At 44.4% G+C, this 71743-nt stretch overlaps 1 protein-coding gene and 1 long non-coding RNA gene across 7 annotated transcripts in view; one reads left to right on the top strand and one right to left on the bottom strand.

Moving 5' to 3' along the window:
- The window catches only part of LOC106004892, a 4461-nt gene extending 2847 nt beyond the window's left edge, over positions 1 to 1614 (bottom strand). The window contains exon 1 of the long non-coding RNA XR_001177959.2: positions 1418 to 1614. This is a non-coding gene — a long non-coding RNA (uncharacterized LOC106004892). The remainder of the gene's footprint in view (positions 1 to 1417) is intronic.
- Positions 1615 to 41393: 39779 nt separating this feature from the next.
- On the top strand, positions 41394 to 71194 carry HMGXB4 (HMG-box containing 4). 6 transcript variants are annotated; one of them, XM_045083961.1, is made up of 11 exons: positions 41394 to 41479; positions 46833 to 46951; positions 47226 to 47304; positions 47412 to 47526; positions 48069 to 49024; positions 61318 to 61399; positions 62395 to 62459; positions 63439 to 63544; positions 63993 to 64162; positions 68434 to 68556; positions 69055 to 71194. In XM_045083961.1, the coding sequence occupies exons 5-11, from the start codon at positions 48137 to 48139 to the stop codon at positions 69097 to 69099; spliced, it is 1479 nt and encodes a 492-aa protein (XP_044939896.1). In that variant the 5' UTR covers positions 41394 to 41479; positions 46833 to 46951; positions 47226 to 47304; positions 47412 to 47526; positions 48069 to 48136; the 3' UTR covers positions 69100 to 71194. The 6 variants fall into 6 exon arrangements, with proteins under 6 accessions (XP_044939896.1, XP_044939895.1, XP_004743155.1 ...); XM_045083960.1 differs by having other exon boundaries at positions 46833 to 46981; XM_004743098.3 differs by lacking the exon at positions 47412 to 47526 and adding an exon at positions 46080 to 46178.
- The last annotated feature ends 549 nt before the right edge of the window (positions 71195 to 71743 follow it).

The raw sequence follows: 71743 nt of genomic DNA, 5'->3' as shown, positions 1-71743 counted from the left end.
ATCCAGGATACACGATCTAAACTAAAAGTAGTAGCAATAGTGTTGAACACTCCACAAAATTTACTACGCACCAGACACTTTGCTAAAAGCCTCATCTATGTCTTTTCAAATCCTAACAATCCCATAATGTAGGTGTTAATAATAACCCATTCAGTAGATGCCCGGTGGTGGGTATTAAGGAGGGCACGTATTGCCTGGAGCACTGGGTATTATATGCAAACGATGAATCATGGAACACTACACCAAAAACGAATGATGTACTGTATGCTGACTAACATAACGTGATTTTTTAAATTATTTAAAACACAGATGAGTCAACTGAGACCTCAAGACATGCCCTTGTCCAACTTTATAAAGCTATGAATTGGAGGAGCTGGTGTACAACCCCAGAGTCTTACCAAGAGCCCAGGTTCTCAGCACAACCCAATATTGATTCATCCTCTACCCATCCTTTATCTTGCTTATCCTTATTCCCCTGGCAACCCTAGGGAGTCCTCCTCTTTCACAGAGGAGGTAAGTGAGTCTCCCAGACATTAGGCGATCTGAAGTGACCAGCTGGAGGTCGAATCAGAACAGAGCACTCACTCTGGGTAACACTCTCGCCATGATGCCCTTCTGTGCAGGAGCGTGCCCTGGCAAAAGCCTCTGGGAGGCTCCTCGCCTTCGGAGCTCTTCTGTATAAGCCCTTCCGGTACGGAAGAGTCCAGAAAACTAGTCCATGCTGACCCGGCTTGGCCAACTCTGGAGTGAGCCTTGTCAGCAGTGGCCCGGGAGGGGCATCGTGAGCGGATTTTGGAAGGTAAGGGTGTCGGAAGAGCTGTGTCACGGCTGGAGTTGACTAACAGCCCAGATCAACCTCTTCTGTGGCTACTCTCGGGCTCAGTTTGGGCAGCGATGCGGAGCAGAGAGGGAGACCTCGAGCCTCACAGCCCCCCTCTAGGGCTCTCCTCTCCTAGAGAATTGCCTTCGGATGACAGCCACGGCTTCCCAGAAGAGAAAACCCCAGCACACCGGACTGACGAGTTCTAGAGTTCTGGTTCAGGGCTACCACTTCCAGCCTTCCGGGGTGCGGATTCTCCGGCCAAAGATGGCGGCCCCGCGAGCCTCCCCTCACAGTCCGCAGCAGGCCCACGGCCAGGCCACACCCAGCTCCGAGGTGGAGGACGCAGGGACACCTCCCGTGCGGGCGCAGTGTCACTTGAGGTGCCTTTGGGAGTCAAGAGGAAGCTCAGGAGATCTGCACGGTCTCGTCAACACCCCTGCCTCCGCGGACACATCCTCGCAGACACGTAAAGAGGAGCACACGGGCTCCTGGCAAGACGCTACCTCCCTCTCCCCTGACCCAACACGAACGCGAGGCTCTGATTTTACATCACAAAATGCAGAGACCCAAACTGCCCCTGGGTTGGATACACACCGGCAACTCCATGACGTGACAGACCCAGCGAGTTTCTCGGCGGTTCTCCCGGCTTTCCCATCCTGCCGGCAGCACAGCTGCCCTGCTCAAAGCACCACAACCTCACACCTCAACTCCCAAAGACGGGAAGGAGCGAGTCCTTCCCCCCACAGCCCGCTCCTTTTGAAGGAGGAGGAAAAGTTTCCCAGAAGCCCTCAGCAGCCTCATTGGGCAATTTGCGTCACGTGATTGTCCCACCTCCTGTCACTGGCCCGCAGGAGAAGGGGAGGACGTGTTCCGTTACACCAATCAGCATTCAGCACCGCCCCCAAGCTGGGGAGCGCTGCCGAGCCGATCCGAGCCTGGATTCCATGGGAAGAGTGGAGGCGGGAAGGAAATGACCGCTGGGGAGGCCTCCATTTCAAGCGCTGCAAATGAGTAACTCCAAACCCTTACATGTTTGGCCACATCACACGGTCCCCAGGGCAAATGCTTCTGCTAAGAACTTCCCCAAAGACTTCTCTTCTGAGTGTCCTTCTCACATCATTGCTCCCCTTGCTAAGATAGCAGAACTGGATTGAAGGTGGTTGATTCTCTGACAGAATTCCAGAAACTATTTTGATAATGGCACTAGACTCACCGAGAAGCCCTACAACAGGTGCCTCCCAGACCTCGATCCCTAGAACCCTCCTCTCCCCCATAGCCAATGCCATTTAGCAACCCTGTCCCTGCGGTTGGTCAGACACAGAGCGAGGACAGAATCTCGGGAGGATGGATTTAAGCTCTTACCACTCAGAGTGGGGACCCCAGACACATGACATCAGCATCACCTGGGAGCTTGTTAGAAATGCAGAATCCTCAACTGATGAATGGATAAAGAAAATGTGATGTATCTAGGGTGGACTATTACTCAGACATCAAAAAGAAATCTTGCCATTTGTAGCGACATAGATGGAGCTAGATCATATTATGCTAAGCAAAATAAGTCAGTCAGAGAATGACAAATATCATATGATTTCACTCATGTGTGGAATTTAGGAAACAACATAGATGAACATGTGGGAAGGGGAAAAAAGAGAAAGAGAGAGAAGGAGAAAGGGGGAGGCAAACCATAAGGAACTCCTAAGGATAGAGAACAAACTGAGGGTTGATGGAGGGAGGTGGGCGGGGGGATGGGCTAAACAGATGATGTGTATTATGGAGGACATGTGTTATGATGAGCACTGGGTATTACATGTAAGTGATAAATCACTAAATCCTACTCCTGAAACCAATATTACACTATATGTTAACTAACCAGAATTTAAATAAAAATTTTGGAAGAAAAAGATTTAAAAAAACATTTTTAAATAGATGAAACACTTAAAAAAAAAAAAAGAAATGCAGAATCCCAGGCCCCACTCTAGATTGACTGAGTCCAAATCTGCATTTTGACGAGATGCCCAGGGGTCTCACCAGAGTGACAGAAGCCTCAAGCCTTCTTTTAGGATACAGCTTGTGGTCGCCCAGGCTCCTAGCCTGACCCCTCCCACATGCTTCACTTCTAGAGTTTGCCTTGCCTCCAAGAGAGTCCTACCTACATTCCACTTTAATAACTGTATCCCTTGTTACTAGCATTCTTCCCTGTAACTGTTTTAGGAGGGGATCCCTGCCTACTGGCCCCAAGCTCTCCAATGGGAACCCCAGTCTAAAATTTTGCAGTCTTGTCAGAAGAGAAAGTATGATCCTGTAGGTCTATAGATTCCAGATAGATTTTGGAATTAGAAAGGCATGGGTTTGAATCCCGAATCCACTATTTAACTTGAAGTAAACTGCAAACTCTCCAAGTCCTACCTGTGACGTGAAAGCAAGAACCCTCCAAAGCAGGATTTTTAGGAGTATTTCATGGACCACAGAATAAAAAGCCATTGGCCCAAGATAGGTGTTCAATAAATGTTAGCTCTACTCCCATGCTCCTCCATGGATGACTGTGTAAACCTGCAGACAAGCCTCTATGATCCTGACATCATGACTCAGCAATCGCTTCCCTAAATTTGTTAGGATACTCCAAGCTACGGGTAATAAAACCCCTAAAGGAAAGTGGCTTAGATGATGAGGAATTTATTACCTCACATAACAAGAAATCCAAAAAAACTCCAAGAGTGGTCAATTCAATGGTTCAATACCACCTTCAAGGCCCTAGGTGCTTTGCTTGCTTTCTATTCTGCTATCTTTAGCATGCCTTATAGGCCCAAGAAGGCTTCAGCACTTCCAGGCATCACACAACACATTCAGAGAAAAAGGAGTTTCCTACCATTTTTTTTTCTTTTTAAGATTTCCAGAAAAACAAATAACCAACTTGCTCTCAGTCCCCTGGGCCAAGATTGGACCATACACCCATGACTGAACTGTTCACTGGTTAGGCCAATCATTATCTCCTCCCTGGGGCTGAGAAAGGGCCCAGGATTTAATGAAGCACATAGTTTTTCTGAGCAAGGAAACAAGGTAGGGGAAGCTTTTGGCAGATCAATCAACAGTGTCCGCCATACATCTGCTTCCCAGGGTGGGCCTTCCCACCACAGCCTAACTAAAGCATCACCCAAGCCAATGGCCACATTCTCAATATCCATCTGTAACACTGGTTCTCAAATTCATGTGCATCTTGGAATTGCTTGGTGCATTTATTTTGAAATACTGATGCCCGTTCTCCATCCTAGAGATCTGAACCTGAGGATTATTTAAATCTCCTGAGATGAGCTGATGTCTGGGAACCACTTATCTATACCAGCATTTCTCAACTTTTAAGGTACATCAGAACTGCCTCTAGAGTTTCTGATTCAGGACATCTGGGGCGGGGCCTGAGGGTTTGCATTTCTAGCAAGTTCGCAGGGGATGCTGACGGTACTGATCCAGGGATCACAGCTAGAGAACCACTGGTCTAGATTAGTGCTTTTTAAATTCAATGTACATATGACTCACTTGGAGAATCTTGTTAAAATGTAGTCAATTATCATATGGTTTCACTTATTTGTGGAGCATAACAAATAGCATGGAGGACATGGGGAGTTAGAGAGGAGAAGGAAGTTGGGGGAAATTGGAAGGGGAGATGAACCATGAGAGACTATGGATGCTGAAAAACAATCTGAGGGGTTTGAAGGGGCAGGGGCTGGGAGGTTGGGGTACCAGGTGGTGGGTATTACAGAGGGCACGGATTGCATGGAGCACTGGGTGTGGTGCAAAAATAATGAATGATGTTATGCTGAAAATAAATTAAAAATAAATTTTAAAAAATGTAGATGCAGGTGTAGGGGCCCAGGAGTTTCATTTCCAACAAGATGCCAGGTGATGCTTGCAGCCCAAACTACACAGCAGAATGTAGAGCAGAGCTTAGCAAACCAGGGCCTGTGGGCCAAATCCAGGCCACTGCCTGTTTTTGTAAATAAAGTTTTATTAGAACACCACCTCATTTATTTATTTACACATAGGCTATGGCTGTTTTTTCAGCATCAGAGTTGAGTGGTTGCAATAGAGACCACATGGCCTGCAAAGCCAAAATATTTACTCTCTGGTACTTTACCAAAAAAAGTTTGCAGAATGACCACTGGTTTTCAAATTTGGCTGTACGTTGGGATTACCTGGAGACTTAAATGCTACTGATTCTACTCTTAGAGATTCTAATGTAACTGGTATGGGGTTCAGCCTGGGCATCCAGATTTTTCTAAACTTGCCAAATGGTTCCACTGGGCATTTGAGAATTGCTGGTCTCCTGGACGTCCTCCCAGCACCTGCAGCTGTGCCAGACCTTCCATCAAGTACACCCTTTACTTTAGCAGGGCTTTGCTTCCAGGCTTCTGGTTTATCAGCTGCTCTAATTAAACAAGACAGTCCAGGAGGTCCTGAGCCATGCCCTTCCTCAGGGGAGCATTCTGGAGGAGTTTCCACTCATTTGGATATGTGAGATTTGGTGCACACATTCACAGTACAAAAATGGACATCCCCATCCCTTCTCAGCTAAGCCTCATCTAGACTGAATTTGCTAAAAAGCCATCCGGCCCCCCAACCCATTGAGAGAGACAATGGTGACATTGTCTCTGAACCATGGCATGAAGCCACATACCAGATGTGCTCCTGAAAAAAAAAAAAAAAAAAAAAAAAAAAAACGTGGAATGTCCTTCTTGGAAGGAAGGAAAAGAATTACTGACAACAGGACGAGGGTTGTCAGGCCTCCGTTTCTAAATGCAGTGCACAGGCCCTTGGCCACAGACCCCCATTAGAGTCCACGGGAGTCCTCAGGTAAAACACTTGCAGAGTCCTTTAGAAAACCTCAAAACTTGGCTTCAGAAGAGTTTATTTATTTATTTTATTTAAATTCCATTAACCAACATAAAGGACATCATCAGTTTCAGATGTAGTGTTCAATAATTTATCAGGTGCATTTAACACCCAGGGCTTAAAAAGTCATATGGGCATGCTGGCAAATCAAAAATTAAAAACCATTCTTTCATGTCATTATGGATTTGTCCAAATCCATAAAGCACCAGGAATGAACCTGGATGTAAACCATGAACTTTGGTGGGTACAGTGTGTGAGCTTCAGTGCCGTTGTCACAAATGTACCTCCTTGTTGGGGGAACGCTGGTAATGGGGGAGATTAGGTGGGGGCAGTTGATGTATGGGAAATGTTTGTACCTTTCCCTAAAACTACTCTTCTAAATAAATTAGTCCCACCCTTTCTGCACATACTCTTTAGCTTGGGGACTTCAAGACGTATTGGGTGGATATATATTATTTTATCTCAAGAACCACATTCCCCTTACTTTAGAGTCACAGCTATCTCCAGGAGGACGTTTCAACTCCACCAACCATGGGAGCTGCCACCTTCCACAGCCTCTGTGCTGCTGGCCACCGGTGATGGGCTCAGGAAGAAGCCCTGATTCCATCTGGGCAAGTTCCCTGGGATATCAGGGCAGGGAAAATAAACCTCAGTCTTTCTCTCATGGGGAGTATGAGCTACATGAAGAGAGGAGTGTTGGCACATTTCCCAATATGGGGCAAAGCCAGCCTGGAAGAATGAAGCCAACATCCAAATAAAGCAAAGGTGGATGGGGAGAGAGTCTTTGCAACATTCAAGACCCCATTCCTATTGTCCCTAAAGTACAGCTGTGCCCCTCCCCATGATCATTTGAGCCAAAGCATCCCCTTTTTGTTTGAAGTGGTTTTAATTCTGTTTTGATTACATGCAACTGGTTATTGTAGGGAAACACCACCAGGCAAAGCATCTTGGTGAGAGGCCGCTGTGAACTGGGATCCCTCAGCTGGACCCAAGGTGCAGCACCCCCTTGGTGGGGCTCAAGCAAAGAAAATAAGGGATGCAGAGTTCTCTTAATACCCCAGGGAGGAGGAAAGGACATGTATTGTCTATGTCTCTACAGCCATAAAGCCACATAATTACCTCCAACACTCGGCATCTTAACACAAGCACTTACTCTTTGTATTCCAGGCATTCTACCGAGGTGGGTTGTATTATTCTCAATTTTTCACTTCCTCTATGTTACAGAAATGCACGCCCTTTGCCATGTGATTTTCCAGCACCTCCCAGTAGATTTTTTAGATTTCTCCACTCCGTTGATGTTGGGCTCGATCACATGACTGGCCTTAGCCACAGGGACAGGAGAAGATTGAAGTGGGCAGAGATTTTGAATATGCTTACATAGTGTGGCTTGGTTTCCTGTGCTCCATCACTGCCCCAGGAAGAGCTTGCCCTTGGGAGATGCTGGTCCCAGCATGGAGTTATGCAGAGCAGCCCTGAACCTGGAGCCAAGCCCAGGAAAGCCCAGCAGAACCACAGCTGTGTCACAGGACCAAACACTTGGTGCTGCATGTCAGCGAGCCTGGAGCTACTTGTTACCCATCATCATCTCAGCAGACACCTGATGGGCAGATGGAGTGACCAAGGTAGGAGGTACTTCCTACAGCACAGATACTGTGCTAGGCACTTAGCATTACTCCTCAAAACTCAGTGTGGTGGACATGATCATCCCCATTTTATAGACTGGCAATGGAAGCTCATGGAACTTATTTTCCCAATTTAACAGTACAGATAATGACAGCAGTTTGACAGAGTCTGACATGTACTGTACAGTAGATTGTGATGCTTGGTCCTCAAAAATGCATGGGCATTTTTTTTCACTTGAGTTCAGGAAACAAACAGACACATGTTCCAAAGGGCCCCAGCCTTGATGGCTGGATTCCTATGATCATCAGATCCACCAGGAGACAGAGACAGGAGCCCAGTAGTGGTTGTGGCTGTCAACCAGGAGAGAAAGTTCCACCTAGCTCCTGCCAGGCTGAGGGATGAGGCCCAGTGTGCAGTTTCAATGTGTGGAAAGGTCATACATTTTCCCCCCATTGGGGTACAGTGTTGCTCTAGCCCATCTGGGTGCTGTTCCTCCCTTATCCCCTGTGAGTAAAACATCAGTTTACTCACAAAGTACCCAGCTCAAGAGATGAACCACATTTGATTCATTCAAACTAGTCACAGAGTCTTATTTCCCTTTGCTAGGCACTAGGTCCATGTATGGGCAATCAACACAGTTCTGGAAATTAACATGTTGGGGAAGGTCTACGAGGTGCTTCTAGGAAAGCTATGTCTCCCTAATAAGTGAGGGACACACTCTCTCTTACTGTCTGATCATTGGCAGGGAGGATATGATGCTCAAAGCTGGAACAACCATACTTCAATCATGCTAGGAGACATCACCTAACACACTGAGAATGACAGAGTGGGAAGACAGAAAGATCTGGGTCCCTGACCACAGCACTGAGTTGTTGAAACTGTCCTGTAACTACCTAATTTCCTGTTACATAAACAATTAATCTTCTTTTACTTTAAGCTACCAGTAGTTCAGCTTTCTATTATTAACAGCCCAATGCATCTGTCTTAGTCATCTATTGCTGCATGAAATTAAAACAAACTTAACCATTTAAAATAAGACACATTGGGCGCCTGGGTGGCTCAGTGGGTTAAGCCGCTGCCTTCGGCTCAGGTCATGATCTCAGGGTCCTGGGATCGAGTCCCGCATCGGGCTCTCTGCTCCACAGGGAGCCTGCTTCCTCCTCTCTCTCTGCCTGCCTCTCTGCCTACTTGTGATCTCTCTCTGTCAAATAAATAAATAAAATCTTTAAAAATAAAATAAAATAAGACACATTTATTGGGGCACCTGGGTGCCTCAGTGGGTTAAGCCTCTGCCTTCGGTTCAAGTCATGGACTCAGGGTCCTGGGATCAAGCTCCGAATCAGGCTCTCTGCTCAGCGGGGAGCCTGCTTCCCCCTCTCTTTCTGCCTGCCTCTGTCCCTACTTTTGATCTCTCTCTCTGTCAAATAAGTAAATAAAATCTTTTTTTTAAAAAGACACATTTGGAGGGAGGAGTCAAGATGGCAGAGAAGAAGCAGGCTGAGACGACATCAGGTAGCAGGTGATCAGCTAAATAGCTTATCAGACTGTAGCGAACACCTACAAATCCAACAGGAGATTAAAGAGAAGAAGAACAACAATTCTAGAAACAGAAAATCGACCACTTTCTGAAAGGTAGGACCGGTGGAGAAGTGAATCCAAAGTGACGGGAAGATAGACCGCGGTGGGAGGGGCCGGCTCCCGGCAAGCGGCGGAAGATGGACCACAAAATCAGGACTTTTAAGGGTCTGCTCCACTGACACTGTGCCTCTCTATTTGCCAAAAGAAGGAAAGAAAGAAAGAAGGAAGGAAGGAAGAAAGGGAGAAGGAAGAAAAAGAGAGAAAGAAACCAGACCTCCTCTTCCTGGTTTCAAATGGATTTCTGTTCTAAAAGACAGCTGGAGGGCTCCATACCATTCCCTTTCCTTACGGGGACTCCGTGACTCTCTCTCCTTTCACCCTGATTTCTCAGGGCACGGACAGAGACACAGAGGGGCTCTGCTTTTTCACAAGTCATTCACAGCACGTCTCCTTCCTTGAGATGTCCGAAGGGCCTCTACCACCAAAAGGGAGAGGCCCTCCCCCAATCAGGGATTCAGAGGATCAGCATATACGCCCTACACTATTTAAGGGGCAATTCCCCACCATGTTTAGAATTCCACATTGGTTTGCAAGTTAGGTGTGAGGCCTTGGCTGTATCGTTCCAGAGGCTGAACCGGGATGAAGCCCATGCGCAGTCAGCGTGGCCCCAGGTCCCGCAGGGTCACAGAAGGATCGGGGGTGTCTGAGTGTTGCAGAGCTCGCAGGCATTAGAGCGGGGAAGCTGGCTACAGAGACAGAGCCAAGGAGTGAGCTCTGAACTCAGGGTTACCTTGAACCAGTCACAGGGTGGGTGAGCTAGGAGTGCAGCCGCAGGCCAGGGAGAGAGGAGTGATTGAGAGCTTTTCTCTGAGGGTGCACTGAGGAGTCAGGCCCCAAGCTCTCGGCTCCTCCAGGCTGGAGACTGGGAGGCTGCCATTTTCATTCCTGTCCTCCAGAACTCTACGGAAAGCATTCGGGGAACAAAAGCTCCCAAAAGCCAACCCAAACCCAAGCGGATTACTTAGCCCGACCCCTGATAAGGGCAGGGCAATTCTGCCTTGGGCAAAGACACTTGAGAATCACTACAACAGGCCCCTCCCCCAGAAGATCGACAAGAAATCCAGCCAAGACCAAGTTCACTTACCAAGGAGAACAGTGGAATTACAGAGGAGGAGAAAGCAAAGCATGGAATTCATGGCTTTCTCCCCATGATCCTTTAGTCTTGCAGTTAATTAATTTTTTTTTATTTTATTTTTTTTTCTGCTAAATTCTTTTTAACCTTTACCCTTTCCTCTTTTAACGTTTTTTAACTAGTTTATCATAAAAATACCTTTCATAAAAAAATAATCTTTTTTGAAACTTCATTATTATAGTCATATTTTATCCTTCATTGTATCTAATTTTATTTTTTATATACACATAGGGTTTTTTTCTTCTAAAAAATTTGGGGTACAATCTTCTTCTAATAGATCAAAATATACCCTAAATCTAGCTCCGGGCTTGTTCTATTCTCCAGCTCGAGGAAATTACCAATGTCTGTATTGATTAGGTACCTAGCCTTCGGTACTGCCTCTTGGTTTTTTGGGGGTTTTTTTTTGTTTTTTTTTGTTGTTTGTTTTTTTCTTGTGGTGAGTTTTTCCACCTTGTCATTTTGTCCAGATAAGAATATATGAAGGAGGAAATAAAATACTAAAGGGCGGCAAAGGGACCCTGGCTGGCTCAGTGGGTTAAGCCTCTGCCTTTGGCTCAGTTTGTAATCTAAAATACTAAAATACTAATACTAAAATACTAAATACTAAAATATATAAAGGAGGAAATAAAATACTAAAGGGCGGCAAAGGGACCCTGGCTGGCTCAGTGGGTTAAGCCTCTGCCTTTGGCTCAGTTTGTAATCTCAGGGTCCTGGGTTCGGGCCCCACATTGGGCTCTCTGCTCTGCAGGGAGCCTGCTTCCCCCTCTCTCTCTGCCTGCCTTTCTGCCTACTTGTGATCTCTATCTGTCAAATAAATAAATAAAATCTTTAAAAAAAAAAAAAGAAAAGAAAAGGGTGGCAAAGACCCCAGGAAAATGTGCTTTAACCAAATCAGGAGACCCCAAATCGTGGGAGGGAGAAAGGGGATAAAAAGAAGTTCAAAAAAAAAATAAAAAAAAAGAAAACAAATAAAGAAAAAAATTAAAAAAGAAAAATATATATGTATATATTAGACTGGTGACTAGAACAGGGTCACCCACTTAATTTTGGGAGTATTATGGTCTCTTAGAAGAAACGACCTCCCCAAATTTTAAAGAATGAAAAACATATATAAGGGTAAACACAATGAAGGGATGGAATATGCCTATAAAGATGAAAAAAAATTTTTTTAATTGTCAGATCTAGAGTTCAGAATGATGATTCTCAAGGTTCTAGCCAAGCTCGAGAAAGGAATGGAAGATATTAGAGAAACCCTCTCCGGAGAGATAAAAGCCCTTTCTGGAGAAATAAAAGAACTAAAATCTAACCAGGTTGAAATTTTTAAAAAGCTATTAATGAGGTGCAATAAAAAATGAAGGCTCTTACTGCTAGGATAAATGAGGCAAAAGAAAGAATTAGTGATATAGAAGACCAAATAACAGAGAATAAAGATGCTGAGCGAGGGGCGCCTGGGTGGCTCAGTTGGTTGGACGACTGCCTTCGGCTCAGGTCATGATCCTGGAGTCCCGGGATCGAGTCCCATATCAGGCTCCCAGCTGCATGGGAAGTCTGCTTCTCCCTCTGACCTTCTCCTCGCTCATGTTCTCTCTCACTGTCTCTCTCTCAAATAAATAAATAAAAATCTTAAAAAAAAAAAAAAAAAAAGATGCTGAGCGAAAGAGAGACAAACAAATACTGGACCACGAGGGGAGAATTGGAGAGATAAGTGACACCATAAGATGAAACAACATTAGAATAATTGGGATTCCAGAAGAAGAGAGAGAGGTGGGAGCAGAAGTTATATTGGAGAGAATTATTGTAGAGAATTTCCATAATATGGCAAAGGGAACAAGCATCAAAATCTAGGAGGTGCAGAGAACCCCCCTCAAAATCAATAAGAATAGGTCCACACCCCATCACCAAATAGTAAAATTTACAAGTCTTAGAGACAAAGAGAAAATCCTGAAAGCAGTCTGGGAAAATAAGTTTGTAACATACAATGGTAAAAATATTAGATTGGTGCAGACTTATCCACAGAGACCTGGCAGGCCAGAAATAACTGCCATGATATATTCAGAGCACTAAAAGAGAAAAACATGCAATCAGGAATACTATATCCAGCTAGGCTATCATTGAAAATAGAAGGAGAGATAAAAAGCTTCCAGGACAAACAAAAACCGAAAGAATTTGCAAACACCAAACCAGCTCTATAGGAGATATTGAAAGGGGTCCTCGAAGCAAAGAGAGACTAAAAGTAGTAGATCAGAAAGGAACAGAGACAATATACAGTAACAGTCACCTTACAGGCAATACAATGGCACTAAATCCATATCTTTCAATAGTTACCCTGAATGTAAATGGGCTAAATGCCCCCAATCAAAAGACAAAGGGTATAAGAATGGATAAAAAAAACAAAACCCATCAATATGCTGCCTACAAGAAACTCATTTTAGACCCAAAGACACTCCCAGATTTAAAGTGAGGGGATGGAAAACAATTTACCATGCTAATGGACATCAGAAGAAAGATTGGGTGGCAATCCTTATAGCAGATCAATTAGATTTTAACCCAAAGACTATAATAAGAGATGAGGAAGGACACTACATCATACTCAAATGGTCTGTCCAACAAGATCTAACAATTTTAAATATCTATGCCCCTAATGTGGGAGCAGCCAACTATAATTAATAACAAAATCAAAGAAACACATATACAATAATACAATACTACAATTACTACAATAATAGTAGAGGACTTTAACACTCCCCTCACTGAAATGGACAGATCATCCAAGCAAAAGATCAACAAGGAAATAAAGGCCTTAAATGACACACTGGACCAGATGGACATCACAGATATATTCAGAACATTCCATCCCAAAGCAACAGAATACATATTCTTCTCTAGTGCACATGGAACATTCTCCAGAATAGATCACATCCTGGGTCATAAATTAGGTCTCAAATGGTATCAAAAGATTGGTATCATTCCCTGCATATTTTCAGACCACAATGATCTGAAGCTAGAACTCAATCACAAGAAAAAATTTGGAAAGAACCAAAATAAAGAATGAATGGGTCTAAAGAATGAATGGCTCAATCAGGAAATTAAAGAAGAATTGAAAAAATTCATGGAAATAAATGATAATGAAAACACAATGGTTCAAAATCTGTGGGACAAAGCAAAGGCAGTCCTGAGAGGAAAATATATAGCAATACAAGCCTTCCTCAAGAAACAAGAAAGGGGGGCGCCTGGGTGGCTCAGTGAGTTAAGCCTCTGCCTTTGGCTCAGATCATGATCCCAGGGTCCTGGGATCGAGCCCCGAATCAGGCTCTCTGCTCAGCAGGGAGCCTGCTTCCTCCTCTCTCTCTCTCTCTCTCTCTGCCTGCCTCTCTGCCTACTATGATCTCTCTGTGTCAAATAAATAAATAACATCTTTTTTAAAAAATTAAGAAAGAAAGAAGAAAGGTCTCAAATACACAACCTAACCCTACACCTAAAGGAGCTGGAGAAAGAACAACAAAGAAAGCCTAAACCCAGCAGGAGAAGAGAAATAAAGATCAGAGCAGAAATCAATGAAATAGAAACCAAAAATACAATAGAACAAATCAAAGAAACTAGGAGCTGGTTCTTTGAAAGAATTAATAAGATTGACAAACCCCTGGCCAGACTTATCAAAAAGAAAAGAGAAAGGACCCAAATAAATAAAACCATGAATGAAAGAGGAGAGATCACAACCAACACCAAAGAAATACAAACAATTATAAGAACATACTATGAGCAACTCTACACCAACAAATTTGACAATCTGGAAGAAATGGATGCATTCCTAGAGACATATAAACTACCACAACTGAACCAGGAAGAAATAGAAAACCTGAACAGACCCATAACCATAACCAGTAAGGAGATTGAACAGTCATCAAAAATCTCCAAACAAACAAAAGCCCAGAGCCAGATGGCTTCCCAGGGGAATTCTACCAAACGTTTAAAGAAGAATTAATTCCTATTCTCCTGAAACTGTTCCAAAAAATAAAAATGGAAGGAAAACTTCCAAACTCATTTTATGAGGCCAGCACCACCTTGATCCCAAAACCAGACAAGGATCCCATCAAAAAAGAGAATTACAGACCAATATTCTTGATGAACACAGATGTGAAAATTCTCACCAAAATACTATCCAATAGGATTCCACAGTACATTAAAAGGATTATTCATCACGACCAAGTGGGATTTATTCCAGGACTGCAAGGTTGGTTCAACATCTGCAAATCAATCAGTGTGATACAACACATTAATAAAAGAAAGAACAAGAACCATATGATACTCTCAATAGATGCTGAAAAAGCATTTGACAAAGTGCAGCATCCCTTCCTGATCAAAACTCTTCAAAGCGTAGGGAGAGAGGGTACATACCTCAATATTATCAAAGCCACATATGAAAAACCCACTACAAATATCATTCTCAATGGAGAAAAACTGAAAGCTTTTCCGCTAAGGTCAGGAACACGGCAGGGATGTCCATTATCACCACTGCTATTCAACATAGTACTAGAAGTCCTAGCCTCAGCAGTCAGACAACAAAAAGAAATTAAAGGCATCCAAATCATCAAAAAAGAAGTCAAACTATCACTCTTTGCAGATGCTATGATACTACCTGTGGAAAACCCAAAAGACTCCACTCCAAAACTGCTAGAACTTGTACAGGAATTCAGTAAAGTGTCAGGATATAAAATCAATGCACAGAAATCAGTTACATTTCTGTATACCAACAATAAGACAAAGAGTCAATCCCACTTACAATTGCACCCCAATCCATAAGATACCTAGGAATAAACCTAACCAAAGAGGCAAAGAATCTATACTCAGAAAACTATAAAGTACTCATGAAAGAAATTGAGGAATACACAAAGAAATGGAAAAAGGTTCCATGCTCCTGGGCTGGAAGAACAAATATTGTGAAAATGTCTATGCTACCTAAAGCAGTATACACATATAATGCAAACCCTATCAAAATCCCATCCTTTTTTTTTTTTTTCAAAGAAATGGAACAAATAATCCTAAAATTTATATGGAACAAGAAAAGACCTCAAATAGCCAAAGGAATATTGAAAAAGACAGCCAAAGTTGGTGGCATCACAACTCCAGACTTCAAGCTCTATTACAAAGCTGTCATCATCAAGACAGTATGGTACTGGCACAAAAACAGACAGATAGATCAATGGAACAGAATAAAGAGTCCAGAAATAGACCCTCAACTCTATGGTCAACTAATCTTCAACAAAGCAGGCAAGAATGTCCAATGGAAAAAAGACAGCCTCTTCAACAAATGGTGTTGGGAAAATTGGACAGCCACATGCAGAAAAATGAAATTGGACCATTTCCTTATACCACACACGAAAATAGACTCAAAATAAATGAAGGACCTCAATGTGAGAAAGGAATCCATCAAAATCCTTGAGGAGAACACAGGCAGCAACCTCTTCAACCTCAGCCGCAGCAACTTCTTCCTAGGAACATCGCCAAAGGCAAGGAAAACAAGGCTAAAAATGAACTATTGGGATTTCATCAAGATCAAAAGCTTTTGCACAGCAAAGGAAACAGTTAACAAAAACAAAACTGACAGAATAGGAGAAGATGTTTGCAAATGACATATCAGATAAAGGGCTAGTATCCAACATCTATAAAGAGTTTAGCAAACTCAACACCCAAAGAACAAATAATCCAATCAAGAAATGGGCAGAGGACATGAACAGAAATTTCTGCAAAGAAGACATCCAGATGGCCAACAGACACATGAAAAAATGCCCCACATCACTTGGCATCAGGAAAATACAAATCAAAACCACAATGAGATACCACCTCACACCAGTCAGAATAGCTAAAATTAATAAGTCAGGAAATGACAGATGCTGGTGAGGGTGCAGAGAAAGGGGAACCTTCCTACACTGTTGGTGGGAATGTAAGCTGGTGCAACTACTCTGGAAAACAGCATGGAGGTTCCTCAAAAAGTTGAAAATAGAGCTGGGTATTTACCCTAAAGATACAGACGTAGTGATCCGAAGGGGCATGTGCACCCGAATGTTTATAGCAGCAATGTCCACAATAGCCAAACTATGGAAAGAACCTAGATGTCCATCAACAGATGAATGGATAAAGAAGAAGTGATATATATCTATATATATATATATATATAAACACTATGCAGCCATCAAAAGAAATGAAATTTTGCCATTTGCGATGACATGGATGGAACTAGAGGGTATTATGCTTAGCAAAATAAGTCAATCGGAGAAAGACAACTATCATATGATCTCCCTGAAATGAGGAAGTGGAGATGCAACGTTGGGACTTTGGAAGGTAGGGAAAGAATAAATGAAACAAGATGGGATTGGGAGGGAGACAAACCATAAGAGACTCTTAATCTCACAAAACAAACTGAGGGTTGCTGGGGGGAGGGGGGTTGGGAGATGGTGGTGGGGTTATGGACATTGGAGAGAGAATGTGCTATGGTGAGTGCTATGAAGTGTGTAAACCTGGCGATTCACAGACCTGTACCCCTGGGGATAAAAATACATTATATATTTATTTAAAAATTAAAAATTTTTTTAAAAAGACACACTTATTACCTCAGTTTTTGGAGGCCAGGAAGCTAGGCACAACAGCTGGGTCTTTTGCTTCAGGATCTCTCAAGAGACTGTGGTCAAGGTATCCACTGAGCCTGGGGTCTTGTCTGAAAGGACTCAGGTTGTGACACATTTGGGGTCCTTGCTGGCTGCTGGCTGAAAGCCACCCTCAGTTCCCTGCCAATAGGGCTGCTCCACGGGACAGCTCACAGCCCAGCAGCTGCTGCATTAAACTAGCAAGACAGACTCTTTCTGTACAATGAAAGGCAGAATCTTCCAGAATGTATTTACAGTGGTGACATGCCTTCTCCTTTACCATACTCCATTGCTTAGATGCACTCATAGGTCCCACCCACTCACATGTGTTCCAAGAGGTGGGAATTATTACAGTAGCTGCCCTATAACCTGCCCACCAATACCCTTACTGATAATATCTATTGAGCAAATTCTTGAAATTAAAATCCTCCCACCTAACTTTGCCTGGATCCTGGGTCAAACAAACCACCTTCTAAAAAGTACTTCTGAGGCACTGGGAAAATTTTTAATATAAACTATATATCAGATGAAAAGCATGTTAATTTTGTTAAGTGTGCTAATGGCATTGTGATTACATAAGAAATAGACTGTTTTTTAGAAATACATAATACAGTATGTTGAGATGAAATGCCACGATGTCTGAAGTTTGCTTTCAAATATTTCATCCAGGAAAAAGAAAAAAAAAAGAACAGAGCAAATGTGCAAAAACATGGTAATTATTGAATCTGAGTGATGAATATATGAGAATTCCTTGCAGTATATCTCAACTTTCAAGCATGTTCAAATTTTTGAATGATTTTTTAAAATCTGGCTAGGCTTTTATGATCTCTCTAAATAAAAAGAACTCCACATGAAACACAGAGGATTGAGAGAAAGTATGTTCAGACACAAGTGGCTCTGAGCTGATGATGGGATCGTCTTTGAAGGTCCCTTCCTCCTTCTCCAGTCTGCTGCTCTCCTACCCACGTGCCCTATCCCTGCCATCCAAAAACATGTCCAGCTCCCCAAACACATGGTGCTACTCTGTGCCACCTCCAAGCATTTGCATTGTCTGCACCTTTACCTTGGGATTTCTTCCAACACCTCCCTCAATGCCATCAATCTGGTCCACCTCCAAAACTCAGCTCAAGTGTCATTTCTTCAAGGAGGAATTTCCTGACCCCATCTGCTACATAGAATGGACCCTTCATCTCTGGAGCTCCCATTGTGCCTTAAACAGATGATTATTATAGAACGTATCACAATATATTGCAATTATTTATCTTCAGGCCTGATTCCCCCACCAGACTGAGCTTCCTGAGAAACAGGTTTCTCATTCTTCCCAGATTCCATAGTGATTAACACAGGGCTTAGCACATGGTAAGTGCTCAATAAATGTTTGTCGAATAAATAAATGAATGGTTGAATGAATAGACAAATAAGTGAAAATATCTAGCACATAGCAACAATATCTAGACACCCAGTTTCAATGTATTGATCAGATCGTGATGAGTCTCATGAGAGCTTCAGCTTAATGATTTCCACAACCCAGACAAGCCTCCTCCCCCACCTCCAGACAGCCGAGTCTCCTTGGTCTAAATATGGGGAGTGCTGCAAATCCCAATACAGAAAAGTCTCTAGGACACTGATTTTACATGTGTGACTTACATTCCCTTGTGTGACTCAGCAACAGGCACCAAGAAACAGTTCCTAAAGAGATGCTGCAGAAATTGTCTTAGACTTGGCCTGAGGATAGCTTTATTGACAGCTGCCATTCTGTGCAGGCAGAACTCAGAATGAGAATCTGTGATAAGAAGGGTCAATATCAAGAATTTTCTTTAAAAGTTAGAGTTCTCCAGTCATGGGAAAGGCTGCCTCATAGAACCAGGAGTTCACCATTCATCCAAAAGTCAACAATTATTTATTGAGCACCTACTGTTCCAGGTGGCTAGGTTGCTACAGTGAACAATATAGAAAGAGAACTATCTCTTTCTTGTCTTGAGACTCAGGTGTGTGCAGTGGTTCTAACTATGTCTAAGACAAGACATAACGTCTTGAGACAATATGCTGGATAAGTCAAGGTCATGCCAGGTGATTCCAAAAGCACTACAGAGGGGGTCCCCTCAATCTAGACCCCTAGACACTGGATAAGATAATCCCTTAAGTGCCTTCCAGATATAAGATCTGTTTTTCTTGCCCTAATGATCCTTTAATTATCAATTTCATGTGGGACAAGTGGTTTCTAGGAATCTTCTAGGGCAGGTACAGATGATGTCCATTGTCAAAGAATTTAAACTTAGTCATATCTCAACAAAGTTGATGGGCAAAGGAATGTAAACTTGAGGAAGCAAGATCCATTGGTGTCTGGTCTGCTGCTACAGTCAGAGAGCTTGGCACACAAGAGACTCAATTCAAATTTGAATAAATGAGTAACTGAAGTGGATGGCAAGGGACAAAAACAAAGGGACGCTGCACCTGGGTGGTCATATAGCAGAGGGACACTATTTATTTGAGGGACAGGAAGAGTACAAAAAATAAGGGTAAAGGGATTCCAAAAAGTCCTGCTGTGCCTTTTAATGTCCATTCCCTTTGTCAATTTCACAAAGGGATTGCAAATAAAAAAGTAATTACCTTTTTAGTTACTTTTGGATTCTGGACTGATAATTCTTTGTATGAGATTCACGCATAGACAAGACACAAGATGGCCTATGAGTTACCAAGTGTGATTTATTTTTTTTAACATCGTAGGAGACCCTAATATTCGTCCATTGGCAGGGATATCTGCAAGACACACCAGTCTTGGCAAGATGATTATTCCATAGAATTAGCTTGCCATATTGCATACCTGAGCTGCTAAAGGGCATTCCTAAGGTTCACTGATTTACAATCAGTGTCTAGTCCTGTTAGCTTGTCCAGTTTTCCTTTGTGTGCTTCGTTCGTACCACTGCTGAGGACAGAGGCCAGATGCACTGATGAGAAAGGATCAATGAGAAGGTCTGTTGCATGGTTTTGATTGGTCAGTGACAGGTGCATCATCTCATAATCGCTCTTGCGATGTGGGTCATCCAAAGCAGGAGGACAGGAAGTCTCAGACGGTTGTGCCAACAGAGTTAGAACCACTGCACACAACTGAGCACTGACTTCTCCAGGGGGTGGGGAAGGTGTCAGTGAGCCACTGGATTGGACGACCTCTCTGCCAGTGGACACCAAAACGCTCTTGCCTTTTAATTGCCTCTTCCTGCTGCCACAACTCACATCTGCTCCACTGCACTAAATACCATAGCCTTCAACACTTCCTGTCTCTCCAACACCAAGTGTTACCTGAATTAATCCATGTAAAATTCTCCCAGAGTTAGCCAAATATTATTGACCCAGTATTACCAATCCCACAGTCATGCAGCTAATAAGGAGGGAAACAGAAGCCTAAGATTGTATTCCAACCACTCTGTTTTGGCCTGAATGTTTGTGTCCCTCCAAAATTCATATGTTGAAGCCCTGAACCCCAATGTGGCTATAGTCGGAGATTGGCCTTGGGGGAGGTAATTAAGGTTCAATGGGGTCATAAGGGTGGGGGCCTTCATCCAGTAGGGCTGGTGTCCTTGTAAGAGGAAGAGACACAAGAGATCTCTCTGTCTCTGTCTCTTTCTCTGCACCCCCACAAAGAAAAGTCCATGTGAGGACACAGAGTGGAAGGGGCCATCTGCAGGCCGGGAAGAGAGCTCTCACCAGTTATTAGATCCACTGGAACTGTGACCATGGACTTCTAGCTTCAGAACTGTGAGAAAACAAATGTCTGTTGTTGAAGCCACCAGTCTGTAGTACTTTGTTCTGGAAGCCTGAGCAGACCCATACAAACCCCAGCACCTTCCCCTCACTCAGCCCCTTCCCTGGCTTACATGTGCCAACAACATCAAATTTCAGGAGATGCATCACTTCCTCCATCAAATCTTCTGGTCCGGGGCTCCTGGGTGGCTCAGTTGGTTAAGAGTCTGCCTTTGGCTCAGGTCATGATCTGAGGGTCCTGGGATCGAGCTCCGTGTCAGAATCCATACTGAGCATACTCAATCTGCTTCTCCCTCTCCCTCTTCCCCTCTGCACACTTCCCCCCTCCACTGGTGCGCTCTCTCTCTCTCTCTCTCTCTCTCTCTCTGCCTTTCTCTCAAATAACTTAAAAAATCTTTAGAAAAAAAAAAAAATCTTCCTGACCCTCCTTCCATGAGGCCCTATAGAGATAGACGTCAGTAACCATGACAGCAACAGCAGTTCACTGAGCACATCCTATAATCATGCACTGAGGTATGCATCTATCACTTACTCCTCCCATCCACTCTTACGGAGGCTCAATTTCTAGCCCCATCTTACAAGTGAAGAAACTGAGGCTGGACACCTCGCCCAAGTAAGTGACAGGGCCCAGATTCAAATCTTGAGATTCTGACTCCAGAGCCCTCGACCTTGCCCACTCTCACAGCAGCTAATACTTTATCACCTAACCTGTCTGTCCCTCTGTCTCCCCTTAGCTTACTGGGAACTCTTTGGGGCTGGGGCTTCGTCTGCTCTGTCTCTGAGTCTCTGCCCCTCCAATGCCTGGTGCACCTTGGGTCTCACAAAAGCTTGGGGAATGAATGAATGAATGAATGCCTCAAAGTCACACTGGTGGCCACATGTCAGTGATGGGAAATTCTGCAGTCCCCTGGACTGTGGTTATTAACAACCCATCTCAGTGTGGGATAATGAAAGTGACAGCGTGTGCCGTCTGTCCACACAGCCTCCCGTTTCCATGCATGCACGTCTGAGTGAACAGATAACTCACGCTGAGATTTACTTAAAAGGCATTTAACTCAGCTCACACGTCTGCCGACCAAGCCTATTACTTGCAGAAATCTATTCCATGCATTACCATTTTGATTTCCAGCGCACAGAGACAGTGGTGGGTTGGTAGGATTTTTTTTTCCTCTCGCCAGTTGAGTTACTGTCTGCTTTTGTGGAATAAATTGCTATAAATTGAGTTACCAGCACTCTAAAATGGGGAAATATATTCTCGATGCTATATGGGCAGCTGACAACATTATGGAAATACACAAAGAGTGTGTTCAAGTTACCCGAATGGTGGCGAGCTATGATGGATGGTGGGAGGATGGCGGGGCGATGGGGTGGCCTCAGGCCCAGACATTCCGCTGCCTGCCCTCCCTCCCCAGGCAACGGGGGCAGCCTCTCCAAGCGGAGTTTTAGCAATGAAACTCCAGGAAGATCAAAGCCATGAGGATAAACAAGGGGGCTGATCCCAAGAAAACCCAACTTGGGAAATAAAATAAAACCAGCCAAGAAGGATGGTACTAGGGACACTGTCAGTGCCCTGTTCATATTCCCTCGGGAGCTCTTCTCAGTCATGTGCCCACCTCTCACCTTCTCAGTGCTTTGCTTCTAAAGGCTACACTGGCAAACTCTGTGGAAGCTTGGCCGGGGGCTACTGGAGTGGCTTGGAGCTTTGCAAACCCCTGGGGGCAGCTCTGGTCTGGCATGAGACTGTGAAAGCCCAAGCGACCTTGCTTAGAGTAGGGACAGGCTCTGAGGTCTAACATACACTCCAGAGCATCCCATGGAGTCAGGCTGATGCTGGGGCCTCACCTAAAGCCGAGAATTTGCTTGACTTCATTCCTTTCCTTTCCTTTCCCTGTCCTCCTCCCCCCCAATTCTCTTACAGGTGTTTCCTGGGAGCACCAACTTAATAAAGGATTTGGACACGAATGTTCATCTCAGGGTCTGCCTCTGGAAAGGACGCAGGGTTTGCAGTCAGGAGACCTTCACCAACTGAGACAGGATGTGCGAGTCCAGGAACCGATGGGACAGCAAGTATCCAGGGACCTAGGATGGGATCTGAGGACAGCAGGAGGGTCTCCAGCAAATCAGCTCCAATCTGCCAGACCCACGTTCAAGAAGCCAGATGACAATATTACTAGACAAATAAGAACTTTCCTGACCCCTTCTCTCTTTTCCCCTCACGTCATCCTTACCCAGCGCTCCACATCTCTAGAAGGGTCAGAAATAGCAGTCCTCAGTGGAAAGAGAGAACTATCCCCCTTCCCAAAGCCAGCAGCCTGTCTGCAGCGGTCCCTACTGCAGAAGGGATGGAGGCAGACTACCCAGCAAAACACCAAAGACTGGACATTCCAGTTTCCGAACCTCGGTTCTGTTTTGTACCTTGAAGTGACCATAGAACTTTCTCTCCCCTCAGTTGACCGTTAGAGCCACAGGGGCCCCTGAGTTTCAACCCAGGGCCAGGGAGGAGACAGCTCTCCCAGAGCCAGGATTAGAGTGATGAAGAGAGCAGGGGAGACAACAATTAAGTGGCTTTGGGGATTATACCCTCCAAATCCCAGATGTTCAACATGCAAGTTACACACCCAATACACATCTGCCACTAGCATTATTACTACCATTTATATTGCAGTTGATCTGCTCCAATTAGCAGTTTCTTACGCCACTAAGTCAGCGGTGTCGTCAGCAGGAAGGCCCCAGCGAGAATGGAAACTGAAAGCTCAGACAGAAGCCTGCTGCTGGCAGGGTTGATGGGGCATACACCGGGACTGGCCACCAAAAGCCATCTGCACCCTGCTTGCCCCTGCCACCCTCTGCTTTGAGGCTGGAAAGGGAAACACTCACCTGTTCAGCCTTGTGAAGTCAGGTGACACTGTTCTGGCCAAAGGGATGCAGAGGGAAGACCCTAGAGAGGCGTTCTTCCCCACTGAAAAGACAAAGGCTCTCAGCTGGGAGTTATGGCCCAGTACAGGGAAACAATGCTCAGAGAAGCAGCAGCTATTTTGTGACCATGAGGTCTAAGAAAGGTGGAGCCATTTCTGCTGATGTCGTTGGGCTTCTGTCCCACCTCTGGCCGGCTTGCCCCACATTGCTTCTTGCATGTGATAAATATATGCTTTGCCTTTTTAAGCCACCACAGCAGAGCTGTCTGGTTCTTGTTCCTCACCAATATGCATGAAGAAGGCTCACCTAGAGAGGCTGTGGAGGGACAGGGGAAAATGTGGGGACACTTAGGAGGTAGAACTGATAAGACCTGCTGTCTGATTGGATATGAAAGGAGGGAATCAGGGTTGAAGAGTGTCTTTCCCACAAGAAGGAACAGTGGAGTCAGAACAGGGAGCCCTGAGTGGCTCAGTCGGTTGAGCATCTGACTCTTGATTTCAGCTCAGGTCATGATCCCCAGGGTGGTGGGATCAAGTCCTGCATCAGGCTCTGCACTCAATGCAGAATCTGCTTAAGATTCTCTCTCTCCCCTTCTCCCTCTGCCCCTTTCCCCACCTCACCCCAGCCCAGCACAGGAAAGCCTCTGACGAAGATTAGGGCTTTGTCTCAGCCTAGATTCCCCCCAGAAGGAGCCTCTGACGCAAGGATTCGAGGACGAGAGGTGGATTTGTGAGATGACCCCAGAAAACACCAGAATGGGAGTTAAAAGTGAAAGGAGGGAGGCAGTGACAAGGGTGTGGTCATTGGGCAAATGGCCCCAGGAGCAGCCAGAGATCCACCCTGAGTCGGACTGCTGGGAGCCAGCGGGAACGGCAGGCCCAGAGCCACCCCCTGAAGGGCGAAGGGAACCTACAACACTCATTGGTCATGAGATGGGGGCTGCTGCTGGGGGCTGATTCCCCACACTTCCTCTGCCACCCCTGCCCAGGAGCCCATAGAAAGCTCCGGAGCCAAGAGAGGCAAGGGCTGCCTGAGAAGGCAGCCAGTGAGCACTCTAGTCAAGAAAGGCAGGGCACCCCAGCCTCTGCTCCCAGCACCTGAGAGGAAGGAAACTGAGTCTGTGTCAAAGCCACAGACTTTCCTACCTCTCCTATAGGTCTAACCAAGGAGGGAAGAGCAGAAGTGGGGAGAGCATGGAAGGGCAGGGCACTGCCACGGCCAGCAAAGTAGGTGAGGCTGGTCAGAGGGCAGGACAGCGAGCACGTCCGTGTGGGGCCCTCTGAGGAACCCGCACGGGGGCCCCTTTGCTCTCAACCTTCTCCATCCCCCTCCCAGGGCAGGTCCCTAGAGCAGCAGATCCAGCCGAACTAGAGAGGAGAGCATTATGTGGAACATGGAACTGAGGTTCTCAATGGCAAATAACCACAGAGTTTTAGGACCTGCCTGCAGTGGTGTCGGGGGGCGGGGAGTTGCACACTGTGTCCCCACCTGATTGATAAGGTCACATCCATATGATGACCAGACACAGAAGCCAGGGGCTTCCTCCAGGTGAACTCATGTACTCTTCCTTGCAACATTCCAAGGAAGGTATTACTGTCCCCACAGTGAGCTGAGAGCCGTGAGGCCTGGAGAAGTAACACAGTTTGCTCGGGATCATACAGCCAATAGATGGCAGGGTCTAGACTCAAACCCAGGTGGCTAGACTCAAAGCCAGGTGGCTCTGTCCAACTTGCAGATTAATTTTGGATGCGTCGGTCACTGACTGGTAGGTCCATCTGGACAAATTATGGTTCACACATACAAGAGAATACTACTCAGTAATAAAAATGGAACGGACTACTTGATATATCAGAACATGGATGAATCTTGAAAACGTGGCAAGTGAACGTAAGCCACACATAAAAGACTACATTCTGACGGGTTCCATTTATATACATTCTATAAAAGGCAAAACACAGTGACAGAGGGCAGATCGGTGATCGTCAGGGCCCCAGAAATGAGGGAGGCAAGAAGGCACGAAGAAACTGGGGTGGGGGAGTGATAGAAATGTTCTGTAGCGTTACTGAATACTTGTGTCCAAACTTAAAACTACCCACCTGCAATAGTCAATCACATTGTATACAAATTATACCTCGATAAAGCGGAGAAAATGTTGGACCACCTTGAGTTGAAGGCAGTGGGATATGATGGTGAAGATGGGTCTGGAGCCCAGAGGAAACACCTGGAGTGCAGAGAGATGTACAAGGCCATCGGGATGTCCATGATGATGGAAAAGGTTACCTAGGAAGAGTGGACAGAGCAAGGAGGGCCAAAGGGGGAGGGTGCAACCCCACAGAGCCTCAAGAGGTAGGGACAAGCTCAGGAAGGAGATTGCAAAAGAGCTATCAGAGCAGCGGAAGGGAAATCGGGAACATTGTCCAAGAAGTGAGCAGAAGGCCACCGTGTAGGTTCTTGACTTCTCCCTGGCTGCGCTGGCTCTGGAAGCCAGAGTTACAGAATAGAAGGTAAGAAAAGCCAGTGGAGGCTGCGAGGAAGACTTCAAATGTAACACGATGTCAATAAAACCATATCTATCAATAATCACTCTCAATGTGAATGGCCTAAATGTGCCCATAAAATGGCACAGGGTTGCAGATAGGATAAAACGACAGGACCTATCCATATGTTGTCTACAGGAGACCCATTTTGAACCTAAAGATACACCCAGACTGAAAGTGAAGGGATGGAGAAGCATCTTTCATGCCAATGGGCCTCAAAAGAAGGCCAGGGTAGCGATTCTTATATCAGATAAATTAGTTCTAAACTAAAGACTGTAGTCAGCGATACAGAAGGACACTACATAATTCTTAAAGGGACTATCCACCAAGATGATCTAACAATTGTAAATATCTATGCCCCCAATATGGGAGAAACCAATAACATAAGAAAACTGTTAATCAAGATAAAGAGTCATATTGATATGAATACATTAATAGTAGGAGATCTTAACACACCTCCCTCAGAAATAGATCATCAAAGCAGAAAATCAATAAAGAAACAAGAGCATTGAATGACACATTGGACCAGATGGACCTCATAGATATATACAGAACATTCCACCCTAAAACAACAGAATACTCATTCTTCTCAAGTGCACATGGAACCTTCTCCAGAATAGACCACATACTGGGTCACAAATCAGGACTCAACCGATACCAAAAGACTGAGATTATTCCCTGCACATTCTCAGATCACAATGCTTTGAAACTGGAGCTCAATCACAAGGAAAAGTTCCGAAGGAACTCAAACACCTGGAAGCTAAAGACCACCTTGCTTAAGAATGCTTGGATCAACCAGAAGATCAAAGAAGAACTGAAACAATTCATGGAAACCAATGAGAATGAAGACACTTCGGTCCAAAACCTATGGGATACAGCAAAGGCGGTCTTAAGGGGGAAATACATAGCCATCCAAGCCTCCCTCAAAAAAATTAAAAAATCCAGAACACAGCAGCTGTCTCTATACCTTAAAGAACTGGAGAATCAACAACAAATCAAACCAACTCCACACATAAGAAGGGAAATCATCAAGATTAGAGCTGAGATCAATGAGGAGGGAGTCCTCCCTGGTGCTTCCTGGATAGTAGAGAAAATGTTGACTTGTCTCCCCCTCTCCCCCTGCCCACTGTGTTCACCCAGGGTTATCCCTGATTTCTCAGGCACAGAAACAGAACAACCCACCCCATGAGGACTCAAGACCTCCCCCGAAGCCGTTAGCAGAACTAAGGAGACTCTGTGAAAGGTGGCAGAGCAGAAAAAGAAGAAAGGACATGGAGAGAATCTAGAGTAAATATCTGGCTGGAAGGAACTTTACAGGTGACTTCTGTCTAGCATCGCCCTACCTATAATCCTTAGCAACTGAGACCATGGAAATCTACTATCCATGTGGCTGAAAAGCATCAAGCATCCAGCCTCCCAAGCTTGAGCTACTGAAGCATTTGCATGAAGCAGGAGAATACAGATTTAGAGAACCTGAAGCTTATTCAGAGAGCCCTCTTATAGAACATAGTCCATTATGAATGCAAAATTGGGTGCAAAAGTAGAAGGGGTCTGTGCAGGTGAAGGACCCAAAAAGCATCAGCTTTACCTGCTTACAGAGCAATTCCTCCTCGGACCACAGCAAAGGTCCAGAGGAAAGCATTTCTGAACTGGGCCAGCAGCACCCTCTCGTGGGCACACGGAGGAAAGCCTTACGGAGGCCAGAACCTGACACCAACAACACCTGCACAGGAAAGTCAGGGTCAATCTGGCCATCAGCTTCCTCCATGTTCCCCACCAGCCTGTCGCCCCTTCCCCCAGCCCCAGAGCTGTATAATCATCATCAGAGGCTCAGAGATCAGCTTCGAGATTTACAGTTACTTGTGCCTTGATTTGAAGCAATTAACTACCCTTCTGAGCTTCGGTGTCTTTTCCCGTAACTAAGATGTAACTAATTAAGAGGGTGGTTCTAAGAATTCAACAAGATGACTCACATGTAAGCGCTGCCTGATACAAAGGGCATTTGGACATGTGAGTTACATTTTAAGGAAAACATACTGACATTGGTGTATTTTCTGCGTCTCCATCAACACTTAAAAATCGCCTGTACACGCACTCCAGAAAACCCGCCCAAGGCCCCAGTGACACCAAGCAGGTTAGAGAGGGCCTGTGCCCACCTCATGCACCACTCTGCAGACCCCAGAAGGGTGAGGAGGCGTTGACTCTTCTCCAGAGGACCCCCCCACACAGCATTTCCCTGTCTCCCTGGCCATCACAGGCTTTAGAAAAAACCACTGAGTGGGGTGCCTGGGTGGCTCAGTCTGTTAAGCAGTTAAGCATCTGCCTTTGGCTCAGGTCATGATCCAGCGGTCCTGGGACTGAGTCCCATGTCGGGCTCCCTGCTCAGGGCGGGGAGCCTGCTTCTCCCTCTCCCTGCTACTCCCCCCTGCTTGTGCTGTATCTCTGTGTCAAATAAATAAAATATTTATTTAAAAAAGAAAAAGTGTACGGATGCCTGGAGACCCCCCTACACAATGTGAGATGGATGGGGCGAAGGGAGCATTTTCTTTTTTGACATATTTTGACATAATTTCAGATTGAGAAAAAAGTTGCAAGAATATAGCACAAAGAATTCTCACGTGCCCTCCCCTCAAATTCCCCACACGTGCCCTAACACCACGTATACCTCCTCCCTTTCTCCATCCCTCCCTCTTGGTAGATGGGCATCTGTTTTGTCCCTGAACCATGTGGAGAAAGTTGCAAGTGTCATCTTCCTTTGCCCCCAAGTCTTCAGTGCGTGTTTCTCAGCAAGGACATTCCCTTACACAATCACAGCCCAATTATCAAAATAAGGCAATTAACATAAATGCAATGCTAACATCTACTGCAGGAACCTCATTCAGATATCAGCCACTGTCCCAATAACGTCTTCTGTGCAAAAGAAAATCCAGGATCATGATTGTGTTCAATTGTTATGTCTTTTTATTCTCTGTCAACCTGCAACAGTTCCTCAGCTGTGTGTGTGTGCCTGTGTGTAGAGACACATATCCATACATGCATGCTTTAGGACATTTTTAAAGACTATTTCTACAGCAAATTTAGGTCAACAACAAAACTGAGAAAGAGGTACAGATTTCCCTCGTATCCACTGGCACAGACATTTTTTAAGAATACAGGTTAGCTGTATTATGGAATGTCCTTCGTTTTGAATTTGAGGCTTGCTCATAATTAGATTCAGGTTAGGCATCTTTAGCAAGAACATCAAAAATTTATCGTGCCATCAATTTATCATGTGACTGTAGATATATCACTTAACCTTTCCGAATGTCACCCTCCTCATCTAAGAAGCCAAAATGATGAGACCAGCCAGGTTCCAAAAGGAGTTCTTAAGGGAATAAGATATGTATCTTGAACTACCAAGTAGACGAACTGGTATCTGTGAATGTGATCTTCAGTTTCTTGCGGGGCAGAGTGGGGGGCGCAGAATGGGCAAATACATACACCACACTGATTTCTCTTATGCTGGACTTGACCAGGAAATTGCAGCTTTGAGAATGTTTTGGAAGAGTGAAATTGAAGAGGTAAGTAAGTTTATTTCAGGTCTGCAAGAGGGGGGAAACATTGTTTCCATCACCCAGGATCAACCTCCATCAGCCCTATCCTGGATAAGAGGAATGGAGCAGAGGGAGAGAGAGATGGAAGCCCACAAATCAGACGGAACAGACCTCAGGAAGCCAAGGGTAGCAAAAAATGCAGAAATCCACTCAACCACTTTGGAAAGCAACTTGACAATCTCTGGCAAAGGTAAATATATGCCCTAGGATACAGCATTTCTATTCCTGGGAGTCTCCTCAAAGAAATTCTCATACAACTGCACAAGGGACTTGAACAAGATTGTGCTACTGCTTATAATAATGATTTAAACAGATACAATGTAAATGCCCCTCATGATGACAACAAATAAATCAAATATGGCACATTGCAAAAACAGAGTACTATACAGATAAGAAAATTAATTACCTGGACATACCTGCACCAATGTAGACAGAGGGCAAAGATAAGTGTGTGCATGTGTGTGTGTGTGTGTGTGTGTGTGTGTGTGTGTGTGTGTTTTATAGCTTGATCTCTGATCAAGGTTTTTTTTTAAGATTTTATTTATTTATTCATGAGATGAGAGAGAGAGAGGCAAAGGCAGAAGGAGAAGCAGGCTCTTCAAGGAGTGGGGAGCCCCATACAGGACTCCATCCCAGGACCCCAGGATCATGACCTGAGGCAGATGCTTAACGGACTGAGCCAGCCAGGCACCCTGATCAAGGTATTTTATGTTTTCTCTTCTTTTTCCTGATCAGTCCAACTAGAAATTCATCAGCTGTATTAGTCTTCTCAAAGGATGACCTTTTTAAAATAAGCCTTTTATTTGGAATTGTTTTATCTTTTTAAAAAATTTTATTTATTTGACAGAGAGAGAGTGTGAGAGATCACAAGCAGGGGGAGAGGCAGAGGGAGAGGGAGAAGCAGGCTCAGGACCTAAGCCAGGGGCAGACGCTTAACCGACTAAGCCACCCAGGCACGCCTGGAATAACTTTAGACTTACAGAAAACTCGCAGACAGAAGCGAAAGTTCTTGTACAACCCCACACACTGTTTTGGTTTTCCCTAATGTTATTATTTCATATGGCTCTTATAAATCCGTCAAGTCCAAGAAACCCACGTTGGTACATCACTGCGAACTAAACTGTAGACTTTGGGTTTTACCAGTTTTCTATCATGGACCTTTGGCGGTTCCAAGGTCCAGTCTAGGATGCCACTTTGCACTGAGTTGTGTTAGTCTCGTTTTGCCTCTGACAGTGTATCAGTCTTCTTGTTTCTCTTGACAAGTCATGAGAGGTACGGTCAGGTATTTTGTAACATGTCCCTCAATTTAGGGTCTGTCTGTGTATTTTCTCATGATTAGGTCAAGATTGTGGGTTCAGGAGAAGGACACCACAAAGGGCAAGTGTCCTTCTCAGCTCATCGTATTTGAGAAGCCCCCCTCACCCTCCTCCCCCACTTGGCCCCAAAGCCATGTTCCCAGACACCAGCCAACGGCCAAATTCACTTATGGACTTTTCTAGGGATAGTAGCCTTGGGCCCCCGGAAGTGAGCCTTATGTGCACATAATGTCTTCTTTTTCTATGGATGCTTTTTTTAAAAAAGATTTTATTTATTTATTTGAGAAAGTGAGACAGAGAGAGAGCACAAGCAAGGCAAGTGGCAGATAGAGAGAGAGAGAGAAGCAGGTTCCCCACTGAGCAGGGAGCCCAGTACAGGATCCAATCCCAGGACCTTGGGATCACGACCTGAGCCAAAGTCAGATGCTTAACCGGCTGAGCCACTCAGGTGCCCCTCTATGGATGCTTTTAAGGGTTTTTTCTCTATCCCTGGTTTGAAGCAAATAGATTGTGATGTGTACTGGTGTCATTTTCTTTATGTTTGTAAGTTTGTAAATTCATAATTTTTCCTCTCATTATTTCTTCATTCATATATATATATATATTCCTCTCATTATTTCTTCATTGATATATATATTCATATATTTCATTCATATATATATTGCTCTCATTATTTCTTCATTCATATATATATGAGAATATTTATATATATTTATTTATGAATATATTTAAAAATATATATATTCCTCTCATTATTTCTTCATTGATATATTCATATATTTCATTCATATATATATATTCCTCTCATTATTTATTCATTCATATATATATGAGAATATTTATATATATTTATATATGAATATACTTAAAATATATATATTCCTCTCATTATTTCTTCATTCATATATATATTCATATATTTCATTCATATATATATGAATGAAGAAATAATGAGAGGAATATATATATATATATATTTTTTTTTTTTAATACATTCTCTCCTCTTTCAGGGGCTCCAAATGCACTTCTATTAAGCTTCCAGTTTTCCCACAGTTCCCTGATCCTCTTCATTTTGGGGGTCGTTTTTGCCCATGATTCATTTTGGGTTGTTCACCTCACTCTGTCTTCAAAGTTCATTCACCTTCCCTTCCTGAGTATCTAATTGGTCACCAATCCCATATCGCCCATTCTTCATCCCAAATGTTGTAGATTTCACTTCCAGAAATTCTGAGTCTTTTTTTTTTTTACATTTTTGACACCTTTATGTCAGTGTAACTGACATGTTTTAAACTGTGCATATTTAAGGGTGATACTTGATGGGGTTTTGACATAGGCAAATGCCAGCGAAACGGTCACCACACTCTAGGTAATGAAATACCACCCATTGTGTTGGTAGACCACAGTGGAATCAGACTAGAAATCAAGAACAGAAAGATAATGGAAAGATCTCCACATGTTTGAAAACTCAGCAACACACTTCTAAATAATCCTTGAGTTACAGAGGAAGTTTCAAAGAAATGCACAAAAGCGCTGAACAGAATGCAATTATGATGAATCAAAATTCACGGAACCACAGCTAAGCAGGGCTAAGAACACTGACAGCACTAAATGTGCACATCAGAAAAAAGGGTCTGTCTCAAATAAGTCACGGAAGCTTCTGCCTAAAGAACCTAGAAAAATTAGAGATATTCAAACCCAAAGGCAACAGAAAGAAGGAAACAATAAAGAGCAGAAATCAATGAAATCGAAAAGAGAAAGACAATGAAGATCAGCGAAACAAAGATCAATAAAGCTGACACATAGGGATGCCTGGGTGGCTCAGTGGGTTAAAGCCTCTGCCTTCAGCTCAGGTCATGACCCCAGGGTCCTGGGATAGAGCCCCGCATCGGGCTCTCTACTTGGTGGGGAGCCTGCTTCACTCCTCTTTCTCTGTCTGTCTCTCTGCCTACTGTGATCTCTGTCTGTCAAATAAATAAATAAAATCTTTTTTAAAATAAATAAATAAATAAAAATAAAACTTACACAGGGAAAGAGAAAACAAAATGCCACGACCAGGAATGAAATGGGGTATCACCAGAGACCCTGCAGACACCAAAAGAATAAGGAAATATTAAGAACAACTCTACATACGTTTGCAAGTTTATGACTTTCTCTCTTTTTTTGACAGAGTAAAAAAAATTACATATATTTAAGGTATACAACATGATGTTTTTGATATATGTATACACTGTGAAACAATGAATACACTCAAACTAATTAAGACATCCATTACTTCCTATAGTCAGTGTGTGTGTGTGTGTGTGTGTGTGTGTGTGTCCTTACACTTAAGAACTCTCTTAGCAAATTTCAGGTACATCATACACTGTTACCAACTACAGTAACCACGCCTTACACTAGGTCTCCAGAACTCAGCCACTTTTAATTGGAAGTCTGTACCCTTTGATCAATATCCCTCCTTTTTCCTCACCCACTTCCAGCCTCTGCTAACCACCATTCCACTATTACTCTAAGTTTGAGGAGTTTGAGTTTGGGGGAAGGGGTATTGGTTTTTCTTTTTTTTCTTTTGTTGCTTTTTTGTTTGTTTGTTTCCACATATAAATGTTTCTGGCTTATTTCATTTCAGATAATGTCCTTGGAGATAGATAGATAGATAGATAGATAGACAGACAGACAGACAGACAGACTGGCAGGTATACTTCATTTATCTGTTCAACTGTCAACAGACACCAAGGCTGTTTCCATATCTTAGCTATAGTGAATAATACAGAAGTGGACATGAAAATGCAGGTATCTCTTTGAGATGGTGTCTATGACTTGATTTCTTTCGGGAATATACTCAGAAGTGGATTTCTGGGGCCCATGGTAGTTCTATTTTTAATTTTTTGAGGAACACTGTTTTCCACTGGCTACACCAGTTAACATTTGTACCGACAGAGCACAGGGGTTCCTTCTTCTCCATGTCCTCCCAACACTGGTTATCTTTTGACTTTCTGATGATAGCCATCTCCTATGGGTGTGAGGTGATCTCTCAGTGTGGTTTTGATTCAAATTTCGCTGGTGATTAGTGACACCGAGCAAGATTTCATGCTTCTGTTGGCCACCCATGGGTCTTCTTTGAAAAAACATCTATTGAGGTCCTTTGCCCATTTTTTTAATCGGCTTATCTGTTCTTATGTTACTGACTTGCATGCATTCTTTGTGTATTTTGAACATTAAACACCTACCCAGTATATGATTTGCAGGGGTGCCTGGGCGGTTCAGTCGGTTAAGTGTCGGACTCTTGATTTCAGCACAAGTCATGATCTCACGGTTGTGAGACCCTGCAATAGTCTCCATTCCGGATATGGAACCTATTTAAGACTCTCTTTTTCTCTCATCCTCTGCCCCTTCCCCCTCAAATGTGTGTGTGTATGTGTGTTTGTGTGTGTATATGATTTCCAATTATTTTCTCCCATGCCATAGGATACCTTTCCATTTTGTTGACTTTGTTCTACTGTGCAGAAACTTTTTAGTTTGGAGTCCTACTTGTTTATTTTTGCGTTTGTTGCCTTTGCTTTTAATGTCCTATCCCCCAAAATCCTTGCCAAGACCAATGTCGAGGAGCTCTTCCCCTGTATTTTCTTTCCTCTAGCAGTTTTATAGTTTCAAGCCTTCCAGTTAAGTCTTTAATATATTTTGAGTTGATTTTTGTATAAGATAAAGGAAGGACACATTGTTTGGGCCCTGAAATCTACATTCTTCTCCCCACCTTTCAGTGTCTTCTTACACTTGTTTGTTGCTGTTTTGTAAGATTTTATTCACTCATTGGAGAGAGAGACAGAGAGAGCGTGAGCAGGGGAAAGGGCAGAGGGAGAAGCAGACTCCCCACTGAGCAAAGAGCCTGAATCCAGGGCTGGCTCTCAGGACCCCAAGATCATGACCTGAGCCAAAGGCAGACACCCAACAGATTGAGCCACCCAGGCAGCCCTGTTTTTAGGGATTTTAGTTGTACTTAGTGGGAGGATCTGCCCAGACCCGGGGGACTTCCCGAATCCTTTTTATATCTTCCATGTCTCTTTGCATGCTTGATCTTTGTTCTCCTCTTGAACATATGGAATATGTTATAATTACTGTTTTAATGTCCTTGTCTACTAATTCTATCATTTGTGTCCTTTATGGGTCTGTTTATATTGATTGATTTTTCTCCTCGTTATGGGTCATAGTTTATTGCTTGTTTGCATGCCTGGTGATGTTTATTGACTGCCAGAGATTGTGAATTTTAGCATGACATGCAATGGGTATTTTGTATCCCTATAGATAGTCCAGGGGTTTGTTCTGTGATACAATTAAGTTACTCAGAAACAGTTTGATCCTCCCAAGGTTTGCTTCTAAGTTTTGCTAGGTGGGATCAAAGCAGCCTTTTATTCTGAGCTACCTTTTCCCCAAAACTGAGTGTTCTGCAAGACATCCCATGAATTACAAGGTTTTTCTGTTCTGGCTGATGAGAATCTGAACTATTCCCAGCCCTGCATGATCTAAAGGAATCACTCTCTCTAATCCTTTTGAGTTCTTTCCCTAGCTTTAGATAATTTCCTCACACACATGCACTGATTGATCCACAGCAGAAGACTCAAGGGGGGCTCCCTATACTGCCCAAAAGCTCTCTCTGGGCAGGGCTCCCCTCATTCACACTCTGCCTGAAAATCCCAGTCTCCCTGACCTCTCCAAACTCCCAGCTCCATCTCCGCAACTCGGGGGGACCATCAGGCTTACCTGATGTTATACTTCCCTTCCCCACGCTGAGGTCTGGACATTTAGGCAGTAAACCAGTGCAATCACAGGGCTAACTTTGTCGGTCTTCCACATCCCAGGGATCGCTGTCCTGTGCTGCATGATATTCAAGGTCTGAAAACCCTTACCTCCTATATTTTGTCTGGATATTTTTGTCGATTATTTCAGGCAGTAAGAGAAATCTGGTCCTTGTTATTCCAATTTGGCTAGAAGCAAAGTCTCCCAAACGTGGTACATTGAATGAAAAACACAAATTGCTACCAAATGGTTCTATACCACTTACCCAGCTTTGTGAAACAATGACGGTACAGTGCAATCCAACATAACACCATGTGTTATGTTTAGATAATTTCCTCACACACATGCACTGATTGATCCACAGCAGAAGACTCAAGGGGGGCTCCCTATACTGCCCAAAAGCTCTCTCTGGGCAGGGCTCCCCTCATTCACACTCTGCCTGAAAATCCCAGTCTCCCTGACTGGGATTTTGTGCATAATAGTAACTAATACCTACAGCCCCTCCCAGGTATCAGGCACTAATGTGTAAGGGTTTTGTTTTCCTTATTTCAATTTTGAGAAGACAGACATAAGGGCCCAGAGATATATAGAACTTGCTCAAGTTCACACCACTAGAAAGCGAAATGGGGTTAGACTTTAACCCAGTAAGTCTGGCTCCTGAATTAATGCCTGAACCATTAATTAGGCTACTCTCACCTCTCATATACGTGATCAGAGCATGGACAGGAGGGACACTCACCAATCTAAATTCCTCTGAGAAGAGAGGAAAGGGAATGAGCTATTGGTACTGGAGACAGAGATGCGACCCAAACTGTATTCATGTTTTCTTTCCTAAAATATTTTTAAATTAAATAAAATTTTAAAACAAGCCAATATAAGTAGAATAGGGGAGCCTGGGTGGCTCAGCTCATTAAGCATCTCTGCCTTCTGCTCAGGTCATGATCTCAGGGTCCGGGAATCAAGCCCCACGGTGGGAATCCCTGCTCAGCAGGGAGTCTGCTTCTCCCTCCCCCTGCTCTCTTGCGCGCTCTCTCTCTCTCTCTCAAATAAATATTTTTAAAATTATATATATGCACATATATATTATATATAATATTAATATTTGTTTAATCTGGGAGTACACGAATTCACGGGTACACGAATATTTGCACTTTGAACTTATAAGTTTAAAATTATTTTCCTGCAGGGGTGGGGGGGAAGGAAAGAAGAAACAGAGGGTCACCACCATCAGCTAGAAATGTGCAGTGGGGGAGAGACAGCCAAGTGGGAAGGAGAGGGCGGGTGCTGGCCCCAGCCCTTCCAGACTAAGTATGAACTCTCTGTGTGGCCCTACCCTCCCCAGCACGCCCAGTACTGACCCCACTGCTTGTCATCCTGAAGATGTGATGCGGCCCTGAGCCTCCCTGCCTCCTTTTACCCAGTTTCTTCCACCCAGAATGCCTTCCCACCCTACCCCACCAACCATACTCTACAGACACAGACCAGCTCAGGGCTTCTTCCTTCTTGGAACCCAGAAGAGCTCCCTAGTCCCTGGGCTCCAGGGGACAGGGAAGCCCCCAGCCAGCTCACAACAAGGGTCTGGGGTGGGGGGAATCCCTGGCTCACATGGTAAAGCACGAAGGGGCAGCGGACAGCCTGATCCAGCACCGGGAAAGCTCAAGCTGCTGGTTATGATTACCAGGCTGGGGTTCCATGGCCATTTCTGAGGTCTGGACACTGACATCTGCTACAGAAGACAAGCAAGGGAGTGGGCAAACCAAACCCATTGCTGCCACAGTTTCTGTCACTCTCCCAAGCAGCTTTCATCTCCATCGCCCTGAGTCCCCGGAACAATGGTCTGCCCCACTCTTCATTCAACAACAGCTAATCAAAAGGACTCCGTGAGTACCTACGGTGTGGCTGGAGGGACGAAGATCATATCCTTGAGGCACTGAGAAAGGACGTGTGTCAAAGGATGACTGCAGTGCGGGGTGGGAGCTGCATGTAATCAGGTGTGTGGGAACATAGAACCTGATTGGAGAGGGGGCATTCAAGCTACGTCTTGAAGAATACATAGGAGCTTTCTAGACGCCGAGCTGGCAAAAGCAGTGGAGTGGAGGGACACAGTACACACAACGACACGTGTGCACTATGGCATGGATGCACAATAGGGCACAGCCTGTTTGGGGAACTGGGAGGTCAGTGTGGCTGGGGCAGGGATCTAGGGAGGGGCCGAATCAAGGCGGCACACAAGACCGGAGCTGCTCAAAAGCAGGAACTGAGCATCATTGCCTCATCGCAGAGGTTTTACTATTTGTCATCCCGGAAGAGATTCCTCTGGCCTTTCGTGGAGCGACTCTCACCCTGTTCCAACGTAACAGGTTTGGCCAAGAACAGTCCAGCGCATCACAGAATGACCACGTGACCCCCAAGCCAACCAATCGTTCTTCCCTACGATTCTTTCCCACAGAGCAGGTGTGGGGAAGCCCTCTTCCCTCTCTGGTCAGGAGACTGGAAGCACAGAAGCCTGGGCCACCCGAGGCCGTGACTCCAGGCCCATGAGGATGGCCAACTTGAGAGAACAGAGCTGGGTGGGAGGGATCTGAATCCCCAGACCTAGAGGCCAGGCCAGTCAGCTTCTCTCTGGCTCTTAATGCTTTTTCACATGAGCCATTAACTTCTTGTTGCTTATGGTAGTTTTAATTAGGTCCCATCACTCAGCCAAAAGGGCCCTGTCCTGTGCATATCCATCGGGCCTGAGACAACAAAGCTTCTCCAAACACAACTGGAGAGGGAAAAGCACAGGAAAACAATCCAAAGAAGAAAACATCCCAACCAAGCACAACTTGAAGGCCACCTTCTTCCAACAGGCGCTGGGCAGCTTACTGAGGTCCAGCCGGTCACAGAACAGCCCCAGCCCCCAGGGAGCACCCGATCCTCATACATCTCAGATGCCATCCTCATGTCCTCACAGGACAAGGTGCTCTTACTCACAAAGCCCCCCATGACCAGGCCCCTCCCCACCTCAGGCTACCAAGCCATCTTCCTTTCTCCCTTTGCAAGTTGCAGAAACAAAAGAACCATGGCAGGATACTCAGTCGAGAGGCTGAGTCCATCAGGGCTCAGAGGAAGGCCTTGCATCCATTCCAGAAGCTTCGGCCTCCCAGCCCTCACCACTAGCAGGCCAGCTGACTACTGACTAAGCCACCAGCCTCAGCCTCCAGTCCCCGGTGGGCACCTCATCAGAGGATCACATTGTTTTTTTTTTGTTTGTTTTTGTTGTTTTTTTTTTAACATTTTTTTTTAAGATTTTATTTATTTATCAGAGAGAGAGAGAGGAAGAGAGCGAGCACAGGCAGACAGAATAGCAGGCAGAGGCAGAGGGAGAAGCAGGCTCCCCGCTGAGCAAGGAGCCCAACGTGGGACTCGATCCCAGGACGTTGGGATCATGACCTGAACTGAAGGCAGCTGCTTAACCAACTGAGCCACCCAGGCGTCCCAGAGGATCACGTTTTAATAACAATCCCCACCTCCACTCCCTCCTGGTATCCCTTACCCTACCTGGCATTTTGATCTCTACCTTTGATCACCACCTAACATGGTCCCTATTTATTTATTTTCTGCCCCCCACCCTAATTAGAATGTAAGCTCAGGGGGGAGGGGGGCTGGGGGGGGGCAAAGACTCTCTGTTTTGTTCATTGTTCTCTTCTGAACACCCAGGACAGTGCCTGACGCAGGCCATGCTTCCAATCGGTATTAGTTAAATGAATGAACGTACACACAGTGATACAAGACTCGAGGAAGGCAACGGACTGAGGAAAGATGGACTTCAGGTCTTCAGGAGGTTAAGATGGGCAATAACTTGATATGCCCAACCTCAGGTGGGATAAAAGAAGGAACTGGACAAACGGGACACTGAGGCAGGCAGTGTCCCCGCTACTGATAGAGCTGGGTGGACACCTATTGTACTTCCCTACCTAGCACTCTTTTCCCCATTGACGATGACCTCTGATTTTCCTTGAGTTCATCCTGCTTTGGCAGGGGTGAGCCTGCGACCTGATTTAGCTCATCAGCATGCCCCACACCTTTGCTCATAGTGATTGAGGGTGCAATTCAGGCAACGAGAGCCTCCCAAAACAAACGGGTAGAAGAAACTTCCTGTCCAGGGACACGGGTGGTTGGAAGGATGGCCAAAACCAGAGGCGGAATCATCACTTGGAACCTGAGAATAAAGCCAACTCAAAGGAAAGCACCTCTGTCAAGAGACTTGAGTCCTCCCTGGACCCAGCCATGCCCCCAGGTACTAGACATTTCAGTCATGTCAGCCAATAGATTCTCCTTTGCTGGTGTGTTATTTTAAACTGGGATTACATCACTCGCAACTGAAAACATCCTGACCGATACTGAAGAACAAGGGGCGAAATACGTTCTCATGGTTCTTCAGTACATCAGAGGGAAGTCTAATGTCAGGCAAGGTGTCCCAGAACAGCAATCTCATATGTTTTGGTGAAACCTATTGACTATCTTTCCGGTGAGTGGGATGGAACCTTTATTTACTATTCGCAGCTACCTTTCGGGAATAAATTCAACCACTCTGAATGTTTCTTTGAACATCTCAGCATCTCACAACTGAAAAGCAATGATTAAACAGAATCCAATATTCTACTCAGCGCAGAGGGAGAGAAAGCTTTACATGGTAAAAAGAGCACTGAACCAAGAGTCCAAGGCTTCTAATCCTTATCCCATCGCTAACAAACAGTGTGTTCTAAGGCAAATCATCTGCTTCTCTCGGTTTTAATTTCTAAATCTGCAAATTGAGCAGCATTACTACATCCCCTTCAAGCACCCATCCGATTCTGGACTGGAAAGCCTTCTAAGATAGGGATTCCTAATCTTTGATAGGCTCTAACCCCTGAAAAACACCCATGTGCACAAACCCCTAATTTTGCACAGTTTCATGGGGTTCATAATGCTAGGAACCAATCTAGATCTCCAACCTCTCCATTCTCCAATAACTAAGGCCCTAGCCTCTTCTTGAATTCCTTTAGCAATGGGGATCTCGCTACCTTACAAAGTAGCCAAAGAAGAATGAACTGCTCTAGAAGAATAAGTTTGTCTTCACAGAGAACCAGGATCTTCGCACAGTAATTTCCAGAGCCAGTCACAAAAACCCCTCTTTCTCCTGTGTGTGGCATCTCTTCATTTGCCTAAAGACAGTTTCTAACTTTTAAATGCAAATAATTTGTGAGGAGAAATGCAGAGGATTCGCCATGGAAGTTATTTTATGATGCGTTGTTAGAAAAATATGTCCTTCCACCTCACCCGAAGTATGCCAACCACCCAAACATAAATGCCAAATTCCAAACAAGCACCGCTGCTATTAATCTGCATGATCTAGGTTTCGCAGAGAGAGAATTTAGGTACAAAAATATCCCGAAGGAAACAGCAGGGTCTTGTGGAAAGAGCGTCCATTAAGAATCAGAAGACTACCTGTGTGCGGTTGGGCAAGTCACTTAACCTCTCTGAGCCTGTTTCTCATCTGCAAAATGTGACCAAACCTACCTCACAGGGATGCCGTGAGGATTAAACGCTATAATGTTCAGAAAGCTTCCAGCCCAAGCCTGGCCCCACCGAAAATTCTCAGTCAACTCGGGTTCCCTGGCTCAGCCAGCGGCGCGCTTCTTTCGATGCACTCGGCACTCTGACAGGAGCGGGATTCCCCTTCCCCAGCCGGAGTCTGCGCTCTGGGATCGACTGAGGCTCCCTGGCCGCTCGCGCTTTTCTCTCCTTCTCCAAGATGGCGGCGGTCGGCGGCGCTGAGGCGGGATCCGGGCGAGCCGAGTGAAGGTAGCGGCGAGCGGAGCCCCCACGAGGCCGGCCTGGGCCCCCTCCCCGAGGCGGCAGCGGCCCCGCCCCGCCTCCACCCGCCGCTTGGGCCCGCGACACCGCCGCTGGGGCGCTTCAGGCCCGGTGCGGCCTACCCCAGAGGCCGAGCCGGGGACTGGAGTAGCGGCCGCAGTCCGCCCCCGGGAAGGGGCTGGAGCGGGCCGCGGAAGGAAGGCGGGCGGGAGCTGTTCAAATGGGGAAGGCGGGAAAGCTGCGGGGCCGGGAGGGGGCGTGCGGCCGCCCCGGGGGCCTGCGGGCACGGGCCGCCCCTCCCCCTGCCGGGGCCGTCTCCGCCCTCGGGGGCGCCGGGAAGCCACCGGGGACGCGGGGACCGGGTCGGGGCCGCGGTGCGGCTCGGGACCCGAGGCGCGGGGTCCCGGGGCTGTCAAGGCGAAAGGGCCACGGGGCCGGTGCGGCGGGAGGGCAGGGCCCTCGGCTGGCTGGAGAGGATGCGAGGAGCTTTCTTCTTTTCCTCTTCACAGAGCTTTGTTGAACTAGCTGTTGCTGCAAAACGGCCGGGAGAATCCCATTGGTTTGCGTGAGGACCGCACAAGCGGTGGTCCTGGGGGCTCTCTGTATAAATAACCCGGTGTTGTGTGTCCTTTTTGCGGGCGACCCAGTTGGAACGTGCCTTCGTAGTGCGATCTCCGTACAGGCCCGTTTCCCCCAACAGCTATTACTTGTAGATTTACTTTATATTATGCATCAGAGGAGCACCATCTCCCCCCTCTCTTTGCCGGTTAAGCAGGTGGCTGATTATATTCCCTTATAGCAGAACAAATTAAAAAAAAAAAAAAAAACCTCAAAGGAAAGCCTGTTGATTGGACAAAAGCTTGTCAAAATTTGTATTGGTGCGTTTTTTGGAAATGTGTGTTGCCAGCCGATCTGTGCGGTGGTCGTGGTTCCGCTTAGCTGCCTTGCAGTGATAGGATTCAATCCCCGTCCCAGGCTGTCGGATCTCCGCAGTTTCCAGAGCTGGCAGGGGCTGTGAGTGCTGCAGAGGTAGGTTCCTGGAGAAGGGAGTGGCAGGAATTCGGAGTCTCGGTGTTCTGAGATTGGAGGAGATCTCTACAAAAATGACAGGACAGCACCTGCGCTCTCCCAGAAGTAAACAGTAACAGCAACAATTTGGAAACTGGCAACAGCTGGATGTGCACCTTCCTTCCTTTTTCTACATGGCCAGGCAATGGGAGTTCGTGGAGGGAGTGCTGGAAGAGAACCCCGACTCTTGAACAAGGCTCTCATTCCTGGACTAGACCCGGAATTCAGGATTTTGCTTACTGCTCAGATCAGGGGCTTAATATGTTCCCTCTTTTTCAACACTCATTTACATTCCGGAATGAAGAAGCTTGTTAGCGATTGCTGGGGCTCAGATTACCTCAAACAAATCACCTTCTGAAACTCTTTTTTTTTTTTCCCCAATAATTATCATTTGGATCTGCAAGATAAGAAAATACTATGCCTGATGATTTTCGCATTTTCATTCATCACGTTGGTAATCCCGAAAGCTGTGCCTGAACAAAATGCTTCTCTACACGTGGAACAGCAGCTCCGCCTCCCCTTTTTCAGATCCTGAAGAAGAGTCCCAGAAGAGCCATTCAACAATTTGCACATTGCATGAGTACACGTTTTTTGTGATGGCATGTTTCTGGCCTCCATACCCAACATTAAATAATGAATTTTCACGAATGTTGTCATTTCTTAGCACACTAAGAGGAATATAATCGTAAAACTATCCCTGCCTCTTGAAGTTGACAACATTGAATTCTATACACTCCAAAATGATGGAATTCAGGAGAATGGGTTTTAATACCTATTTTACTTTTGCCAACATTTAATGTAATTATGGCCTCTGCTTTCTAATGTGAAAATCAAACCTAATGTTTTTCACTTTCGTTAATCCCACAATGCGCTGCCTAACCCTAAACTCTGAACTTACCATGGATAATATTCAAGACCTGGAAAGAATATCAGGGGGTCATTTGATCCAATATAAATGTTGTCCTAACTCTGCCTTTCTTCCAAACTATTGCTTGAGACTTCTTTATCTGGTTTCATCTTTCCTTTATGAGTCAGTAACCAAAACTAACCCCTGAGCTGCAATAATATCTTGATTTTAAAGAACCTAAAAATTCAAGGTCCATCAGCCTGCCCAAGCTGTGAGTGGCGTAGTCCATTGCATTCAATTTCAGTTCTTTAAATTCTTGACTGCTCCAGTTCTTTAGGGAACCAGCCTTGCCTTCAGGCCCCGCTCTTTTTTTTTTCTCTACAGGTAATTTAATCCTGTAATTTCTAAAATGCTTTTCAGTGTTTTAATGACAATTTCAACAGCAGCAGGCGTAATTCCAATACATAGTGCTCAAACCAGCACGTGTTTTCTCTGTTGCCTGTGCCTCTGAAGATCAACTCCTGATTTCCTGTTCCTTTTCACAACTTTTTAAATCCACTGGTGGTTTTTCAGAGCAGTCAGTTAAGAAACCATGAACATTTTTTTGTGGTTCAGAGGTCACATCATGGTTTTCTTTCTCATACTGTCTTCGGAAATGCTTATTCCTGCTCTGACTGTTAGATTGTTCAACTCTGTTTTATATCAGTTTTGATGTTACTAAAAAGAAAGCTGGCCTGTAAGTCTCAGGGCCTGCCTTTGCTTCATTTAGAAGTGCATTTTCTTGTTGTTGACGATAGGTTAGTGGCCATATTTATGACATTGAATGTTTAAGAGTATTTCCTTATCAAACATTTGTAGCCAAAATTTACTTGGCATGAAAACATTTAACTTCAGGTCTCAAGTTGTGGCATTTCTTGGCATTACCAGCCTATGAAAACTAATGGGACCTATATACATTTTTCTAATAAAGTCAGTATATTGTGCCAGTGAGAGGGCATAAGATTTTCAAATGAATGCACATGATTCCCTATGACATTCCCCCTTCCTTCACCACTTTTGGAGTCAGCACCTCTTGTGTGGAAAAGGGAGGGCAGTAATTTCTGTTTGAGAAAGTTGAGAATGCTGGGGCATGAAAAACTAGCTACATGATGTACGTTGCCTCATATTTCTACATGAGCTCTGACCTTAAATCCCCTTCATTTCCTATGAAAAGCCCTCAGAGCAAGCAGTTCTCTGGCTTATCATTAAAATAATTCAATCCCTTTGGTTTCTTTGCTTCACTCTAGATTCTCTTAGCTTTGACCAAGTCCATTCTTCCTTCTCCTTCTCAGGGAAGTGGAGAAATGCTTTTTTATGTTACTTTTCTTAATGTTCCTTATAAAACATTCTTGGTAATTGCTTTTTCTCTTTGTTTGTTCAACTTAGGCATGTCTGCGCACTGGATTTTATCTGACTTGTGCAATTAAATCTTTTTTCCTTTCGTTTATTTTAAATGTAACTCTTAGGAGAGTTTCTCTTGTTAATCAGATTTTCTTTCACAAGAGTTACATACTTCAATATTAACCATACCCACACGAAGGGACTGGCAATGTCTCACTGAAGAGCCCTTCAGCATTTCTAGATTCTCCATGTAGTGATGAAGGTAAAATAAAATGTAAATAAATAAGCAATCTGATCACCTTGTAAGCATTTCACTAACCGGATGAGAACATTTTCAATATATTTAGAATGTCATTCTTAAATTTCCTGTAAAGATTTCCTGTAGGATTTGTGACATTGTCTGTCCTTAAAGTACCTGAAGAACTTTACCTTAGAGTACAGTCTGTGTACTCTATGGCTGTGACAAGTCTGTGGCTTGTCATTGTCAAAGTCAAAGTGACATATAGACTTGAATGTCTAAAAAACTGTTTTTAACAAATTCAAAATAATATTTAGAACATTTAAATTACAAGAATTCTTCAAATCAATGAAAACCTTAATAATCATAAAAATTTCACCACCAATGGTCAAATGATAATTCTTATTTTCACCTAACCTTTAAAAAAGGCCTGACAGCCTTGAAAGCTGTCATGTGACCAACTAATGGAAAAAGTGTCCTTGCTTTTACATGTCTACAGTTTTAAGCAAATTCATATAGGCCAACAAAATGCATACCAAAAAATTACACTCTAAATGTCTTTACTATCCCTATGATGTTATCATCACTTCTGTTTAAACTGTAATACAATAGATTTTAGCCTGTCACCAATCCACGTGGTAGGACTTTATGGTCAGGAATGTTTGCTGTAATCTGTCTTCCTCTGCATCCTGCTTTATCTGTGCATTTTGTCACCATATTGAACCCGTCCCTCTGACTTAATGTCAGTATTTGCCATCTCACTGTTGTCAGTCCTGTTGGCATTTCAGGAATTCTCATTTTGAGTTATTTTTTATTACATGGGAGGTATTCTATATACTTCACCAAATCATAACTCTAACTCATAAATCAAATCAAATTAAGCCCAGTACCACTTCCTGCAGTTTCAACCCCAGTATATTTACAAACAGAATGAGGAGGTGACAAGACACTCCCTGTATCTTGCTGCCCTTGGATCACTACGCATTTCCATCTGGAAGTTTGCTTCTCCACAGTGATTTCGCATTACAGGAGGGTTTTCCTTCTTTGTTTCTCAGACCTGGTCCTGTAGACCGGAAGGAGCCTGGACACAGTGACACATTCACAAAGGCCCTGCAGGACCGCCATGGCTTATGATGACTCCGTGAAGAAAGAAGGTATGACCCCTTAATCTGAGCAGCATTCCAAAGAGGGTTTCCTCTTCAATCCTTGCAGCCCATGGACATAGAGACCAGGACTGGCCACCACAGCCTGGACTCCCAAGTGATGGTCCAGAGCAGTATTCTGACACCCAGCCTCCACATCATCCCCCAGACTGGGCCCATGGAAGCGAAAACCAGGACAGGGTTCCAACCTGAGAGTCTGAACTCTAAGTCTCTGTAGTCTATTGGGGCGATCCCCTGCAGCACTCGTGGTCCTTGCCAGCTCCAGTGTGCAGGAGTCTGGGGATAGGAATCACATTTTGGACTCCCACAGAGCAGCACAGCACGTGAATCCTTATTCTTTTCAGCCTTACCTCTGCAAGTCTGTGTCCACCTGCCAAATCACAACTAAGAAACCATGTCTGAGGATGCACATGGGGCCTTTGCATAGCGTGGAAGCATTGTTTCTTCAGGTTTGGTTCTTGTATTTGCAGCCAGGTCATCAAGAAATAGTCTTGTCCCCCTGGATCCTAGCCAAGTATTCCAGTGGACTTGTTGAGATGTGATTTTAACTTGGAAATGGAGGAACTATTGCATTACATACGTGGTGGTCTGGTTGTCACTTAATTGCCTTTCTCCTTTCCTTCCCCAAATGAATCTGGCTTTCAGATTGCTTTGATGGTGATCACAGCTCTGAGGACACGGGACTAGCCGCTGGCCGAAGCCAACGAGAAAAGAAACGTTCTTACAAAGATTTTTTAAGGGAAGAGGAAGAAATCGCTGCTCAGGTCAGAAATTCTTCCAAGAAGAAGTTAAAGGTAAATTCTAAACATAGGAGTTAGGAGAGTTTTTAACCATCTCACGTCCTGTTTCCTAGTACTGGAAGAAAGAAGCGTGTTTTTAAAACTTTAAAAGAGAAACATCGTTCGCTGTCTACTTTTAAGTTTTCCTGTGTTTTACTTTGTTTTCCAAAGTCAGAAATCAAAGAACAAAATTGGTTCCAAACTGCTGTTGCCTCATCATCTTACTCAGTGGTCAATTCTTCTTCCTCTTCAATTCCAGGATAGTGAGCTTTATTTCTTGGGGACGGACACACACAAGAAGAAGAGGAAGCACTCCTCTGATGATTACTACTATGGAGGTAAGGAGGGGAAGGGGCAGCAGGTGGGATGAGCACATCACTGGTTCTTGGAGTCGGGGTAGGGGAAAGGGATCCAGATGTTGCTGACTCAGTGGCCTATTTAACAGGACAGTGGTTCTTGTTCTGAGTGCCGATAAACCAGTGTGAAGGAGGAGAGAGGTGGAGGGCTGGTATTTTGGAGGATTCAGCATAGAAGAACAGTCTTCATTTGTGATACACCAGGTACCAGGTTCCTTCTCCCCCCAATCATCCACTTATCTTCTGCCCATTGTTACCTAGCATCCCTTTTGCCATATGTAGTCCTGGGCCCTCTGGCCTGCACCTGTGGGTTACCTCTCAGTCCAGTGCCTATCCACTCAGAAGACCAGTTTTTCTTAGCTCTCTTATGCGCACAGCTGATGAGACTAACCCTTTACTAGAACGGGCTTGTCCTGAACGTGGAAGCAAATGACACTCTGTCTGCAGTGTAACCTAAACTGTAACTGCTCGTAATCCCGCAGCTTAGTCCGTTCTTCTGGGTCTCCCCTCTCTGGCTGCTGTGAAGACTCAGTGAAGCGAACTCAGTGGCAAGAACTGTGTCCAGGGTCAGGCAACATCTACTGAGCCAAGAAGGACATGGGCGTCATCAGGAATCAGTGGAAGGGCCTCCCTCAAATCATTTCTCTTAGCCTCTTCCTCTTGTTAGTTGAGTTTTTTTGGTGAGAGAGGAAATTTGGTGGAAGTTGGTTTGTCGTGTGGACATTACTCTCTTTGATTATTTCCAGACCTTTCGTCTTTGGAGTCGTCACAGAAGAAAAAGAAAAAGTCCAGCCCGCAGTCTGCCGATACAGCCATGGACCTGTTGAAAGCCATCACTTCCCCGCTGGCAACAGGCTCCAAGCCCTCCAAAAAGACGGGGGAGAAATCCTCTAGTTCTTCAAGTCATTCAGAGAGTAAAAAGGAACACCACAGGAAGAAAGTAAGTGGAAGCAGTGGGGAGCTGTCCCTGGAGGATGGTGGTTCCCACAAATCCAAAAAAATGAAACCACTCTATGTGAACACAGAGACACTGACCCTTCGAGAGCCCGATGGCTTGAAGATGAAACTGATTCTTTCACCAAAGGAGAAGGGAAGCAGCTCAGTTGATGAGGAGCCTTTTCAGTACCCCTCTCAACAAGCGACTGTGAAAAAATCCTCTAAGAAATCAGCTCGGGATGAGCAAGGTGCTTTACTCCTAGGACACGAGTTACAGAGCTTTCTGAAAACAGCCCGGAAGAAGCACAAGTCCTCCTCAGACCCGCGTTCCTCTCCCGGCCCCGAAGGCTGTGGGGCGGATGGCTCCCAGTTCCCAGAATCCCACAGTGCTAACCTTGATCTTTCAGGACTGGAACCTATTCTAGTAGAATCGGACTCGTCCTCTGGTGGGGAGCTAGAGGCTGGGGAGTTAGTCATCGACGACTCTTACCGGGAAATCAAGAAGAAAAAGAAGTCCAAGAAGAGCAAAAAGAAGAAGGACAAGGAGAAGCATAAAGAGAGGCGGCACTCCAAGTCCAAGAGAAGTTCAGGCCTTGCAGCGGCCACCGTGGGAGAGGTCGCAGTGGCGCCCGGCCCTCCTCCCAGCATCCCCCACCCTGGAGCCGCTGCCCCTCCCCAGCCACTGCCCAGCCTCCACACAGACGGGCATGGTGAGAAAAAAAAGAAAAAAGAGGAAAAAGACAGAGAAAGAGACAGAGGAGAAAAGGTAAACCATTTTTTTAAGTGCGGTGGTTAAGAGATGATAGTAGTAAACAGACTTGGAATTAGGCAGCTGAGGTGAACAGCGGGGAGCGTGGCGAGGCCAATCTGATGGAATGACATGAGATGTAAAATAGGGCCAGTGGCCGAGTTTCTCTGGTGCAAAGAAGGAGCAACCTTAATTTTTCCTGGGTTTTCTTAATAGAGTTGTTCTCCCATCATGCTAAGCGTAGGTTTAGGGATCCCGTTGAACTTGGAATTCACAGAAGGAGCCAAACTTGGTTTCTTTCACTGAGCAGCGCTGTCTGCCTGGGGCAATTGAGAGAGATGAAGAGGTATTTTCTGAGTTCATTCTGAGAAACACATCTTCAAAATGAGGGAAATAATGACTAAGTTCATGGGACAAGTTAGTGGCTTTGCACTAACCTCCGTGGGTCACTTACTGGTATTCTTCCAAGTGTCAAATGCATGTTCTTTCACTATGTGAGTGCTTCCTGTTTGCTGGGCCCAGTGTTGCAGTGGATGGAGAGAGGTGCAGAGCTGGGCAGGACATAGCTCCTGACCTCAGGGATCACACTGATTGCTGAGGCGATAAGAAAGAGAAACCAGCCACCTTGGTTTAACTTCTTTCCTGCAACTCGAGAAATCTTCTAGCAGCTGTACTTAGGGACTGGTGACCATGTCATTAAAGGTTTTCTGTAAAAAATAAGCTACCCCTTTATTATCAAAGTAATATATTAATTTTATAAAAATTTAGAAATTCATGGGGCGCCTGGGTGGCTCAGTGGTTAAATCGTCTGCCTTCGGCTCAGGTCATGATCTCAGGGTCCTGGCATCGAGCCCCGCATCGGGCTCTCTGCTCAGCGGGGAACCTGCTTCCTCCCCTCTCTCTGCCTGCATCTCTACCTACTTGTGATCTCTGCCTGTCAAATAAATAAATAAAATCTTTAAAAAAAAAAAATTAGAAATTCAGAGTCGGAGAAGGAAAAAGGTCAGAAAGGTCCGTTTCACCACGTAAGGACAACCATTTTCTTCCCTTTTTTAGAGTCCTTGCAAAATAAAATGTCAGATAAAGTCTGAAAGAGGAGCTACTAAGGAGAAAGTCAAGTCTATTAAGAATTTGGGAATGGTAGTTTCACTTCGGTCTGTAATTGAGGTGTAAGTTGTGTTTTCCACTGCAAAGAGTACTTTTTTTTTTTTTTTAAAGATTTATTTATTTGGGAGAGGGCACACATATGTGTACCTGTGCACACATAGGGTCGGTGATAGAAGTAGGAGGAGAAAGAAAGCCTAAGCAGGCTCTGTGCTCCTTCTGACTGATGAGGGGCTTGATCTCAACGACCCTGAACCTGACCTGAGCCAAAACCAAGAGGCAGAAGCTTAACTGACTGAGCTACCCAGGTGCCCCAAAGAGTGCCTTTTAAGTATGTATTTCTCAGAAATTAAAAACGGAACTGTACCTTCTGAGCCAAGAATGAGTGGGAGCGTAAAGAACTAGATAGTTGGATACTAGGTCAGGTGTTGCGCATTTGTTTATTTGAAAATTGCTTCATGAAATCATGTATAGTCTGTGTAAGATTCTGCTTATCCTGAGAACTCCCATTCTAGCAATACATGAATAATGCCATAAACTAATCTTACAGTGCTGAATGCAAGATGACAGGGTGGTCAGAGAAAGCTTACCAAAGAAAACGGATTTCAGTGGAAGGGAATGCAAGAAGGCAAAAAGATGTGTAGGCAGTCGCACAGCAGGACAAGTGAACTCTAGTCCTGCGTTTCTAACTGCCTGATAAATACTTCCACCTGGATGCCATGGGTTCCTCAGACCTCTGTGCCCCTGATTAGCTCATCATCCAGCCTCCCAAACCTGCATCTCCTGCACCATCTGCTTCTGTGTCCCCTGTGTCCTTCTGGTCACCCATACTCAAAATTGTATGCTTAGAATAATTTTTCTCAATACTTCATTATAAAATTTTTCAAACAAAAAGCTTTGAAATCGGGGGCTCCTGGGTGGCTCAGTGGGTTAAGGCCTCTGCCTTCAGCTCAGGTCATGATCTCAGGATCCTGGGATTGAGCCCTGCATCGGGCTTTCTGCTCGGCGGGGAACCAGCTTCCCCTTCTCTCTCTCTCCCTGCTTGTGATCTCTGTCAAATAAATAAATAAAATCTTTTAAAAAAAAAAAAAAAAGGCTTTGAAATCGAAGTGAACACCATATGCCACCCAATGAAATTCTTAAGTTACCATTTTGCTATTTGCTTTATCACACATCTGTCTGTACGTCAGTCCATCTTTTATAATGTATTTTGAAGGAAATTATAGCTACCATACACTCCCCCCCCCGGACCCAAACACTTGAGCTTGCATGTCATTAACTTAAGTGCAGTATTTTTTTCCAGGGCTTTTTTTTTTTTTTTGGTGGAATTTACTTGTGCTCACATGTATACACGTTTAGTATACTGTTGGGTGAGTTCTGACAATTGCACATACCTGTGTGACCAAACCTCTGTCAGGATATGGACATTACCTTCATCAGAAATAGCATTCTCATACCCCTTCCCAGTCAGTCTTCACTGTTCCTGATTTTTTTCCAGTCTTAGAGCTCATTTTTCATCTCCCTCTTCCCTGCTTTCCCTCTCCTCTGACTACGTCCACTCAAGCATTGAGCCTGATACTCTTTCTCCTTCATAACTTCCACGCCTTTATGTCCTCTATTACCACTGCCCCATCTTGTGCCTCATCCGTCCTTGTACTTAATGTCATAAATGGCCTCCTTTCTGTTTCTTCCCCAATGTAATTAGTACACACGGATGCCAGAATATTCTTAAGTACAGCTTTAATGTGGACAGTCCTGTGGTTTGGCATCTTTAATGGATCTTTATCTCCTTCACGTTAGAATGTGAGCTCTGGGAGGACCAGAATCGTGTCTGTCATGCTCTCCACTTCATCCCCAGCCCTGAACCCGCAGTCTGGCCTGTTGTTCTTACTCCATAAATACTTGCTGAATGAATAAATACCAAAGTATTTGGTATTGTCTGGGATTTAGCCCTAAACCTCCCTTCTCGGCTCTACCTCTTAGTCTGCATCACACGCGCTGTGTGGAAACCAAACTTGGCCCTTACACTCTTACCGCTCCTCCTATGCTTGTGTTTTTGTAGTGATCTTTGTTCTCTTGGATCAGTTGAAGCTCTGCCTTGCCTTCAAGACCTAATCACAAGCCGCCTCTTCCAAGATAACCTGACCCTCCAGTCAGAATTACCTTCTGACTCCCCATACACTTTCCTCTGGGAAGTCACTGCACTTACTGTCCCTTATGTTGGATCTTTTTCTGTGCATATTCCGTTTTCCCCTCTTAAAGACTAAGCTCCTTAGGGACTGTTGTAGTCACCTTACTCTTACCTTCAACTCCTCACTGTCCGTGGTAGACATTTTGTGGTAGATGTCAAATGAATGAAAGTATGGATGCAAACGTAAATACTGAAGAGGTAGGTCAGGAGCAAACTGTAGAGAGTCTTGAATTAAGAATTTGGCAGCAGGCACTCGGGGCTTATGAGCAGGACTTAGATACACTCTCAGCGGTCATTTAGGAATTAAATGATAGCACTGCAGCGGATGGAGGAGACAGAGGAAGGATTGTAACAGACCACCCAGGAGGTTATTATAGCCTGAGACTTCAGGTGCTGTAAAAGCCTGATAGAAGGGACGCCTGGGTGGCTCAGTTGGTTAAGCAGCTGCCTTCAGCTCAGGTCATGATCCCAGCGTCCTGGGATCGAGTCCCACATCTGGCTCCTTGCTTGGCAGGGAGTCTGCTTCTCCCTCTGCCTCTGCCTGCCACTCTGTCTGCCTGTGCTCACTCTCACTCCTCTCTCTCTGACAAATAAATAAATAAAATCTTTAAAAAAAAATAAAAAGCCTGATAGAAACAGCTGAGGAAACAGATTCAGGAGAGGTTCTGAAGGCAAAACGGACAAGAGCTGGCTATAAGGCTTAAATCTGGGAACACAGAAGCATTAATGAGTATGAAAATGGCCCTTAAGGTTTTGAACCTAGGTGCCTTGGAAAATAAAATTATAATCTCCTCCAGTGTAGGACTTATTTATAATTCACGCATGTGGCTAGCAATTGCTAGTTAAAAAAAAAGAAGAAGGGTATTTTTATGTATAGCAAAAATTTTATTAGGAATCAGTATTTGATCATGACTATTCGAACCTGAGGTAGTCATACTCGGAATTTAATCATTTATTCATCAAGCAAGTATTTATGGAACATACACCATGCTTTTTAAAACCTGACCTGTGCATAAAAATTTCCTGTGGAGTTTGTTTTATGGCTTTTGGGGTGTTTAGAGAGAGAGCACACATGCATATGCACAAGCAGGAGTGGGGGTCTGGTGCAGAGCAAGAGAATCTCAAGTAGGCTCCAGCACGGGGCATAGTCTCATGACCCCAAGGTCATGACCTGAGCCAAAATCAAAAATCGAACACTTAACCAACTGAGCCACCTAGGTGCCCCATCCTGTGGAGTTAAAAAAAAAAAATCCTTCTCTTGGTTTTGTTTCAGTAAAAAAGAGCTATCTAAAAGTCTACCTGGAGATAGGAAGGAAGGTTTCAGGAATAGCATTCCTCCAACTACAGCGAGCAGAGATGGGAAAGCCAACTGGTAGGAACGCTGAAAGCCTCTGTGTGCCCTTTCTACTTTAGGTCCCATGACCGGGACTGGAACGAAAATAGACAAGCAAGGGGGGCGCCTGGGTGGCTCAGTCATTAAGTGTCTGCCTTCGGCTCAGGTCATGATCTCAGGACCCGGGGATTGAGCCCGGCACTGGATTCCCTACTCAGCAGGAAGCCTGCTTCTCCTTCTCCCGCTTCCCCTGCTTGTGTTCACTCTCCCGCTGTCTGTCAAATAAATAAATAAATCCTTTAAAGAAAAAAAATAGACAATTGAGAAACGTGGTTGGTTTCAGAGAAGGTAAGTCAGGGTAGATTTTAAAATATAAGTGTCAGGAGATTCAGCGTATCTGAAGTTAAGAGTGTGGGCTGGGGAGCCAAAGCACGTGGGTGCAAATCCTAGCTGTGCCACTTATGAACTCCATGCTGTTGGGCAAGTTGTGTATTTCTCCATCTAGAAGGGGTGGATGACAACAGACCTACCTTCTAGGCTTGTTTGAACCAGGGCCCTAATGTGTGCCAAGGCCCTCTGTGGCCACAGCCAACTCAAAGGGGCACCACTGGATGTTTTAAATATATTAAATTTTCAAGAGAAACAGCAGTGTGTGGCGTCATCGGTCAGATAACCTCAGGATCTACTAGCTCGAGATAGTTCATGGTTGCAACATCTTACCATGTTCCATTCCTTTCGATAATGCCATGTCTTTTCAAAGCTGGTCTTCTGGGATGGCTATGGTAAAAAGCCACAGTACGGCATGAAAACCCACATGGGCACCCAGCTGAGTTCGGGGACTCTGGCTTTGCACATTCATGAACATTCAGTAAAAGTTAATTGTTACAGTCATCGCGGGAGACGTTCCAGAGAGCCATGGAAATGCGAGACCTGGAACTCACTGGAGCAGTTGAAGCTGGGGTGAGAGCTGGAGTGAGTGTTCCTGTGCACTAAATGAAACCCATGAGCGGGGAAGAAGGAGGAGAGCCCAGAACAGAATCCCGGAGAATGCGCACCATGGGGCACCCGAGAAGCAAGGGGGAGTAGTGGTGTGGGAGGAGAAAGCAGAGAACAGCCCGTGTCACAGAAGTGAGGGAGCAGACTGTTCGAGGACAGACTGGACTCTGGTAGAGAGACTGAGGAGCTCCAGTGCAGCAGGGAGAACAGGAGCCAGCCTGGCCGAGTCCATGCAGGGGTGAGAGGCAAAGGCAGCAGGGGTGAGAGGCAAAGGCAGCAGGGGCGGAGCTCCCACTGGAGAATCTTGATACAGACAAGGGGACTGGGCTCTGTCTCCGGGGAAACATAACACTCTCCGTGCTGAGTATTGTCTTGGGGCCGGGGGGGGGGGGGGGCTTTTTGTGGTTTTATCTGTTTGCCCGTGTGTTGGTTTGTGTCGAATCCTGCTTTCTGGGAAGGAGGGGAGCAATCATCTGGTAATACCTTGATGATGTCCCCTTTGAGGTCATCCCCATGGAGTGGAAGTCTTTGTACTGGAGGAATAGGATCCGGTAACATTGCAAAGATACCTTTCTTTGGGTTTTACTAAATCAATAAAAGCCCATTCACAGCCACTCAAAATAGTGTCTGTGATGTTGCCACTTCAGAGGCATGCCTCCGGTTATCTGTGTGTTTCCAGAACGTTCATGTTTCCTCTAAGCAAGCTGAGGCCAGCCAAGCGGCCTGGTGTCTGGCACCCTCAGACATTGTTGTGGATCAAGTGATACCCTGAAGTCTCGGCTGTAGCTAGACTTGTCGTGCTATTACACACGTTCTCCCTCTGGTAAAACCCTAGGTGAGTGACAACAGCACTGAATGGTAAAAGTCAGGAGCTCCCATCTAGTGTGTGTCTAGGCATACGACAGCCGCGGCATTTGGCATCTCTCCAGTCTTCACTGATAGGTATCAGTAGCCCCATTTGACAGAGGAAGAAGCTGAGAAGAAAAGATACAGAGCTGGAATTTTAATTGAGGTGTCTTTAACCCCGTGCCCAGTCTTTCAGCTTACTCCATGGCCTTCTAAATCTTCGAGAGATGCTCGTCCAGTGCCGGGTGTCTTCGTCAAAGCTAAAAGTCAGTTCTAGGTCAGAGGAAACAGACGCCGTGTGCTAGTGTCTGAGATCTGTCCCACTGGGACATACGGACATTGTTTCTAAGTCGAAGAGACCGAGTATGAGGAAGTGTAGACATCTTGGGCTCGAGTACCACTGACTCGGTCCTTGTTTTGGTCTGTTGCTTACCGGCTTTGTCCTTTGGTGGTGCTTGCTCACGGCTCCCTTGTACAACACAGCGGTATAGATGAACAGCAGTTACACAGAACATGCTCTGCACAGGGCCTGGCCCCGTAAATAGCCAGGGTTACAATTTCTGTTTTTTATGCTTTGGTCTTCCAAAGCATAAAGTGTGCTTGGAAACATCTTTTTAAAGCTTTTTTCTCATCTGGTCATTTTGCATATTAGACCAAGCAAGGAGACTGCTCTTATGGTTTTGTTTTTGTTTTGTCTTGTTTTATAATATAACATTGACCTCGTAGGAAGCCGACTGTGCAGTTATCTCACCTCTTTGGACAACTGTGAAGATCTAGAAAGAAAACAGGGTATGCAAGGAGCAAAAACAAGTTTCCTGCAGCTCTGAAGAGCGCTTCCTGGGTGCTGGGGAAAGGAACTCTGGCTAGAGATGAGTCCCATGACCTCCCTGCCCCTGTTCTGTTCTTGCAGAAGGGTGAACTAGCACCCAGCCTGTGGATTCACACACACAATTCTGAGACTTTGTTATCCATCTAGTGCTTATTTCTAATGCACTTAAGTTGTGTCAGGCACTGGCCAGGTGCTGTGGATTAAAGATGAGTAAGTTGCCTTGCCAGCCAGCATCTTTTCAACTCAAAGGATGCTCTCGGTGTAGAAAGAGAGGCTGGCAAGTATGTCAGTGAGTCGAGCCTGTGTGGAGTGCCGAGGGAGTACAAGGGAAGCCTGGGCTGTCAGGGAAGGCTTCCTCAGGCGGGCCATATCATCTGAACCGAATCTTAGTGCCAAACAGGAACTATCTGGTAGAAACGAGGAGTAGATATTTCATTTGAGGAATGAAAGGTGTGTGTGAAGGTGCTGAGATACCAGAAGGCAGAGGATGTTCAGAGAAGCACAGGAAGTCCGCATGACTGAGGTAATGCCGGCAGAAGGTTCGAGTAAGCATGGAGAGGCAGGAAGAATTGCTGCAGGCCTGCCTTCTAGGAAAGGATGGTGGAGCTGAGTCATAATTAGTACATTATGACGAGACCAGCTATATCTATGGTTTGTAATAGGTTCTAAGCATTGCACTAAGTGTTTTATCTGTGGTATATCAGTGAATTTTCATAGGAACCCAGTGAGGTGAAGACAGTATCATCTCCATTTCACAGAAATAAGCTTGAAGAAGTGAAATAACATGCTCAGGGCACCCTCCTGTTTCAGGGGCAGAACAGGAACTTGAACCCAGGTCTTTGTGATTGCATGATCCATGTTCTTTCCACTATACAGAAAGGTGGTTTAAATTATACACAGTGGTGTGTTATGAGGCATAACAGACAAATAGAATATATTTTGGAAAGATTTCCATTCAGAATGGTTCAAATAAAAGTTTTGGTGTGAAAACCTTACTTCTCTGGCACCTATTCTTTTAGCCAGATCAGATTTAGGGATCTCAGTCAAATTGGTTGAGAAGAACATCATGGTTACAAGTACGGGCTCTGAAGCCAGGCTGCCTGTGTTCAGGTGCTAGCCATGCCTCTCCTACCTGTTGGACCCTGGAGCTCAGTTTCCTCATCTTTAAAGTGACAGTAATGGGGCGCCTGACTGGCTCAGTTGGTAGAGCATACAATCAATACCTTATCTCAGGGTTATGAGTTTGAGCCCTGTGTTGGGCAGAAAGATTACTTTAAAAATTTTAAAAATTAAAAAAATAAAGTGGCAGTACTAATGGAATTTACCTCATTAGGGTTGTTGTAAGGTTTAAGTCACTTTCTCCAGACAATGCTTTTATACGGCCTCTTACATAGTATTACTATCAATGAGGCAATTGGGCTCTTGGCATCAGCAGAAGAAAGCCAATTTTTTGGTGGTTTGTTTTGTTTTGTTTTGTTTTGTTTTGTGTTTGTTTTATGTATTGCCTGGGAGTGGGGGCAGGGCCGGGGGTGGGGAGAGAATCTTTAGCAGGCTCCACGCCCAGTGTGGAGCCCTATGCATGGCTCAGTCTTATGACCCTGAGATCATGACCTGAGCTGAAATCGAGAGTTGGCTGCTTAATGAACTGAGCCATCCAGGAACCCCTTGTTTTTGTTTTTGCTTTAAGGTTTCATTCATTCATTCATTTATTTTAGAGCAGGAGACAGCTCCTGTACATGGGTGCAAGGTTGGTGGGGGGAGAGAGGGGGAGGAGGAGAGAGAGAGAATCTTGAGTAGACTGTGCACTGAGCATGGAGCCCGACACAGGGCCCGATAGCACGACCCTGAGATCATAACCTGAGCTGAATCCAAGAGTCTTAACCAACTGAGCCAGCCACCCAGGTGCCCCAAACCAAGGTTTATTTTTAGGATTTTATTTTTAAGATTTAAGATTAAGTTATGTTTTGCCTTGGGCCCCAGATGTTTTATCCTTCAAAAACTCTTAGACTAGAGTTTTGGGTGGGCTTGAAGAGGGATTTTTATCAGATTGTCCAAGAGTTCTATTTCCCAAGACTTAATCATGACTGCTTTACAATATGCTTTTGACAATTTAAAAAGTTACTCTTTGAAAGGTCTTGATATTGTGGTATATGTCATCAAACACTTAAAAGGAGCTTCTGGCTGCACAATTACAACATTGTGAGTCACATTTAGTAAGTGGGTTTGTTGGCAGTCGTTTGCTACTAATAATAAAGTATATGATAAAGTACCCAAGTTTTTGGAATATTACCACTGTTTTAAGGGGAGTCCTGTTATTCCAGATGTAACCAGTGTGATTCACTTGCAGTACTGTGTATTTTCTTGCATTGGAAAGTCTAGAGTGGAATTCCTGGCCTTGTCTTTGGAATCATGTAGAAATATTTTATATGCATAGAAATCATCCATTGTTTGTATATTTCTAACTACTAAACTACATTTAGAACAATCTCTGTGCCTTCAGGAAAGTTGGACTCTTTAGTTTGAATTCCAGACTTTCGGTCCACAGAGGGGAGTTGCATTTTGCATGGTGTTTAAGTTCTAAGGTCAGCACATAAGGTGAGAATTTTAAGTAGTCCAGGTTTCCCTGAAAATCCCCTAGGAAGGCCGGCTTCACAGCTAAGGCTGACAGACTCTGCGTCCAACAGAATGCCAGCCCAGTGCAGCTGGTTTCTTTCCAGCACCAGGTGGAATCATTGGCATAGATTCAGGAGCCATAATTATTACTTTTTTAGTTGTTAGCTACAAATATCAGAATCACACTTGAGTAGTGAGTTGCACACACTAAGAGATGGATAGGAACTATCTAGGGAAAGCAGATTCATGCTCTTTGTCACACTGCTCCAAGAAGTAGGTTCATGGAATCACCCAGACTAATCAGTCCATCTCTCACACGTGCAAATGGCCAAATATAGAACTTACATGAACTGCCCTCTGTGCAGTGCCATCCCGTTGTATCTGGAGCCCGATAAAGGGGGATTTGAAGGAATTGAGCCTTAGAACATTTGTGGTTATGCAGCTGCTCCCAAGTTATTAACAAAGATGCAGCACCCAGAACTTACTTCTGTAGCATCTTAAAACTGGCTTCACCAGAACACCAAAAATAAGACCGTCACTATTTAGATGAATTGGTTAAAGTAAAGGCCTTGTTGCTGTTCTCTTTATCAGTTGAGGTCAAATGATTTTACCTTATTATCCTTCACCAACACTCCATATTTAAGTTTTTTTCTAAAAAGGCTTGTATTGGCTTTGTGGTTGCTACAACTTCTATTTTGAAAAATGCAGAGGGAATAGAAAAGAACTGATAGTAGTTTTCCATTGTAGCCTAGCCGATTACCACATATTTGGTGGTGCAAAACAGCATCCACTATCATCTCACAGCTCTCTGGATCAGAAGTCTAGACAGCGTTCATCTGGGTTTTCTGCTTGGTTCTGGCCAGAGCAGGGGTTCTCTTCTGAGGTGAGACGTCCTGTCCTCTTCAGGCTCTCGGCAGCATTCAGTTCCTTACGGTTGCAGAACTTGCAGCAACTGTTTTCCTCAAGTTCAAGTCCAGCAGGAGGGTGTCTGCTGTTGTGTCTGTTCTCTTTCAAGGGCTCTTCTGACTTACCAGGATAAGTCAGGCTTACTCAGGATGCTCTCCCTTTTGATTAACTCACACTCGACTCACTAGGGACATGGAGCCCCTGGGTGGCTCAGTCGCTTAAGCATCCAACTCTTGATTTTTGGCTTGGGTCATGATCTCAGGGTCATGAGATGGAGCCCCGCATTCAGGCTCTGCACTCAGTGCGGAGTCTGCTTAAGATCTCTCTCTCTCCCTGTCCCTTCCCCTGCCCTCTCGCATGCGTGCTCACTCTCAAATGAATAAATTAATTTAAAAAAAAAAAAAAAGGTCAACTCACTAGGGACCTTAACTCTGTCTGCAAAGTCCCTTTTGCCATATAACAACGATCATGGGAGTGATATCCCACCGTATTCACCAACCCTGCCCACACTCACCAGGAAGGCATTCATTATACAGGGCATGTAAGCCAGCAGGTGGAAATCCTGGGAGCCATCTTGGAATTCTCTCTGTGAGAGAAATAATACTGTAATAATGTTACCAAGTACCTACGGAAGTGCCAGACACTGTTTGATTAATTCCCACCTCTTCCTCAAATAGTATTATCCATGTTTCACTTACAGGGAAACTAAAGCTCAGGGATGAAGCAGTTTGTGTTGCTAATAAATAGCATGGTCATGGTGGCATCCAAAGCCTGGGCTCTTTCCATTTTGCTATATTACCTTGCTAAATCCTGTCACTCTTCCCTCCCTGTTTGTGGAGGTGTCATGATACAGGGAAGAATAAGCATGTATCATGCACAAAGCAGTTTGTTGAAGCGAGAGGGATTCATCTTCCACTGACTACCAAAGAATTGTCTTCAGTTATTATTTACTTCTTACATTGTACCACAAGAATGTGAGTAATAAAATAATGATAAACTACAAGTAACAGGAAAAGCAAGGTCAGGAAACTTAGTAAAAGACTGGAAATCAAAACCAGAGGAACTAAAGTAACATAGATTTGGCTCTTGGCCTTCTGGTCCCAAAGTAAAGGGAAATTATATGGTTCTTCTTTTCAAAGACAAAAATAGCCCAGGACTGGATCAAGGTTTTCTCAGCACGTAGTTCTCAAAGAAACATGTAACATGGGATTGTGTGTAGGAAGAATGAATGGCTTTACAAGTAATCATCAAATAGTGGCCACAATCTGAAAAATCTAGTCATGTAGCAAGTGGTTTTTATTAAGTAAATATTAAATATAATTACAAATTAAATATAATTAAAGAGTATCCTGTTTAAGAAGCTGGTTAGGGGTTTAGAACTCTTCCCTTGATGAAAAAGTATAGGTCTCTTCTCTGTTTTGTAACTGTGGATTCAGGGTTACTTGACCTGTGTTCTAATGAAGTCTTACTCTGTTCTATTTTTGTGACACTAGCCAAAAAAGAAGAACATGTCAGCCTACCAAGTGTTCTGTAAAGAATATCGCGTAACCATCGTGGCTGACCATCCAGGTATAGGTAAGAACATTTCCGGTCTTCAGTTTTGTTACTCTTCATTTGTATTTTTGCTGTTGTGCGGTTAATTCAGCCATTCGGCAGGCAACTTCTTCCCGTTGTATTAAAATAACATAAATCTCATTTTTCCCCACAGTTCTGAAGTCACTTTAGACTTTGTCTCGGTCCACCCCATCCATAAAAGAGATAAGCTTTCTGTTTATAGCTCTTAAAATGATAAAATGGGAAACTGAGTAAGATGAAATATTTTGAAGTACATTATGTGAAGCCGCAGATGTTTGTCTCCAAGATCCTTTAGCTAATCCTTCCCTTAATCTGGCCCTTGGGTGTGAGTTACAGCAAAAAGACTTAACATTGCTCATATTTGTCTCTGAGTCAGAAGTTAGTGAGATGAGAAAAATGCTCTGCCACAGACCTTGACAAGTCATTTCACCTCTACAAATCTCATTTGCCTAATGTGTACCATAGCTTCCCAACCTACTCGTCAAGGTTGTTAGGAGGCACACATGAAGTGCCGTAAGAGATGTGAGAGCTTTATTAAAGCGTGACCTTGCCATACAAATGGAAGGGCAGCGTTGCGCTTCTGGGCCACTCGAGGGAAATTCTTTGGTTCTCTGCTTTTGAAACTTGCTAAAAATCTAACAGCTTTTATCAAATTCCATAGAACGTTAAGTTTTCTTTAGCCCAAGTGGATAAGCTCTGTAAAATGAGATCAAATTGAAAGACACCAGAAAGATGCTTAAGGGAGAAATCCCTGGAGAATAGATGTGTGAGAATTTGAGCCTGTCTCATGACCACTAAAATAGCCCCTTCCCTCCCAAGAGAAAAGAGTCAAGAAAAGTGATGGGGTTTTAGTTCGGTTTTATAGAAGAACCTTGTGCTATTTAAATCTGAGCTTAGAAAATCCTTTTTCTGGTTTTTGCTCTTATCAATCTTCTGTTTGGTTTATAGTCAAACCTTTACTGTGTTAACATTTTTTTTTTACTCTTTTATGCCAGATTTTGGGGAACTTAGTAAAAAACTGGCTGAGGTGTGGAAGCAATTGCCAGAAAAGGACAAACTGGTAAGTACATTTCCTTACAAACACGGTTTTCCTTGCTTTATGCCTTCCAAAATGTGTCATTCTCCTATAGCCCATCCAGCCAACAGTGAAAACAGTGGGAAAAAATCACAAATCAATAGAAAATGGTTTGGCAGAGGGCATTAACACTGGCCGGTGCCAGTTTACTCTAGTGAGGAGTCAGCTGCAGGAAGGCTGTCTTTTCTAGCCTCATCTAGTTGTTTTCCAACAACCTTATATTTGAGCCAAAAGATGGCCTCACTTGGGCAGTGTTTATGGGTCAAAAGAGAATCTAAAATCAGCCCTTTCCTGCAAACAGCCACTGGTAAGACCAGATATGAATGGAGGAAGGCCACCTCCTCCTGGTTACTGCCGATCAGAATTATGGACTGTGCTCACTAGGTTAACCGGTTCCGGGTCCTTCTCCTCATCGGCCATTACCAAATAATCCATCCCACTATCAAATAGCCAGGAAGACAATGGAAACTGGTCCTATTGGAATCATTCCCAGTCACTCTCCAGCCAGGTGATGTGAAGGTGATCTGGGAATTCATCTGGGTGAAATGAAAATATTTGTCACCCAGGTTAGGTTATCTTTCGTTCCCATTTTCCGGGTCATTGTCATCCTGTGGTTGGCATTGCCATCCAGTAGGATGGCATATTGAACCCCATGGACAGCATACTGAGCCACATGTTTACCCCATGATTTTACATTTCGACCTGCAAGTAATCTCAAAATCCATGCCAAGACCTGCCTGTTAGCATGGGGGAGCGTTAAAGAGTCCTCTACTAAGATAGCACGGTGGTCAGCATCTGAGGCCTGTTCAGTACCTTCAGCTTCAGAGTTGCTGTTCAGCCCCCACCCGCCCCCCCTCCAGGCTTTCCTTTCTTTCCTTCACTCTCCTCTCCTATAACTGCTTTCCCTTTTGTGTCTTGTCCTGTTTCATTTATCATAATTTCTTTGGCCCTGATCTGACTGCAGATTTGGAAGCAAAAAGCTCAGTATCTGCAACACAAACAGAACAAAGCAGAAGCTACAACTGTGAAAAGAAAAGCATCCTGCTCAGAAGTTCCCGTGAAAGTGAAAGGTAGTGACTGCGACCCTATGTTCCTTAGAGCGTTGTGAATCTTGCTTCTTTACTAGGAATCAGGAGAGCAGCCTGTGTCAGAAGCAGATCTTGATACTGAGATGTTATTACCGAATATTACAGGTTGCAAAAAATAAATTTAGAAAATGTAAATCAGAAGTCACCAAACTTTTTCTGTAAAGGGCCAGAGTAAACACTTTAGGTCTTGTGGTCCATACGCACTCTTTGTCACATATTCTTTATTTTTTCTACAACCATTTAAAAATGGAAAACTATTCTTAGCTCATGGGCTATACAAAAACAAGGCTTGGGCCAGATTTGGCCCACAGTCCCTACTTTTGCCAAATGCCTGGTATAGCTCATAAAAGGGGGAAAAGCAGGAAGACTATCTTTGTGATGTTCTAAGCCATAGGCAAGCGTTCTCTCTCTATTTCATCTCTGTTCTCAGCTTCCTCTGCAGGAGTACTGTCACCCCAAAAGAAATCCCCGCCTACCACCATGCTGTTGCCAGCCTCTCCAGCCAAAGCCCCTGAGACAGAGCCCATTGATGTCGCTGCTCATCTGCAGCTGCTGGGGGAGTCCCTAAGCCTCATCGGACACCGCCTGCAGGAAACCGAGGTGAACGTGACTGTCAGTCACTTGTTTCTTACAGGATATGAGTCCATTTACTCCTTCCACACGCATCCATTGAGCAACTCCTGTTGTGTGCTAGATTATTCCAGGTGCTCAGGAGACAATGATGAAGAAAATATACACCAGTAGAACCGTCCAGAGATTTGGACTCTTCATCCTAGCTCTCAAAGTTTATGCTTACACCATTGAACAATGGCACAGAAAGGAGTTGCAATCTCCTATAACTTTCTTTCCCCAGTTTTTATTGAGATATAATCAACATATGATCCTGTAACTTATTTTGATCTTTTTTTTTTTCATGCAATGGGAAAAATGAATACAAATCCCATGGAAATTTTAATCACTTGTACTTAGAAGACAGTTTGAATTTTTCTGCACATTTCCAGTAAGGTCTTGGGTAGACAGAGTAAACTGTACAGGGGATTAAGAGTGCTTCTACTTCTTTGAAAATGGGTAGCAAGGGGCACCTGAATGGCACAATTGGTCAAGCGTCTCTTGGTTTCGGCTCAGATTGTGATCTCACAGTGATGACAATGAGCCCCATATTGGGCTCTGCGCTGAATGCAGATTCTGAATGCTTAAAACTTTCTCCTTCTCCCTCTGCCCCTTTTCCTGCCCTGTCCCCCTCATGCTCTCTCTCCTGCTCTCTAAAATAAATAAATAAATCTTAAAAAGAAAGAAAATAGGTAGCAAATAGGGAAATTGAGATTCTCAAGCTCTTCATTACTCCGTGTTAAATTATACAGCACTGTGTGCCCTAGGGAGATCTTTGTCCCTTTAAGCTTCAATTTCAAAATCACTTAACCTGCAAAGCTGTCATGTTCCATTTCTATTACCATATTCAGTTTCTAATCATATTGCCCCCTTGGCTAACTCAGTCGTGTAGTATTTCAGTTTTCCACTGGGCCCTAATAGGACATTCCAGCAAGGAAGTCAGTCTTTGCTACTAAAGCCATTTCTAAGCTGAGAAATCAGTGTTGGAATATGAAGCTATTCACTTGCTTCTCTGTGGAAGTTGTATTTTTTTTTTAAGATTTATTTATTTATTTGACAGAGAAATAGCAAGCACAAGTAGGCAGAGCGGCACACTCCCGCTGAGCCTGATGTGGGGCTCAATCCCAGGACCCTGGGATCATGACCCAAGCTGAAGGCAACTGCTTAACTGACTGAGCCACCCAGGTGCCCCAAAGTTGTGTTGTTAATATTATTCAACAAATAAAATGCCAAAGACCACAAAGATGAAGGTTATCCAAGTTTTTTGGCTAATTTCAATAACTTAGCAGGTTTCAAAACAACTAGGGTATTTTCATAAAGGTTCAGATATTTAAATAGATACAGATATTTCCAGAATAAAATATCCTGGGATCCTTATTTATGATTCTTAGTTTCCTAAAGTTAGAAGTAAAAATTATTTGTTTTATGCCCCTTCCATATTCCACACTTTCCCTGATATTTCCATTTAGTTTAGCAAATATTTGTTGAGTACCTAGGCATTATTCCAAAACTTGGGGAAGTAGAAAATCTGACTCTCGGGCACCAGGGTGGCTCAGTGGATTAAGCCACTGCCTTCGGCTTGGGTCATGATCTCAGGGTCCTGGGATCAAGTCCCGCATTGGGCTCTCTGCTCGGCAGGGAGCCTGCTTCCTCCTCTCTCTCTCTGCCTACTTGTGATCTCTCTCTGTCAAATAAATAAATAAAATCTTTAAAAAAAAAAAAAAGAAAGAAAAAAAGAAAAGAAAATCTGACTCTCTTCCTGATGGTTTCCAGGTGATATCATTAGGAAACTTACAGTTTCACTGCAAAGGTAGAGCATATACATAATCAGCCATTAAAACAAGTCAGCTTCTATGAGCAGCTGCTTGGAGAGAGTTACACATACATGTGCCTAGAAAAGGGAAAGACTTGCACAAGTTTCCTAGCCCACTTTATTTTATGTAACAAAGGGTCTTATCGGGATCTAATTCACAAACAATAAAGTTTACCTTTTCAAACTGTAGGAGTTAGCGGTTTTCAGTATATTGATGGAATTGTGGCCTCATTGCTACCTAATTCCAGAACATTTTCTTTACTCCCAAAAGATACTCCACACCCATTAGCAGTAATTCCCGTCCCTCTCCAGTCTGCTTTTTCCCAGGCATCAGTCACTTGAATACATTCTCACAATTTTGCAGTTTCCTTGCACCACTCAGTTATTTACCTTATATTTTTATTTTACTGAATCTATCCATGCTTTCACAATGATATCCTTGATATCACAAGTCTGATATTCTAATTTTTTTCTAATATAATACATCACAATGGGTATGTCAGAATAATTTGTGTTCGCCTATATGCTCCCTAAAATTACATACTATGCTTTAAGGAACATTGATGTCTACAAGTCACTTATTTACAGATCGGATACTAGGAATCTAGTAAAATTAAGTGACTATGACAAGTGGACACACTGTAGCAGAGCCCAGCATGCGTTACTCCTAACTCTGTCTCCCTCTTTTGCTCTGTGCTGAACTGATACAGCGAGGGTAGCTAGAGAACAAAGAGAGTTAGGGGGAGTCAGGAGAGATTTTGTCAAGGGAAGTGCTCTTCTAACAGGGCCTGAAAGGATCTGGAGGGTTTTGTCTCACGGAGACTTTGGAGAGAGACCTTCCAAAACCAGAAAATGGTGCACATCTATTTCTTGACGTTCGAGTCTTCCACAGAGATGGATTAGAGGAGCCCTAGTGAGGCCGTAGACCCCCACTTGCACTTTAACCAGATCTTTTAGCTGTTTTGCATATTGAGATTCCATACCAGGGTTTCTTGTAAGTTTTTATTTCCATCCCAGTTAGTTGGGATGCCTGGGTGGCTCAGTCAGTTAAGTGTCTGCCTTTGGCTCAGGTCATGATCCCAGGGTCCTGGGATCAAGTTCTGCATCAGGCCCCTTGCTCAGCAGGGAGCCTGCTTCTTCCTCTACTTGTCGCTCCCCCTGCTTGTGCTCTCTCTCTGACAAATAAAACCTTTTTTTAAAAAATTAAATAAATTCCAGTTAGTTACCATGCAGTAATTTCATTTTTAATTTGAAACAGTCGTTTCAGATGTGCAGGATAGTGATTCAACACTCCATACATCAGTTGGTGCTCATCACAACAAATGCATTCCAGAACCCCTATTTCACCCATCTCCCTGCCTGCCTCCCGTTTGGTAACTGTCAGTTCTCTATAGTTAAGAGTCTGTTTCTTAGGGCGCCTGGGTGGCTCAGTTGGTTAAGCAGCTGCCTTCGGCTCAGGTCATAATCCCAGGATCCTGGGATCAAGCCCTGCATCGGGCTCCCTGCTCAGTGGAGAGCCTGTTTCTCTCTCTCCCTCTGCCTGCTGCTCTGCCTACTTGTGCTCTCTCTGCATCTCTCTAATAAATAAATAACATATATTTTTTTTAATTATTATTTTTTTTTAAGATTTTATTTATTTATGTGACAGAGAGAGACACAGCGAGAGATGGAACAAGAGCAGGGGGAAAGGGAGGAGGGAGAAGCAGGCTTCCTACCGAGCAGGGAGCCTGATGCGGGGCTTGATCCCAGGACCCTGGGATCATGACCCAAGCCGAAGGCAGATGTTTAACCACTGAGCCACCCAGGCGAGAAGTACACGTATGTGTGTGTCACACGTTAGTGTGTAGGGCTATAGAACTTTCGTCGTTACCACATTTGAGCTATATTCATGGAGTTCGTAAGAAAAGTACTTCTGCAGGCACCTGGGTGGCTCAGTCGTTAAGCGTCTGCCTTCGGCTCACGTCATGATCCCAGGATCCTGGGATCCAGATCCGTATCAGTCTCCCCGCTTAGCAGGGAGTCTGCTTCTCCCTCTCCCACTCCTCCTATTTGTGTTCCCTCTCCTGCTGTGTCTCTCTCTGTCAAATAAATAAATAAAATCTTTAAAAAAAAAAAAAAAGAAAGAAAGAAAGAAAGAAAAGAAAAGTACTTTTGCACACATGAACTCCATAGATCTTCTCTCTGGAGTAGGTTAGTCTAAGTGACTGACCTTAGGTCGCACAGAGGGTGAGTTAGGAATACAGAAAGGAACCTGGAAACGTACTGTGAAAAGTTTTCTTTTTAAACAACTTCAGAGTTATCAAAGCAGATACCTTCTCATTTCTGCTGCAAATTGCAGAGAACTGGCAGGACTTAAAGACCAACGTGAGGAAAGCAACCAGAACGTGGAGGGAGCGTCAGGAGTGGGCCCCGAGTTACAACCTGCTCTCCCTTCCTGCTCTCCTTTCAGGGCATGGTGGCCGTGTCCGGCAGTTTGTCAGTGCTTCTGGATTCCATCATCTGCGCGCTTGGCCCCTTGGCGTGTCTGACCACACAACTACCTGAACTGAATGGCTGTCCCAAACAGGTCTTGGTAAGTTGTCCTTGGATTTTTTTCAGCCAGACCCCTCGGGAGCCACAGAGGCCCTGCCTTAATGAGCTCTGTCGGACACAGGCTCACATGGCTTCCTGGCAGATGGCGCTCCCTCTGTCCCTTGGCTCACACACACGGTACCATATTGCTGAGTGCAGGCCGGGCCTTCAGCGCAGCTAGAAAGCGTGCCATTTCCCTAAACAGTCCTCTGGAGGGAAGCCTTCCAGCCTTGAGGGGCTTCAACTCCTCTGTGGCCTGTTTGGTCTTCTGCACACAAAGAAAGTACAGGAGTCTTCTGCCTCTTCTCCACAACGACTAATGGGAAAGAGCCAGTAGAGAAGCTTCTAGCAGAGCAGAGAACAGGCTGCCAGCTTCACGCTCCCGCAGCTTTCTCTAACTCTCCGGTTCCCTTCTCATCTCTCTCCCCTGACAAAGAAATAGGTCTCGGGGAACTAAGGTAGAGTACTCTTCAGCTGAACCTTTTCCTTTGTTTTGTAGTCAAACACACTAGACAACATTGCTTACATCATGCCTGGACTGTGACAGCGTGGAGTCCCGGGACAGAGACCTTATCCTCCCCCATTGCTGGTTTGTGTATATAGGACTGTTCCAGATCCCTTCACTGGCCTCCGGGTGTAGGTTTTAAATTTTTATATATATACATATATATGTATGTATATGTATATATATATATAATGTACAATATATACATAGGACTGTAACTACTTTGCTTTTAATAATTTTATGAAATGGCAAAGGTTTAGCCAAGAAGAAACCTTGGCAAGAATATGGGCTTGGGATTCTTATTTCTCCTGTGGTGGATAAATCTGCCTTAAAAATCAGTGTAACTTGGGGGCTGGGGGCTTGTTCTGGGTGCCAAGGGCATCTCTTTATGGACAGCTAAAATGTGATTTTTTTCCAAACTCAGTTGTACCTCCAGACCCATCACTGACCATTTGCCTTACCTGTCTTACAGTCGGAAATGTAATAGGAAAGATTATGGGAAGATGCCAGGTGACTAAACATACAAAGCCTTTCAATTTGAAGTGACCTAGGTAGGAAGTGATGAAATCATTCCCATCTTACAGTTACTGCAGTGGCTTAGGTGAACTTCGTAGGGGGTTCATTCCAATTCCTGCTACACAGGTGTCCGTGTCTCAAAATTTCTTGTAATCATTGGTACCATTAGCAGCCTCAGTAGGGGCCAAGGAGTTACGTGAGCCCCAGCAGCATAAAACACCTTGGAGAGGGTAAAGTTGTTATTGCACAAGTTGAATTGCATATATTGTGAGATGACCCAGAATATTCCATCTGCAGAACTAATTGCTGGTATCTTCCATCGGCGGCATTAGCTTAGTCACTGAGTCCTCACAGGTTTTGCTGCTTAGTTGCTGGATGGTTGGGGAAGATGAACTTTGCCCAGCATGATTCTTGGGTTCATCCCGTTGGCTCCCCTGGTGGACAGATAGATACCCAGTGTTCTGCATTCCACACATAAGTGAATTGCAAAAGTACTCGATTCTCATGTAGGTTTATTTATGTGCGCGTGTGAATGTGTTTTAATTATGTGTATTTAACTCTTTAGAATCTCTTAGATTTTAATTTATCCTGTAAATTTCTGTATATATAATTTAATAACAAAAGTCTCCACCAGCAACAGCATGTGGAAGATGCAGATTTGTCATTTTTCCCTCCGTCTTTCCTCTGGTCTCCTCTGAAAACTCCAAATCATCCACATTTTAAGGTATCGTGCCTCAAAAAGGAATCATTATGCCGGGATTCTAATGCTTTATTATTCAATAATGTCAAGAAAGCATAATTAAAAGGAATGTTACCATTCGCAGCTGCCCATTTTTCCAAAGAACTAGACTTTTGCTTCCCAGTTCCAAAGAAGACAGTTGAGCACTTCAGAGCTGTTTTTCAATCTGGTGTGAGATTCCCTGCCAAAACCAAGCTCCGGGGTAACTGTGCTTTCCTCCCCGGGTCTAGACGGAGCACGACAGCATCAGAGTAGATCTTTGAGGACCAGGCAGCCAGCCTGCGTCTAACTTACTCCCTTTCCTCTTCCCGCTGGTGTGGTCCTGGGGCTTTGTTTCCTGACTACTCTGGCTGCTGATCGGCCCTCAGCTCAGAGCGGTTGTGAAGTTTAATTGGGGAAACACAAGGAAATGGGTATGTTTGGGAACCAAAATCAAGAAGAGCAGAAATCTGGGTTTGATTTTGTGTGAGACCCTGTGCCACGCCTCATCTGTACCCATGGAAGTTTCCTGTTTGACACAGGGTATATCAACGAGGGGCCTTGAAGACACGGATTAGTACGGAAGAAGTCAATCCTACCCTTGTCATTTGTGCACATTAATGAAATCCTGATGAGGACCTACTTTTTGTTGGTTTGTTTTCCTTTAAACCCCAACCCTATTGTATTTGTATTTAAATTTGTACACATTTGTATAATAGTCTGTACCTTGTGGAATTTGGTACTACTAGAGGAAAAACTTTGGATTCAGACCTTCTTGCAGTTTTTATATCATTGTTTTATTTTGTTTTTTAAATTCTAGTGGTTTGATCCAAATCCCATTACAGTTGTATAAAGAAATAAAATTTTGTACTTATATTATTAAAAATCACATTTTTAATATTTGTAGTCCGGTCTCAGGTATCTTTTCCCTGTTGCTGACCAAGTTGCTATGCAATTCTAAAAACTGTCATTTTCCACCTCTGTCCCACTATGATTTACTTAAAAAGAAAAATCTGTCTGGAATAGAGGCCAAGTTTCTGATCTTAGCCATTTTCATAACATACATCTTGTTCTGTCTCTATTCACTTTTACATTGTAGAGTCTCGTGTTTTCTCTCTTGCAAGCTAAAAACCAGTGCCTCTGATAAGAGAAGCTCTATTCACTGATAAATGAAATTGTGTGTACACCCTATGTTGGCCTAACACAAGAAAGTAGCAGTTGTGTATTAAGGGTCACATGTGAACTGTGTGCTTAGATGTGATATATTTCATGCTGTTTCAGCCCTCTCCTGACTTAATGAATGATGTTGGATAAGTCACTTAGTCCTTAATGGGCGTCTGAAGTCCCAGCAGTAAAATAGTGTTAAGGTCACTCCCACCCCCAAGCCTGTGGCCGGCCAGCCTGACATAAGTGTCTAGTAACTCTGTGAACATTTAATATATGGATATC

The sequence above is a fragment of the Mustela putorius genome, unplaced genomic scaffold (assembly GCF_011764305.1).
Source record: "Mustela putorius furo isolate JIRA1106 unplaced genomic scaffold, ASM1176430v1.1 tig00000738_pilon_pilon_pilon, whole genome shotgun sequence".
Classification (NCBI taxonomy): Eukaryota; Metazoa; Chordata; class Mammalia; order Carnivora; family Mustelidae; genus Mustela; species Mustela putorius.
Note: the sequence above shows the minus strand (reverse complement) of the source record. Positions and strands in the feature narration are given on the sequence as shown.

Coding starts and splice junctions, on each gene's coding strand:
- HMGXB4 (XM_004743097.3), top strand. CDS start 46,148: ATGGCTTATGATGACTCCGTGAAGAAAGAAG. Junction 46,179..46,832: donor TGACTCCGTGAAGAAAGAAG/GTATGACCCCTT, acceptor TCTGGCTTTCAG/ATTGCTTTGATGGTGATCAC. Junction 63,545..63,992: donor AGTTCCCGTGAAAGTGAAAG/GTAGTGACTGCG, acceptor CTCTGTTCTCAG/CTTCCTCTGCAGGAGTACTG.